We start from the raw sequence: 64,779 nt of genomic DNA, 5'->3' as shown, positions 1-64,779 counted from the left end.
CGATTGTGCTAGGTGCAGTACAAACATATAGTCTCTACCCCCAAAGTTTGCAATCAAAATAAACAAAAGAAAGGCAGTATTATTATCTATGGTAGAACCAGGAACGGAACCCAGAACTCTAGTCCTGTGCCTTAACCACAAGAACCATTCGGGTGGGTTCTGAGTACTGGTGAAAATGCGGACGAATACTGACATTTTCACAAATGTTCGTGGGTGTGACTACTCCCCTGAAAACTCATTCTGGGAATGAATGATTTGTTATTTGCTATTTAAGCGGTCACTCGGTTTTGGTTCTTCTGTTTCAAAAGTTTTAGATCCCCTGTCAGGGAATGCAAATGATACCATGTGACATAGGCAACCAGTCACACACCTCAGATACCAAGTGACCCGTTCATGAACATTCCATAGGCTGAAATTTGTTTGCATGAACCCATCCGGCAAATATGTATGAATAAGGATTGCACTGAAGAAGTTCAGGAATGATTTGCAAACCCCAAGAACAAAGGACTAAATATATCTGAGTATTATTCCCAATGAGTAATTCCACCATCTCTCCCCATCTCACCCGCTCAGAAGGGAATGGAACACTGCCATTTTTTTTCACTTTAATTTTTGGAAGAGGTTTGTGACCCTCCAAAATAATTAATGGTCGAAGACACCCAAGCAACAGTCCTATCTAACATATGTTACTGGGAGGGGGGAGGGGAGTCCATTATTTTTTCTCAAGATCCAAATTTATTGGTTAAGATACAGTCAAGATCTGGACTCCGGAGAAAATAATTTAAAAAACTAACAATAATGATAATAATAATAATAATAATAAATCAAAAGATTTCAGGATCTGTTCAAAAGCATCTGGCAATCCGGATTTGGACCACGGCTGTAGGATCTCAAGGCTTTTCACACATAAGCTTGTGCTGGATGAAGGAGGGACCATTTGATATTATTATGGAATTGTTCAGCGCCAAACTTGGTAAGAAAACAGAGAAGAAATGCGTGCAATGGGGTATTTGGCTTAGGACAGTGCAGTGAAATGAGAGAAAGAGATTTCTGGAGCTTGTTGAAAACAGAGGGATGAATGTAATGATGGAAGAAAAGAAGAAGGAGAAATTCTGATGGAGCTGCCAAGAATGAAACAGACAATTTCACCCTAGATACACTCAACATTTTTATGGATGTATTTGTGTTGGAGTAAACATTGGAAGAGAGATTTCCAAAAAGAGAAACTCAAGTGCATCCAAAACAATGAATATGGGTTTGATCAGTGAAGGATTTGAATGGATGGCCATGGATAAGGATGAAAAGTAATCAGCATTCTTCTTCCATCATAACAACCCCAGATGGTTGGATGGTAGCAGCCCATTCCCCACAAGAATGGAAATTCACAGCAACTCGCATACCAGTGTTTCAAAAGCAGTTTCTCTAGTAAGTGTGTGTGGTTACAGCACATTTCAAAGGAAATACTGCAGCTCTCTCCCTCCGCTTCTCAGCTCTGCAGCTGATCCAGCAACAGCACGGCAACTCTGGGTTCTTCAAAGAGCGCCACCTTCCTTCATGACACCGAGATGAGCTTTGTGTGATTAAAGCTTATTGGAGCAGAAGGTGAGCCACTTTGTCCTGCATCCTCACTGTTGCTGAGGAGCTGGGCCAATGAATTCCACTGGTGCAAGTGAGAGGAGAATCAAGTCCTTAGTCTGGTTAAGTGAACTCCATCTACAGTTAGTCACAGTTCCTGAGGTGACGTCCCTTCTCACCCTTTGTGAGCTCCCCACTCAGGTCCCAGGCCTCTAGCCGTCCCCTTTCTCTGAGAGGAGACTCAAGATCTCTCCCTCCATGCCTGGACTGTAGGCTGCAGACTCCTGCAGCTCACTGGGAGTATCTTAGCAGGTCTGACTTGAGTCCTGTTCTCCCGGGGGCAAAGACAGCAAGCGGCCAGCGCTCATGCAGCAAGGTTCTAGCTATTCAAAACAAAAGCATTGCAGAGAAAACATAATGAAAACAATACACGGCTTATATGCACGTCCAGTGTGCCAGGCACTTCCCCTTCTTCCACACAGAGCCCTGATAGCACTATCCCACTTCAGGCCCTTTACACAGCACCTGTCTGTCCTGGGCATGGCTTCATGTCGGTTCCTGGAGCGAGTGAGAGCGACCTTCTCCCAGATCAGGGCTGTCTCTATATACAGCGTTTTGTTCCTTGCCTGCCAAGCCTCTTGAATCAGGTCAGACCAATCCATGCTACACCCCAAGGGCTGTAACTTCCCCAGACTTGTTCCCTGCATTAGGGATTTGCATTAATTACCCTCCCCCTGTGACTTCAGTTCCTGCAGAAACATCGGTTAGCTGCCCTACTGAGCCAGGAACTCAGTCACTGGCCAGCTCCTAAGGACACACAGAACATTTTGGAAGTAGATGCAATAGCCTTGGAATAGTCCATATGTCTGTGGCATCTGTCCCAGCTCAATATAATAGTCTCTGATGAGTCATGCTTCCAAAGCATCGCATTTGTCCTTAGCCGCCAGTTCACAGAGTCAAAGATTTTAAGGCTAGACGGTATCATTGTAATAATCTAGGCCAGTGCTTCTCAAAGCTGGTCAGCTGCTTGTTCATGGAAAGCTGGGCCAGTTCATTTACCTGCCGCGTCCACGGGTTCGGCCAATCGCGTCTCCCACTGGCCTCAGTTCGCCACTCCGGGCCAACCGGAGCTGCTGGAAGCAGCGTTGGCTGAGGGACGTACTGGCCGCCGCTTCCAGCAGCTCCCATTGGCCTGGAACAGTGAACCGCAGCCAGTGGAAGCCGCGATTGACCGAACCTGCGGACGCAGCAGGTAAACAAACCGGCCTGGACCGCCAGGGGCTTTCCCTACACAAGTGGCGGACCAGCTTTGAGAAGCACTGATCTAGGCTGACCTCCTATGTAACACGAGCTAACGAATTTCAGCCAGTTACTCCTGACTTGAGCCCAATAACTTATTCAATAACAGTTCAGCTGGCAGTGTCTATAAGCTTCCTTTATACTAGGGTGACCAGGTGTCCCGATTTTATAGGGACAGTCCCGATTTTGGGGGCTTTTTCGTATATAGGCTCCTATTACCCCCCACCCCCTGTCCCGATTTTTCATACTTGCTGTCTGGTCACCCTACTTTATACACTTTAAACAGGGCAGAGAGACAGGAACAAGAACCCACTGTGGGGTTAGGACCTTCACCCCCACAAGCCCTTGACTGTACGTCCTATCCAGAAAATGCTATGCTCCCAGCAGGAAGCCCCCACCCCGGCACCATTCTCTGGCATGGATCGACCTGGAATAAGGCAGCAGTGAGCCACTCCTGGGGAGGCACTGGGCTACCGAGTCCGAGAGGGGAGATGAAGACAGTGTTGGGACAGGCTTCTGCAGCACCGAGGAAAAGTCCGGTCCTGGCTGGAGCTTCACATCTGACCCACCCACGCTCGCTGGGCCCAAACCTGAAGCCTCACACTGCTGCCAGTTCGTTTGATATGCATAATGTTACCCAGAGTGCTTTGCACTAGGGCACTGAAATTGCCCTCTCCATTCAGGGATTTCTGCTGTTTTTAATGTGGCTTGAACCTCTGAGCCAGTGTCTAATGGGGTCCACTGGCCCTTTCACACCGACGAGGGAGGTCTCCAGGGCAGGGGTTTCTCTGCGGAGACCCAGGGCACACAGGAGGCAGGGCTGAGAGAGAGAGGAAGTGGTCCCAGTGGTGGAACCCAGGCTGCTGACCTTGTCTGGGGTGTGGGACTGGCGTTTTGAAATGTGGGTGGGGCCAGGTTCTCCTCTCCCTCAGCCAGCCCGAGGGAACCCTGGCAAGTGCAGGCCCAGGGTGGCTGGGATTTGTGAGTGTTCCCAGTGGGGCATGCTGGGAAAGGGGCCAGGCTTAAGCAGCCTCCTTCCCTCACAGCTGGGGTGACTGGAGGGAACTGGGCTCGGCCTCCCCTGAGCCAGGGCGAGCTCTGCTTGGGTTTGATGACTGGATCTCCAGCGAGGGGCTGGGCAGAAGTGCCTGAGGGGAAGAAACCCCAGGATAGGGCCGTGCTGTTGGGTGAACTCCAGAGGTGTGGCTTGCTGCGAAAGCTTGGCTGCAGTTTCAGCGCCGTAAATCTGAGCAAGTCCCCACCTCCCCTTCTCAAGCAAGAGCAGCCCGAATTGGCTGCCACTGACGCGAACAGCTTAGAAGACCTTGATCCAGCCCCAGGGCTGCGGCCCAGTGGAATTCAAGGGTAATCAGAAGCAGATCCTGTTTGCAGCCACACCTGGGCTACATACATAGGCACCGATTCATTCCTCTCATTGCTACGGATTCTTTCGGCTGGAAGGGATGCCCGCCCCGACCCATCTCACATGATTTTGCAAAACAAGCTACAGCAGAAGCCAGGCGGCTTTTCTGTATCTGGGCACTGACACCCTCCCGGGTCAGAAAGGATGTGGTGAAACTAACACTATAACTGTCATTCCATCGCCCAGCCAAACAGACCAGTGCAGCTCCTTTGCTTCCAGTAGCCCAGCTTTGGCTTCTGCTCTTCACACCGGAGATGAGGCTAGGCAAGAAGCTTAAATCAGAGCTTTCAGGAGGGGCTTGCCTCTACTTTGCTCCCCACCAAGAAGGCGGAGCCAATTTTCTGATGCTTGTGGGACCCCATTTCGTGGATGGGGCCCAAAGATGCAGGGGCGGCTCCAGGCACCAGCACGCCAAGCGCGTGCTTGGGGCAGCAAGCCACTGGGGGTGCTCTGCCAGTCGCCGTGAGGGTGGCAGGCAGGCTGCCTTCAGCGGCTTGCCTGCAGAGGGTCTGCTGGTCCCGCGGCTCCGGTGGACCTCCCGCAGGCTGCCCCCGAATTCGTGGGACCGGGGACCTCCCTCAGGCAAGCCGCCGAAGGCAGCCTGCCTGCCGTGCTTGGGGCCACAAAATACCTAGAGCCACCCCTGCAACGATTCCACCGGGTATTGAGCATGGACAGAAACTGAACATCTTAAAATAAAATCCTGCAGCACCAAGAGATCCATTTGGAATTTTCGTTCTCCGTAGATCCAGCCGTGGTGTGAGCCCGGCTGTCAAAGTGCTCTACGATCGCGGAGGAGTTTTGGTGCCAGAACAGAAGCAAATATGAAAAATGGAATGTGTATTGAGCAGTGATGGAGGAAAGGAGGTAGGGGAGGAGAAGAGAAACAGATGGGGAGTAGAGAGGGAAAGGGGGGAAAGGGAAGGAAGGTTTGGTGTTGAAACGGCAATCCTCCTTACTGCATGCTGAGCAGATTCCCCAGGTTTATTTGATCTCTTTACTTTCGTCCCTTTGAGGTAGAATATATTAAATAGCCTGACTTTATATAATGGAAATAATTGAAACAATACTTTTATTTTACGGCCGCTACTTGCCATGATTGCAGACAGCAGAGGCCTGACTCCTATAGGTGGTCAGGACAGAAACCGCCCTCGGCACTAGCTCACTGGTTATTGTTGACACATGTAGACAGCATCTTCCAGTTTTCTTACAGCTGTCAAAATAGAACACAGGGCAGGAGCTCCCGGCGGCCAGGACTCCACGTCTGGGTGGCACTGGACCATGTTCAATCTGCTTGGCCTACAACACCGCCTGTGCAAAGCTGCGTGCCGGCACAGGGACCTCAGTTCCACTGCCATCAGGGAGAGAGACTCCGGGGCTGGGGCTGGCTCAGGCATTGAGCCCGGGGTCAAGGTGCTCTCCAGAGAGCGTAGAAGGGGAAGGAAGGATGGCCTAGTGGTTGGAAGGTGGGGGCTAACCTAGGCCTTGTGAGACCTGAGTTCAGTTCCCTCCTCAGCTACAGGCGTCCTGTGTGACTTGGGTAAGTCACTTACTCTCTCTCTGGGCCTCAGTTCCCAACCGTCAAATGGAGAAAACAGCCCCGCCCTGCTGCATGGGGATGTTAACGCTTGTGAGGCTCTCAGATGTGATGGGGTCAGATAAATACTGTAGCTAGGCAGACAGAATCTCAGCAATGTATGAGGGGCCAGCTGCGGTCAGGCATGTTAGGCCATATCCAGTGCTGACTAAGGCAGAGCCCAGAGCCCCCAGCTCCTGAGATCAGAATCTCACCTTTCACATCAAATGGAAAAAGTTACCAGCCCTTCTGGAGGCCAAGAAAAGCTTGGACCTGTGACCCGAGTGCAACTGTTGCCTGCCTGAATCTGCAGCCAGCCTGAACTAATCACTCCATGGGGTGTGACCTGCCCTGTTCATCCTAACTCTGAAACCTGCTGCCATCCCAAACAGGGGCAGGGTGTAGGGTGACCAGATGTCCTGATTTTATAGGGACAGTCCTGATTTTTGGGTCTTTTTATTATATAAGCTCTGTTACCCCCCGGCCTCCCGTCCCGATTTTTCACATTTGCTGTCTGGTCACCCTAGCAGGGTGTGCCAGGCGGGGTGTGCTTATACTCATGTTAATCCCACTCAGACCAGCCTCTGTTCCTAGACTGGACTCGATGCAATCCCACCCCTTGTCCGTCCGACGGCATTAGGAGGAGCTGTGAGAAACCGCACTGAGAAGGAGGCAAGGACTGGGGAGCAGCTTCCCAGCCTCATTTCCTGATCACCTTCCCTACAGGAGGGTAGATACAGGCTGGAGGCCTCAGGCCCTGGCCAGGGAACCATCTTTGTGCCGCAAAAGCTGCCCTCCCATTAGCAGAGCTTCCTTTCTTATCTCTGCCAGAGGAGATAAACTCCCCCCCCAACCCCCTGCTTTGCTCACTCCTCAGAGGCCTGGCTGCTGGGGAGACAGGAGCAGGGCTGTGTCTGTCAGCATGAGGCAGGGAAGGTGGGAGGGGAACGGGACAGAACCAGACGGGGGTGGGTTCTAAGGCTGCTCCCGTTGGCACCCAGGAGGTGCTCCTACGCCTTGGATCAGAGCCTGAGCCAGCGAAAATGGGGATGGGAGGAGACAAAGGAAAGCCACGTGAGGGACAGCAGAGTCCTTGCCGCACTGTACTTGTCTGTGAGTGTTTCAGACCCAGACGCCGATGGGCTTAGGTGATAGGCGAGAGAGAGCGCTCTGAATAACGCCTCGGAGAGACGCAGAATCTCTTCCCCCTTCCTGGGATCCGGGCCATGTGGCTGGGAATCATGGGAGGGATCACACCTCCGTCATCCTAATCAGAACCAGGAGAGCCTCACCCCATCACCAGTGCTGGCAGCTCCCCAGGGAGGGGGCAGAATGAGGTCAGTGGTTATCTCTTCCCATTGACAGAAAGTCTGGTAGAAGAGAGATTGATGCCCCTAGCGCGGCTGAGTCTAGCCAGGCCATGAACCTTTATGGAAAGGAAAGTATGCTTTTATCTTCCCTTCGCTCCCCACTGCCAAAAGAAAATTAAAAAAACACCTTCAGGCAGTAGCTCAAATCCTCTTGCAGTTACCCGGCCCTGGCTGCTGCAATATCAATGAACTATCTGTGCCCATTTCATACTATTTAGGCTTTTTTATTCATTCCAAAGTATCCAGGGGCACAGCCCGCATAACAACCACATACGTCCTGACCCCGCAGACACTTCCGCACGTGATCGTCCCACGGCCTTTAGCAGGACACATGCTGAAGCGCATGTGGAAAGTTTTGCAGGATTAGGGGTTTACGACATATGTGCTTTTTTCCCCACCTGTATTGTCTGCTCTGTTCCTAGTTGCTTTTCACTGTTCATTTGCTTTTATTTACATTCCTCCAGACTGTGAAAAATCTCCATTTCACCCCGTGCGGACAGCCAGTTTCAATAGCCAGTTCGGGGAGCTGACTAGCTTGGGTTGCCAGTTTAGCTGGGGAATGGCTCATTTGTTTACAAACGTTTTCCATTAGAAATTGTACAGGAAAATCAGCATAAACATTTCACTTGGCCTTCAGGGCTTGGAAATCAATTGGTTTTACGAAATCTAAATTTGGGGGTCAGAAATGGCATCGGTTGATATAGTTCGTGGGTGTCGCGCAGCCTGGGGAGAGGGGAAGCCAAGGTGGATTTGAACCAACTTTGCACCCCCCTGATCTGGAGCTGCCGAAGCTCCTGGAATAACTGAGCCAGCCCTTGGGGGTTACCGCAGACCCTGGGCTGTAGAACTGCCTGGAATCTCCGCAGCCCTGTGTGCTTTGGCCCCACACTCAACATGCCCCACTATGCCAGGCTACGGGCGTGGGCAGTGCTGGGAACAAGCTGGCCCAGGAATCCGGAAGCCCTGGGGTCCCTGGCTTTGGGGCAGATCACATGGCAGGGCTATCCCAGAGCTTCGGTCCCTGGAAGCCCTGGCAGACTTGCTTTTGAAATGCTGCATGTGTTCCAAATTTCTAAGGCGCTCTATCACCCTTAACGGAAAAGATGACAGCCAGCCCTGCTGCGTGTTCTTTGAAAATCAGAACTGTCACAGCCAAAACAATTGTAAAAAAAAACCATTTTTCCAAGAAAAACTAAATGGCTGTATTTCCCTGCCTCTTGGAAATCCTCCAAAATGTGGGACTTCTCCCAAACCCTGAGCCACTTCTCTGCTAGACTGAGAGCACCCGAGGGTCGGAAATGAAGACAACAGACTGGCAAAGATGCTACGCTTTGAACCTTCTTGCTGTGGGACACAAGTATAAATGCTGGAACTGGAGCAGACTCTTTGCTGAGCGAAGGCAGGTTTGCGAGCCCTGGCAAGAGCTAAGCATGCTGGCCATGGCCTGTCTGGCTTAGGTACTTCTATGGCCCCCATAACCAAAATATCTGAGCACCTCACATTTTTAATCCTCTTTTAACCCTTATTTGTCCTCACAAATACCTGTGAAGTAGAGAACTGCTATTATTCTCACTTCACAGCTGGAGAACTGAGGCACAGAGACTCAGTGACACGCCCCAGGTCACACAGGAAGGATGTGCCAGGCCCCCCGGAGTCACTAGCACGGTCGGCATTCCCCAGCTCCCTGGCACTATGTTCCGGCTGCCCTCTGGGCAGGTGTGGTCTGGTGCAATGGGCTGGGAAGGCTCTGTCACCTGCTCAGGGGCCAGACAGAACTTGGTCCAGAGTGTGCAGCCTCCAGTGACTCCTCGACCTCCAATGAAAGAACGATACACTAGGGCTCTAAGCTGCACATGGTAGGTTACTTGCCTCTAGTGCACCCCAGACTGAACCTCTTTCTCATCTCCCGCCGTCCATCTGTAGCCGTGAGCCGTCTCTGGGTTTTCTTGCCATGCACCTCCTGTGTTTATTATTGATTTCAGTGAATCGAGGGTATTTTTGTTGTCAGAATTCCCTTGGTCTCTTCAGAATCTGGTATGCCCAGAGTCACCATATCATGCTGTTTGGAGGGACTGATGAGAGCGTCAATTGACCGATCCAACCCAGTGTTAGCTCCTGACTCCACATGAATCAGCAGACCCAGGAGTTCTGTTCCTCTTCAGATAGTTCAATGTGAGTCGATGGTTTGATCCTGCAAGTGAATAAACCCTGTAGCTCCAATGGGAGAAAGCTCATGAGTATGAACTATTCCTGTGAGAAAGGGGCCGTGCTCAGAGAAATCCTCTCTCTACCCCAGAACAGAAAGCAGAGCACACAGGCAGCATCCTATGGCCTGGTGCCATATCTCAGCCCTGGTCTGGAGGTGCCACCTATAGAAGCAGGTGCCACTTCTAGTTGCCAATTGGAATGGGGGCATTTGTGAGATGGACACCGCTGGGTAATAGATTGAGACTCACCAAATTACTCAAATGGGCCCAGGACGTCCATCAGTCTATTATGACTTTTTGTTCCTATCAACCTGGATTGGAGTTGAACCAGTAATGTGGAGAGGAAGGGTCCCTCATCCCATTACCAAGCCTGTTGAGCCACCCGATTCCCCTAGCCTTAGTGAGTCCTCTAGCCCTGTGAGACAAGAAAAGACTATTTTGTGTCGAGCTGCATGCGAATCCATTACCTACTGACACCCAACACTTACCGCAAGTGTTGGTCACGGAGAGGATTTTTGCACCCAGCAAGAATGGATTCAGATTGTTCCACCAGTTCATTTCCACAGTCCTCGTCGGGGTCATGTATGTAAAAAAGCAACAGAGCAATAATAGCCAGACTAAAGAGCACGTCCCCAGCAAAAAACCTACTTTCACAAAGATCACGTTTCATGCTGCAGCCAGCACTTTCCAAAACCACAGAGGATGTTTATTTCCTTGTACGCATTCCCCTACCATATAGATACATCTTAAATCGGGTGGTTGAATGGCAGCATTAACAGTAAACACAGTCCGTTACAGATCCCTGCTGTAAATATGGTGTTATCCAGCCGGCACAACTAATAAGGCTGGTGCTTTGTAATCTCCTGTCTAGTTGAATTCCCTTACCAGAAGCTACACAAATTACCCAGGTTTTGTAGAGCAAGTCATAAGGAAAAAGAACATATACTCACTGGCCAGCTATATGTAAGATCTTTGATCAAATGTGTTTCATAAACATAAAGATGTGAAACATATGTTACAACATCTAGGGTCTACTGGAAAGGCTTACAATATAGTTAGCCATAGTGAATACACATGGTATGAGCCGATATATCATAAAGATCATGAAACCTGTCAGCTTTCCTACCGTTCTAAATCCATTGCCTTATTCTTATGCATCACTGGAACCCTCAAGTCAACCCCAACACCATGGCTACCAGTGCTGTTACACATTGCTTCCCCATCTATTGGCCGTGATGCTGCAACCCTTCAGGAATTCCAGCGGATACTGGAAAGTGAACATCCTCCCATCCACCAGGACCTTAACAACGTCCCTCAACACCGCTTGAAGTTGCATAAGCCCATTTGGATCCACACATTTAACCTTCAACAACGCAACTTCAACCCTGATGAAGCTTGGAAAGCCAAATGGAGTTCACAAGTCACAAATAAACACCTCGTGAAAGACTTGATGCAGAAGATCCTTTCTTCGATCTCCCATGAAGCTCATGGGCAACCCTAAACCGTATCCGCACAAACCATGGAATATGTGGATTCTTGCTGCACAAATGGAAAATTAAAGACTCTCCAGTGAGCAACTGGTCACCCAGAACAGACCATGGAACATATAGCAACTCAATGCCAGATTCACAAATACGAAGGAGGCATCACAGCAATACGCTCTGCTACTCCAGACGCAATTATCCGGCATAACCATGTAAATGTAAAATTATAGCTGTTGCTCTACATTTACATCAGCCATATGAAGAAGAAGATTCTTAAGCACGTTGGTTGAAGAAATGGATGTGCATTTTCTGGGGTGACTCACTCAACTTGTTTCAAAGAAGGTGTGGCAGACATCAGGTTTTTTTTAATCATTTCAATGGCTAAGACCAGTGTTTATTTGTAAGCATTTTATTTGTATTGATTTAAATTTTCAGTCACAAGAAATTTTGGGGGCGGGTCAGACAAAAGAGGAGGTCAGAGAAGATTTAATGCCAGTACACGTTGAGATTCAAAAAGTTAAAGCTTTGTAACCATTAAAACACCAATTGTCAACATGGCGTGCCAAAATATACCAAGTCTATATCCTTAGACTAAGTTCTCAAGCGGTGTTATTCTCACACGGCCTAGCTGTACATTTCTAGTGTTATTGAGCAGTAATATTTTTACATCGGTTTGTGTGAATCCACATTTACTGACATTGACCGATACTCATCTAATCTTTCCAAGCCTCTTTCAAAGTTATCCCCAGATCCTGAGCTCCTGATCAGGACCCTTTCCAGAAAAGGGCTTAAGCTTGCGCATAACTTCATTGACACCTGTGCTTTAACTTGGGCACCTGCTGAAGCGCTTTGCAGAGCTGCGGGCTCAGGCTAGCTTCTAGGGCTGTTGTAGTGAATGTGCCTGGGTATAAGCCTAAGCCCCCAGTTCTGCAATGTTCCCTCCAGTGAAGGCCTTTTCCCCCACACAGAGTCCCACCCCAGGCAGGAAGGCTATGCATGGTCCAAAGGGTTTGCCCACACAGGTCACTGGCTGGTCAGGACCTGAGGGCTCAATCCTGCTAGGTGCTGCTGAGCACCCTTGGCTCCCTAAGCAGGCTAGAGGGACGACTCCTAAGAGTGAAGGCCCGGGGAGCCTGCATTTCCATGCAGTCCTGGACACCACAGCTGAGACCAACCCAACAATTGCAACAGTTATTTTATATCCAGATCATTTGTTTCCCCCTAATAGTTTTACATCTATTTTACCTCTATACAGAACCTTATTTTTGGCACCAAGCACTTTTCCTCCAAGGATCTCAAAGCCCCTGATTTCTTTTGTGGCTTAAACCCAGCTTCCACGTGTGCAATTTGCACACATTTCGTTCCGCCAATGCCCACCTGTGCACATAGAAGGTTCTAACAAGGCATGTGCAGGGGATGGAATTCTCTCCCACAAAACACCTGTCTCCAGGTAGCAGAACCTAGCCCCTGCATGTGCTAGTATTTGTCCCCTGTAGAGCATGCACCAGTGGAGGCCAAAGTGCAAAAACCAGGCCCATGTCAATGCAAGTCACAGTATCTGTTAGGCCACTCTCCACCCTGATGTCTTCTCTGGAGCATAAAGCCAATGGCTGGACCACATTGTGTGTGCTGTGAACAGACTGCACATTTACAAGAGTGCTTAGGCAGACATAGGCCTATACTTCCAACTGAGAAGAGCCCACCAGCCCCTTTGCACCCATCAAATGTTCACCTATGTGGGTAGTTACATGCACACATGATGGAAATGCTGGTGCAGAATCACCGGAAGGGAGGCCACACCTCAGAAAATGTGTCCCAGGATCCATAATCCGTCTTGACATCTCGAAGCAATGCTCTATTGCCACGCGGAACGACAACACCGTGCCAGCCTTTTAAAAGAGGGGACACTCCGCAGACGCGGCAACTGACAAAATGGTTTTTTTACTGCTTGAGTTTTAATTGGACACATGTCCCTTCGAGATGGGGTATGCTGGTGCTCACAACATGGGCTTTGATTTAATGTCCTAATAACGTGAAAACATATTGTTCCTTTCTAATTTGACGAGGGCCCAGTCATGCAAAACCTTTTCCAGTCAGCTCTAGCGGACAGGCCCTTTTATCATTCATTGCATTTTATTATTAATTAAAAGTTCATGTCTCCACATCTGGAGCCTCTGCAATGGGCAGCCCAGTTCTCTCCTGCATGTGTTGCTTTTATTAGGAAGCTCCCATTCTACTGAAAAGGTTGAGTATTGTGATGTTGTCGTCCTGTTTCCAGATGCACAGTGGCGACTCCGGTGCCCTGGTAAAACAAAAAGACAGATTGACAATAAAATCCACTCCCATGATATCTTCTTCCCCATCCCTGCCTTTGCTTGCTTGTTTTTTTCCCATTTATTGTCTTTCAGTTCCAATTTTTATGGAAGTCAGAAAACAATCCAACCCTGAGACCAGCCGACACCAGCTCAGCTGTATGATACCCAACTGCAGCCTGTCCTAGCCCAGGAATCTGTAGCAACTGCCAGATAATGGGAACTACAATGTGTGGCACCTTGTAGGTTCTGGATTTGGGGGAAATGGACATGTCCCCTATGGAATAGGCCTTTGAGGGTCATCCTTATCTGTCTGCTTACTCTTTGTAAATCACATTTTCCTAAGAGCCGGATCAGGATGACACACACACCACAAAATAGCTCATGGGCTGTAGTTCTCAGAAGGGACTTTGGTATTTCAGCTCAGTCTGCTGGGGACTAGAACATCATGTAGGTTTCTGATTGGGAAGTCAGCCCCACCCCCCAAAACTCCATTCCATCACTCCCTGAATAATCAACTTGGCCCCCAAGCAAATCAATAAATTCTGCCTTTCCATCAGTTCCCTTCCCCAATAAATTCTGCCCTTCCCAAGCAAATAAGACACTGCTGGTGCTTCTAACTATCTCGCCAGCTATCCTATCTGTTCTAGCAGGACCACAGGAGATCTTTGGTTTCTCAGCCTCTCCTCTCCATCTAGGACCCTATTTACCTTGGAGATCTCCTGCCGAAGCGCTAACTGGATTCTGCCCTTCCTAGCTTGTGAGTGCTAAATAGATCATAGCCGGGGAAGAGCTCGTCACCAGACAAACATCAGCTCTTTGAAGTGTCTGAGTAAGATTCTTGGTAAAGCAGTGGGGGGAAGAGAGCGAGTTGGTGTGCGTGTGTTAAGGCAACTTACAAATGCTTTTCTCAGAATTAATAAAACCAGGGGGGGGAAAACCCTTCAATCTTTCTGGAGTGGAACGAGAGCAGTAATTATGTATTTTTGTTCGAAATTTGAGAAAATCATTTCTCCTGAGAAGCTGCAGCCATCGCTGATGTCAGAAAGCACCACAAACCTATGTGAATTTCGGAAAATCTGGTGAAAAATAAAAAAAAGCGGAAATGGTGAGGGGAAGATGCTTGCTTTAATCAAAAAATAACTGGTAATAGTTCTAATGGCAGGAACTGGAAGAAGCCAGTTCAAATGACCTGCCAAATCACAAGACTTTTGTTTATTTGACTGAAAAAATTTCATTTTAGATGAGAGGAACGGCTGGGACCGCAGGGTTTAATAGAGCTGCCCTGCGGGGGTGGGCTGCTGCTGAACAGCCCCTCAGCGTCTTGGGGCTTGGCTCACATTTTAACAATTGCAAACCTAATGAGAAAACGTTCCCAGAAAATCTTCCCTGGCAGAGCACACGGTGCTATCACAACCCGCTGCCATCTGGTGGCTTTGGAGGTGGTAGGGTGGAGGACCAGAGACGAGAGATGAGTGAGAGTAGCAGTAGCTTCTCCTTAGAGCCATGCTGGGGATCCAGAGGTTAGAGCCAGGGACTGGGAGTTAGGACTCCTGGGTATGGCCACAAAGCTTGGATCTCCGCCTGAACTTCCCTCTAGTTCAGTGTTGTTTCAATGTGGAGTTTTAAGAATACAGGATTGGTAGGAATCTCGTGGGTCATCGATTCCAACCCCTGCTGTCGAAGGCAATCACCTCAGCCCTTTATACAGATAGGGATCAATCAGAGAGTTCACGTCTAGATTCACGGCCAGGAGAGAGTAAGGATCCTGGGGTGGGCTCATCTCCAAGCCCCAGCTCTGCCACTGATTCTTGGTGTGACCTAAAGTCAGTTAGCTGCTCATCTCACTTTCTCTATCTTTAAAATGGGCATATTAAACCTCACCAGCCACACGGCTGCTTACATGAAGTCGCCAGTGGTACATTTGCTGGGCCAGAGTTGCTGCATTGCACATGGAGATTTCAACCTTCTCTGCTGCAGCCAATGCAGCACCACAGCTCATGTAAGCCCCACCTCAAAGAGAAGCTGCGAGTGCAACTAGCGTGAAAAGTTTGACCCAAACTCAGCCTCACTCTCAGCTCCGCCTCCTCTCTGCCCCCAACAAGTAATGTGCCTCAAGAGGACTTGGTGTTTTTTATTAGTAGGTTAGCACCGTGCGGCTGCTGAATCATTGAATATTTCACTCTGTGAACAGCAAATTCCTCAGAGGAACATTGTTCCTCTACGGAATTTGCTGTTCACAGAGTGAAATATTCAATGATTCAGCAGCCGCACAATTCTTACTTATGAATATATAGAGATACAAACCCCTGGATTATAATAAACACCAACTACTATCACCAGATGGTGGATTAGTGTTCTCCCAGGCAAGGCCGCAGTCATGCAAAGATTCACACATGTGTAACTCCCTTTATGTGAGTGGCCTCTGCTGACTTAAAGGTGCCTAAAGTTAAGCACATGGGTAAGTCTTTGTGTGATCATGGTCTAAACGAGCGTCAGCCCCTGGGGGCTCCTCTGCAAACCAGCCGAGACAGAGCCATGTGGGCAAACTGCCCTGCGAGAGTTTGTAACAGAATCTCCTGGTTGTAAACTTACAGGGCCCGATTCTCATTTATACTCCAGCCTGTTTCACACCACTCTGGCCGAGGTGTAAAATGGCCTTGGTGCAAACGAGAGTCATTCCCATTGGCTCCCTTTTCACTGCGTGGTGGAGCTAAGCAGCTTGCCATCCAGGCCCTTTTGGTTCAAACCTTTCATTATATCATTGACCCTCTTAGGTGTTAGGGGCTCTTAAGTCAGGATTGAACCAATTCATCAACATGGTATGATCCGGCATTGTGTGCTGGAGGTGCCATAAAACCGCAACAGAAAACTGAAGTCCTACCACAAATGGGCTAAGGCTGATGGTCCAGAAATCAGGAGATTTGACACAAATGATGCAATGACGGTGTGCTTAGTTGATGACTGTGTGTTCCTTTGTTTGCGTACGGTGTGGTTTTAGTTGTAATTAAAGGTTGTTTTTGTTTTCTTCTCCTGATCCCCCACCATGGCGTCGGTCGGTCTGCCAAAGCGCCAGGCAAGCTGTAAAAGTCAGTTGAGTGAGAGGTGGTTGAAAAATGGAAACCTTGGTTGCAAAGAACGTGTTCCTGTTTTCGTCAGAAAAATTCTAAATTCAAACATTTTCCATCAGCTCTAATGCAAAGAAATAGTTGGGCTGGACATCTAGGTGCCTTTAGGTCCTAGTGAAACCGAAGCATAAATAGAAGCTGAAGGTGACCACTCAGGTTTATGATTTAAATTAACCTTAGGAGGTCTCTCAAATCAGAAGCTGCACTAAAGGAGTGGGGGGTGCAGTGCCCAGACACCATGGTGAGGGTCAGGAGATGGGAGTAAGGAGCCTAGACAAAGTGGTGATACAAGGGGGTCTGTGCCCAGTGTGACGGGTTTGATCACAGAAACCCCCTTGGGACCTGTCAACTGATGTGCCAAGAAGCTGACCAAATGCTTTACTAAGGCTACTTAGAAATCAAGCAAGTAGACAGCCAATATTCCTAACTTCAAGTACAACAATGACACATGCATACAAATAGGAGGAAGGTATTCAGTAGATCAGAACCTGTGCATAGATATGTTACATGGCAGATGTAGCATAGAACATATTCCAGTTATACCATATATACATTCATAAGCATAGTCCCATGAAGCCTTATGGGGTACAATGTCACACCCAGCACAAGGGGGCCCCTGATCTTGATTAGGTCTGTGCAGTGCTTTGCATAATGGGGTTTTGATCTTGGAGCTGGGAGCCTCTCGATACAACTATAATACAGAGCATGAATATTAATGAATTGTGGCTGTTAAAGGACTCATGTCTAGTAGAGGTGTGGCGCTCACCCTTGCTGTCTGAAGTCAGGACTTTCTCAGCCAGATGTGATCGTCTTCTTTGCTTTCTGCCTCCCACTGGTCCAAAGGGGCTAAAGAGCAGCTGAATCCCACCCTCCAGGTGTCACTGCTGTCCCTGAGCTACCACAAGCTGATAGACTCAGTTACTGAATGTTTGTGAACGTGCTTTGAGATCCTCTGATGAAAGGTGCTATTAGAAATGTAAGTCATTGTCCTTAATAAATAATATCTCCACAATGGTTCCTGCTCTGTTAGCTGCATTGTCCAGCTGTTCCCACTCTCGGGTTTGGGAGTTTATGAACTTGCTTTCTCAGGCCCAGGGAACAAAGAACACCCTAGTTGTGCTCAGACTCCAGCCATAATTAAAGAAGCAGACAATCTTCTCAGACTGTGTGTTAAAAACAGACTCGGCATTCTGGTTTCACTCACTCTATTTTATTTTATCCCCATTTATTTTGGGGCCTCACAAAAAGATTTTTTCTAATTTCAGAAAACATCCATGAAACACCCAGACAATAAAGGTTTCATGAAAAAGCAATATGACAATGAGAGATTTTTTTAAAAGAAACCCTTTGCAAGCCTCTTTTCATGGAAGCAGTTGTTAAGGGCCATTGAATGGTACTGCTGAATCAAGCAGCTTTAAATCCTGCATCCCCTATTAGGATAGCAGGCTTTAGCTCCCATCAGAACTGTGCTGGCTGCAGTGTTTTCAGAGGTCTCATTTCACAGTCCTGTCTCTCTGCCATCCCACATTCTGTCTCCTGTTTTCAAGCGATGTCCCTTCACCCCTCACCACCATCATTTCTCCCCCCATCTTTATCCATCCATGTGAAAATTAAACAAAACATCGGATCCTGCGGAAACTTTCTCATTGGCCTGTTGTTTTCCCCCAATGCACAACGTTCTGATCAGCTTGTTAGTGGCACGTAGATGAAACTGAACGGATGTCAATTTTCTCATAAGATATTTAAAAAGAATGGAGCAAAGGGAAGCGGATCTGGTTGTGATTAGCTGTTGGGTTTTTAATATTGTATAGGAATGCCATGTGATGTGATCCCCACAGGTTGCTTCCTCTCTTTCAGGGCGAGTGAGGGAGAAAAATATTCCTCTCCGAGCCCTTTTTTTTTGCAGCACTTTATATCCTGTTTATACCACCACCAAATTTAATTTTCAGGAGTTGGACTAAAAACAAAGTTAGCTTTAATATGTTTGAGTTGTTTCGAATGTTATGTCTTTGTGGGAAGCACGTCAGTTCGAGTGCACAGATGAAGTTCCATTTACGATCCTTTCAAAAAATGCTGAACCGCAAAACTGAGAGGAAAAGGGAACAGACTCGGAGAGAGAAAGACAAAGCAAGAGCATTTGGTGAAAGGCCTTGGCAAGCTGGGAATCAGATGAACATGGCCCAGTATTAAGGGCAAGAATAGAGTAGTGAGGTGACTGAATGAAAAATCTTCTGACACATCAAGGACAGATTTCCAAGAGACACAGTGCAACACTCTAACTGCTGGACAATCCTTCCCCTCTGCCTAGATGGTCATGTTTTGGCTCATGCAGCTTTCCTTTGCCAGTACAGCTCTAATGCTGTTTACGGATCAAATTAATAGGGTTAGTAGAAAATGCCCATCTCCTGCCTTCCACTCCAGGAGAGCCTCTCCCAGCTGCTGATGCACATGAATAGCTCATGTACTGTGGGAAAGCTGGAAGGAAGAGGATAAATTATTTCCTAGCATGGGTTGGTCCCTCAAACGCCATCAGTGAAATGTGAATCAAGGCACATTTCCCTCATGACCGAAAGGCGAATAATTCCTCCAGGATGGAACTGAGGCCCTATTTCATTGTGGGAAACACCGGTTTGTAATAACCAGTTTTCCTCCTCTTTGCAGAAGACAGCAGGACAGTTGCTGCAGGAAAAGAATCTGTGGCTTCAATTTTTGGAGGCCCAGCTTGAGACATCTTAAAGGGCCTGACTTTTAGGGAGCAGGCGCTCTGAAAATGTGGCTCCTTTAAGGCTTCTCATCTCCCTCCTCCCCAGACTGAGGCACCTGAAATCACTAGTCACTTTGGAAAATATTGGCCTATGTTCTTTACTCATTGCAGATCTATACACAGCAAAGACAAAGGCACCACCATGGCAATGTACAACCTCTCTGTTTCCAACTGCTGGCCTTTTGCAGAAAATATCTTACTACCATATCATAATGAAGAAGTGGGGAGTGGCCCAACCCCCCTCCCCCAATGTAGAATGCCTCCTCTAATGGGAAAGGGGGGATCATTAGAGGCAACTGGCCTGCTGTGCTTTCTAATAATGTTGTTTTGCTATTCTGAGGCTCTCTCTGAAGACCACACAACGAACGGTCACTTTCTTGGCTAGAAACCCTCTCACGTATTTTTTCCATAGAGAAATCTCTTTCTGGTGCTTACTGAGGAGTAGGGCTTCCATGTTAATCCTTTGTTTCTGTCAGTTACTTGCCTTGCATCCAAAAAAGATCCACCTAAAAGCAATACAGTCCTAGAGATGATTGTCCATGGGAGCAGAAGTTTTCAAAGAGAGAGAGAGGTGAATCCAATGTATTCCAAGAGCGATAAACTGAATCTGAATGCGACTTATTCTTGATATTTTTGATTCTGGCAACCACAAAATAGCAGAATAAATGAAAATGGATTTTGCTGCTCTCTTGTCTTTTCCTGAGACGCTGCTCTTCCTTCTTTCCCCTAGACTCCATTCTCTCTTCACTGCCTGGAAGGTGTGTCCCTTAGGTTAGTGATCTGGCTACCTGGACCCTGCAAACGCATCATTAAGGGAAAGCAATCGCTTGATGCCACATGAGTTGTCTCATTGCCTTCAAACACAATGGGGCAAATTCTGCTCTCAGATTGTTTGGAGCAACTCCACTGAAGTGCAAGGGGTCATACGTGTGAAACAGAGCAGAATTTGGCCTTAAAGAATTGCATACTTGGACGCATCCAGGTTTACAGTGCTGGTGGTTTGGGGGTATGTGTGGGCTATAGATATCCCAATAGCAACTCATTTAGCTCCAGGCTAAAACAAACACAACTGGAGATCACTGAGACCACAAACAAATAAATACCATTTTTAAAAAAATAACTTACATTTCTCATTCAGGCTAAAGGCATTTGACAGTTGCCTGGCTAAGGGAATAATGCTCAGTATCTCCCTGATTCCAGATTAATGGAAGCCAACCCATCCATGACAGGAGCCAGTGGAGACTCATGGTGGGGAGCACGTTGAAACCGTCAGACTAACAACCCAGAGGTAACAAAGCTGCCTTCAGCACCACTGCTCTCTGCCCGTTCCCTAACCAGAAGACGTCACAATGTGAACCCCAACCCCAGACAGTCTCCCCTTGGCTTGGGGCATCTTCACAACAGAGGGGAGGTTTCATTGTCCCAGCACCTATAGTGAGCGGAAAAGACTTAGGCAGGGGATTGAACAGAGGATTGTCAATCTGGCCTGGAAGGGGAATTCCCCTGTGGACACATGGGTGAGATCTCAAAAGGGGAGTAGAAGAAAGGAGCACCCTGGTAGCCCACCCCTCCAGAGAGCATGCAGCACATCTCTTAGAGCTCATGCAATGCACCCCTTCACAGTGCATGCAGCACGTCCTTTCAGAGAGCACACAGAGCATCCCTTCAGAGCTGTGCTATACGTCCCTTCACAGAGCATCCCTCTAGAGTGTTTTCAGCATCCCCTGCAGTGCACATGCAGCACATCCTTTCCGAGCGCACGCAGCACGCTCTCTGCAGAGTGCATGCAGCACATCCTTTCCAAGCGCATGCAGCACGCTCCCTGCAGAGTGCATGCAGCACATCCTTTCAGAGCGCATGCAGCACACTCTCTGCAGAGTGCATGCAGCACGCTTCCTGCAGTGCACGTGCAGCACATCCTTTTTGAACACATGCAGCATGCTCCCTGCAAAAGGATATGGCTTTGTTCTGCATTGTTTTAGTTTTTATTCTCACCTTTCATTGATTCTCTAAAAAAGTCCTAAGAGAATTCTCAGTTTAAGAAATCCAGACTTTGTTAAGATGGGGTTAGCAGTAAACGCAGATCAGTGACTTAAAAGGAAATCAAACCTTGACAGAGCATTGTGCTTCCCCAACAATCAACGCCAAGATTTAAAAAACGAGGACCTCACGTTTGTTGCTGAAACCTATATTTAGGCTCCTAGATAATTGGCCTGATTTCAAACATGCTGAGCTCCCAGCAGCCCCCATTAAAGCCAATGGGATTACTCATATTCTAAAAAACAAAGTGTCCTTAACAGACTTCGCTGGGTTGGATTGCAGCACTCAGCAGCACTTTGCAGGATCAAGCCCATTGTGAATGGCACCTAGTGTTTATATAATCTGTAATGCAAATGAGGCATAACATTTGGTATTGGATGAGCCTGCAGTTAGCACACAGAGAAGCGCTATTAGTATAGTTATTTACCATAGGCCCTAAATTAACAGAATGGGGTTAAACACAATTCAACAGAAACCTGAGCAGGGCTGGGCTCGTGAGCTGGGTCCCTAAAAGGCATGGTCACTTGGCTACACTTTGGGTCTCCTTTGTATTTCGGATACTTTTCTCACATGTATGCAGGCAGCCTGGCCTATGCCTCTTCATGGCTGTAATCGATCCCAGAGGAACGCGGGCGAGACTTCAGAACAATTGCCCCTCTGTAGTACCGTTTGCAGAGATGACTTTCCTTGGACCTACTGAATGTACATACGCTGAGCAATGACTGCTGGGTATTGTGCTGCTGGTGCTTTGGGCTAGATAAGTGAAAACATTTTTAATTGGGAAAAAAAAGGATCATTGCTGGAAATACAAGAAGCAAACCAATACTTGGCAAATAGCAAGAGACAAAACTGCCAGGCAAAGCCATTTCATTTCAAGCCTCTGTGGAGGTTTAATAAAGGGAGTGAAAAGGTATTTTTAAATTCCAGGGGTCTCTCTTTCCTTAGAAATACTTTATTTTGAGTGAAATTATCTAAAAGCCCTTTTTGAAATGTGTCCCACCTGTAAACATAGAATTGCGGGTCTTCAGTTCTTGCAGGCGATTTTAATTTGATAACCGCTGAAATAATTCTGCACTGCTCTGAGATCTGAAGCGGGATTGAGCTGCTTGTATTCAGTGCTTCCTGCAGACGGGCTTAGCCATCAGAACAGAGCAGCCTGCCTCGGTAGCAGTGTTGAGTCATGCAGAGCAGCTGTTGGCAAAGAGGTGCCATGTAATCTACAAAGCATTGTGGGTTTATTAAAGAGTCAGAGACAGACAGAGATTATAAAACATGTACAGAGCAACAAAAAGTGTCAAGCAATGCACTTTAAAACCCCGCAACGTCGACATCATGAGAGATTTCCAGTTACCAGCTGGGTTGCGCACATGGTCTATTCCCCAGTCACTCTGCACTGTGGGAGCTGGGGGATTTGGGGAGTCATTCTGCACTTTTAATCTTAGGATACTTTCCTGTTATAGGATTGGCCAGACCAGATCGGCCCCGAGGTCCATCCAGCCCATTGTCTTTGAAACAAGGTACTTGAAGCAAGGTACAAGAAACCACGTACTGACCTACTATAGAAAACCTGCCCATGGTTACCTGACCCTTCCAGTCTCACACTAGCGTAAGACATGAATCAAGCCAATTAGCTAGACTAGCTGCAGAAAGTGAACAAAGTCCAGCTGAGATGTTCAGAAAGCGAAACGTACAGCCACAGACTGCATTCACCGAGCTCTGTTCCCACTAATGGTGTCCTGGTGTCTTTTGATTCAAAAACTGAGTCTCCTGCAGACAGTAACTTCAAAGGCAGCTGAGTTTCTGTAAAGCTCTTTAAGGAATTTTTCAGAGGATCTGCCTATCCCTACGTTCAGGGGCTGATGAAAAATAATGCCTTTGTCCCTCTGCAGCGCCATCAGTAGCACGGAATACACCCACCTGTGCACTTTCGGATCACTAGGGAGTTGCTTGAGAAGAAAGAGCTCGAGATGTTTCAATATATCGTAGCTGGACCTAGGGGTATTTTTAATGCAGCTTAAATGTGATGTCGGAAACTTTTGCAAGGTTAAAGAAGCTGCATCTGCTTTACCAGCATCCTCCTGTGTCTCACTATCGTCATCTTCATCTGTCTCACTGGCATCCTCTTTAGTGGCACTGGCCACAGATCTCAAGGACCATGTCACACATCCTGTCACTGAGCCCGGTGCAGAACCAGTTAGATAAAACAAGGGTTGTTTCTCCAGCAGCTCCACCCATCTAAGTCATGTCCTGGGTGCGAAGTTCTGGTCTGAAGAGCAGCCCTCTGATAGGGGCTTGTGTCCTCTGTTCAGACTGATGCAATTCCACCCATCGTTCCACGTGGACTGTGGTCAAAACACAGGGCTCAACACAGTCACGCTGGCCGCATATAACTGCCACCTTCAAAGAGAACGAAGAAAATCACAGTGAAGGAAACTCTGAGCCAAACGTGAAAGTCATTGGCCTCGGCTGCAGACAACCATGAGCAGCGAGACTGTATCAGCCAGCTGATCATGTAACAATCTGCCCTTTGACGGGAGAATGAAACGCAGTGTTTTGTAATGGGAATAAAGAACAGACTGATTAGGGATAGGCTTCCATGCCCAGGACTCCTGGGTCCATCCCCAGCTACGTCCTTGGGACCCTTCAGCCCAGCGTCAATTCCTGCCCTCCTGATTCTTGCTGTGTCGTAATCCTAGGAGCTAAGACCCCTCCCAGCAGGAAATGACTAAAATTTGATAAACCCCATGAGCAGAGGCTGAGTCTGTTGTTCTGTGTCAAATTTCTGCCAACCCCTTGGCAGGAAAACAGTCAGCCACGCCTCATCCTCATCCTCTTGGCAAAGGGGCATGGTGAGCTACCGATATAAGGTCAAATAGATGCCACAGTGGAGCAGGGACAGAACCTGGAATGGCAGCATCCGGGGCAGGAGACATGTGAAAGACAGAGGCCACTGTGGATACCAGAGAGACAGACAGCAGCGTGGTGGATAGTGAAATGGCGAAGGCACAGCAGACGGGGATGTGGCAGCACAGATGCAGGGACAGCTGAGGTAGGATTGACGAAGACGCAGCAGGGGCAGAGCCGTCAGTGCCAGGGGCAGTTGTGGTGAGATCTGCAATGGGTCTGATAAACAGAAGGAGAACGGAGCATTTGTGTGCTGTGCTGGTCACTGTCCTGCCCTGCATTGAGTGTCTCCTTGTTCGGCCACAGAGCACACTGAGTCCTGGCCTGGTAATAATTCTGAGTTTGTTTCTGCTCAGTTCATTTCTTTGGTTCACTTCCCTTGTAATAATGTACAAGTGTGATGTTGCAATGACTCCTGCTCCTGCCTACCGTGCCGGCTGCAAATGTACTTGGTTACTGGGCATATGGTTCCATATTGGGTGGGAATGGGATCCCGTGCCTTTTATAGTGCTTGCCTTGAGGTAATTGGCACAGAATGGAGCCAAAACCATCTTCCCTGATGCAGGGCCATACTGTACGGTGGTTACATTCCCATTAGGAGCTGGTTTCCTCTTTCTCCTTATGGGAGGTTGTCCAGGAGGGCTGGTATGTTCCCAGGTCATTTAAAAACCCTCAGGCATCCTCTGGTTGGGCCCTGTCTCTGGGATTCCAATCGCACCCTACACATCTAAATTACCTAGTTATGGAGGTTCCTGGCATATTTTTGTCCTCCTTCCACTGTCGGACTCGCTCTAATTTCTTCCCCTTCCTTGTTATTAATAGAAAAATCCAGTCATTTAATTATTTTCCATATTAGCAGTCGGCCCAAGCCCATATGGTTGGGATTGCCATGCATGCCTCTTTGCTTTACTGCCGCGAAAAAAAAAATAGAAAACAGAAAACACTGCCCGTTGTTTGGAAATTCAAACCTGCTGTCAGGAACTAGAGCAATTCCTTTCTCGTCTGAAGCTTTTCTTCAGAGTCCTAGGTGAGACAGATGTCTCCCGACAGGGCAAGCAGGCTAGCTGGCATGGCCTGGGAACGAATAAGGATGAAGATCCCTTCTCACTCAGGAGGAAGTGGTCTGTGCAGGTCACAGTCATGTTTCCACAGTGGAGCAGTGTGGAGGGAACCTATATCCTACACTGAGATAGATAAGACATAGTGCCAAACTTTCCTCCCACCCAGTCAATGGCTATCCTCCCCGGAGATAACACTCGAGCAGGTCTGCCTCTCTACTGGCAGATCGCAAGCAGGTCTCATAGGAGAGCGCCCCAGCCCCCTGGGCAGGGCAGAGCCACAAACAGTCTTTAGCCCACAGCCACCTGGCTGGGGCAGACAGTAATTAACAGCCTATAATTAGCAGCCTGTCATGGAGCTCTGGCCCCCTGGGCAGGGCAGAGCCACAGACAGTTAGGGCTCTTGCAGGGGTGAGCACCAAAGCAGTCTAGGGGCTCAGGCAGCAGGTGAGCACCAAGACAGGCCTCCTGGCCTATGGTGGAGTGGCAGGGGGATGCGGTCCCACCCAACTCCACTAGGTCCCCGCCCAGGGCCCAAACAGTGGCAGGGTGATCTGGCACTGGGTCAGCGGGGATTCCAGCTGCAATGCACCAGCTCACACGCCGGCAGCAGCACCGGACTAGAGTCTGGTCCGCCTGGGCTCCTTCCTACCACAGTCTGGGTGAAGGTCCCATGGTCCAAAGATCCCCGTCTTCTCCGGGTACTCGGCCACTGGTAGCTCCGGCAGCTCCTCGGGGTCCTTGTCTGCCTCCCCTGAGGGCAAGACGTCGGTTCACTCCGGGGCTGGGCCGGGCTCTTGCAGAGGGGTCTGCTCCCTAGAAGAGAGGTCCGGTCTCTCCTGTGGTTCAGCAGCCACTGAGCTCCAGGACTCTGCTTTTCTACTTCCTGTCCCACCCTGGTACTTCCAGGGAGGGGGCGGGGCAGGTTTGACTCCGCCCACCCAGGGGAGTGTAGTGGCCCCTCCCTCATACTCTAATTCGGAGAGAGGCCGCTCAGCCTCATGACAGCCTCGTTTACCCCTCCTCTTACTGAAATCTTCCATCGTGTTTTTCTGTTGTTCTCCCATATGGGGACTTCCAGGGATGCTTTGTTCCTATTGTCCAATAGAGACAATAGCACCCTTCCTTGGCTGAATGATCCCAGTTCCACCACATGACTTGTCTTTTTCCACCTCCTGCAGCTCAGCCATTTCTTTAATGGCATAAGAGTGCAGCATGTAGCAGCTCTGTCTTCCCAGCTTGCTCTCATAAAGGAACCCATTAATCCTCTTGGCAAATTTTGCATTTTGTTCCCTCGTTCCACTCCATTTAAATGTCACTGTTTCTCATTAAAGGGCTGCTGGTCATTTTCATCTCTGTGAGCATCACATTCCACCACCCGCTAATAGGTTCCAGTAGGAAAACAATGTCCAGAATGAAAGTGGAACATCGAAGATGGACATCAGAAGGGCGGGAGCTCAGGGTCTGTCTCCTTGCAAGGTGTCTGTGGTGTTTTTATGACCCTTTCTCAAAGAGTCCTGCTGCCAGGTGTGAGCCTCCTCTTGCATAGTCATTTGTGAGGGGTGAGGCTGGGTAGCAGGGGCGGATGGGGGCTCAGGAAGCCTATAACAAAAGTGCTGAGCTAACAGGAAACACGACGACTATGGACCTTTCGGAGTGACTGAGGACTGTGGTTTTATCCCTGGATCAAAGGGTTCAATGCCTCCTTGAGTTCAGCAGCAGTGCCAGGGATGTCCCGTTCCCTCCCCCACCCCTTTCACAGGTGGTTTTGAGAGGGTTGATCTGGCCTGACCTGGATGCCCGTAGGCAGGTCATTCAAGAAACATGCAGTGCTGGGAATCAGCTAACTGTGGATGTGCCGCATGGCGGGTACTTACCCACTGATGCTCCTTGGGCCCAATGCTCAGGCAGAAAAGCCCAGCAAGATCCTGCCCCACGCTGCCGTCCTCCCACTGTGGATTTTGTCCACTTACAAATTTTCCACCATAAGAGATAAAGGGACTCAACATCCGTCCCCTGCCTAGCACCACTGGCCAGTGAATCCCAGACTTTCCAGAGAGGAACAGGCAAGTGGGACATATTCCTGGAGCACGATGTGTGTCAGTACCTCATGGTTTATGCCCAGAGGGTTTTCCTGTCATTAAAAAAGAAACCTCGATTACTACAGCACTAACATCCCTGCACGTGTTGCTGTTTAATGTGTGTCAGATTTACAAGGTGGTAACGGCTCTGGAATCTGTTGCTGCTAGGATATAACTCCCCAGGTGTCGCGAACTGGAACCAAATGTGAACGGAGCACAAGTAGGGAGAATTTCTTGAAGGTGTGATGGGGTGTTGGAGGGGAGCGAGAGCTTCCCTCATCCTGCTGGGTGAGAAATTCGACCGCCGTATCATCTCACTTGGTTCCAAGTTTCAGAAAAAGGTGATGGGACAAATGGGGGTTGCCAACAGGGCTCAGAGAGAGAAGAGAGTGTCGGTGCACCAAAGAAATTTGAAATAGTTGGTGTGATGCGTCCTTGGATACTGCAATGGAAGGGGGATGAAGGCTGAACCTGTGTGCCATATCCAGACTCCCGAAGTCCTTGTAATCGCCCTTTTCTTGAGTTTAAATTGCACCCACACACTGGATGGGCTTCCTAAGAAACTTCATTGCAGCCCAAAGCATTGGTCCAAGTTGGAGCCCATGGCCAGGTCTATACTTCCCTTTTGTCCTCAAAATTTCCCACTGTCGCCAGTTCAGGCTCACCAGTGACAGCAATGCGGGAGGTGCTTGGGTAGACAAGACTGCCATGGCCACCACCATTTTCACCATGGTGCTGCCTACCCCATTCTGAGCATGAGGGAATGACACAGTGATGAAAACACTAGCAGCCACGGGTGTCTCTTCTACACCAGGGCTCCCCATCCTCGGATTGGTGGAACCAAGTTGGTGGTAACAACACTGGGAAGTTAGAGAGGAGGATGGGAAAGACTAATGTGGATGAGACCTGAAGGCCTGGTTCTTCTCTCAGCTGCAGGGGTGTGAATCAGGAGTCACATGACTGAGTCAATGGAGTTACATTGGTGTGAATCTGGGGGGGGAGAGGAGTGGCAGGAGGATCTCCAGTCCCTTCCCTCAATCACTTCCACCTCCAGTTGCCCAAGGGGTTAGCATGTGGCAGCGGAATGTGTCAATGAGGGCAGAGCCTGCTAGTGTCATCGTGCCCAGGAACACAAAGAAAATGAGGTGTCAGACTCTAAACTCTAGAGTGGCGGCTCCTATACCAGTGCTGCGAGGGGGAGGCAGAGTAGAGCAAACCAGACCCAGAGCTGTACAACAACAGGTTAAAGTAATAGATCCAGTTCCCTATGCAGAAGCACCAGCACTGGTGAAGTTCCATTGATCAAACCAAGGGAAAAGTTTAAGGGTCAGGGAACAGGCTTCCTGCTTTCACCGATTGGAGGTCGCTAATCTCCACCTTTGCACTTGACCTCTGCCAGTTCTCATTCCAGACCTTCAAGCCAGTTTCTTAGGGCCAGTGATTAAATCATAAATTGATTTATTTTTCTCATAGCGAAACAACCAAACAAAAGGAAGCAAACTCAAGGACAGCAGGAAAATTGCTGAGAGGCCACTTGGAATTGAAACTCCCTTTTTCTGGGACACTGGAGACACTATACACAGTTGTGTGTGCACATGGAAGTGATCTTGCCCTGGTCTGAGGTCTTATTTCATAGATCTGGCTCTTGCTACATGCACTGTTACATGCTCTGTTTCAGAAGCAAATCTCAGCACCTTGACATTGAGATTTTTTTGCCTATTATTTGAATGTGCAAAAATTGCCAGTTTGTACAAAATGAGGCAAAATTTCACAGACATTTATGCTCAGGTTTGTGTGAAAATGGGGCCGTTGCATTCCAAATGTTTCCTGTTGTTAATCAAGAAACACTCCGTAGTTTAAATACAAAATTTCAAGATAGGGCAAAAATCTGCTTGCATAGAAACCATGCAAAATTTCAAACTGTCCATGTTGTCAAAGTGAAAAAGGCCATTTCCAAGAATCATTGTGGAAAACCCCAAATGCCGAGTTGCAAAATAGCCCTGACCAACAACAGCCACAAATGGTCATGTGTAATTTCACAGGAAAAAATATCGTCACTGTCACTCGGGGTCTCCCAGGTTGCACTCCGCTGAGAGCCTGATGCTGACACAGTGTGGCTTTGATGCAATGCAGAGTTCTGCATGTCTGGAGATAATCCAGAGACACTTTTCCAGGGCACCAAGGGAAGCAAAGCACCTAACTGCCCTTTGTGCCTTAGAAAATTCCCCCTGAAGTCTTGCTCCTAGATCTCTTGGGGTGAAACTCTGGCCCCACTGAGCCTATGGGAATTGTGCCATTGACATCAGGGTGGCCAGGAGTTCACTCCTCGAGTCTGTACATTTTTCAGTAAAATGAACTGAGCTTCTAGGCTCAGGGGAAGGAGTTTCACACACCCGACTACCCTTCCAAAGGAGATTTTGAATATACACCAGCCCTCAACACCCTTACAGCGAATGATACTCTGTGGCTTCATCTCTTTATCTAGCCCAGGGGTCAGCAACCTTTCAGAAGTGGTGTGCTGAGTCTTCACTCTGATTAATTTAAGGTTTCGCATGCCAGTAATACATTTCAACGTTTTTCGAAGGTCTCTTTCTAGAAGTCTATAATATATAACTAAACTATTGTTGTATGTAAAGTAAATAAGGTTTTTAAAATGTTTAAGAAGCTTCATTTAAAATTAAATTAAAATACAGAGCCCCCCGGACCGGTGGCCAGGACCCGGGCAGTGTGAGTGCCACTGAAAATCAGCTCGTGTGCCATAGGTTGCCTACCCTGATCTAGAGAGAGCCTTTAGGTGGAGCGGCAGCGGTGCCTAGTGACCAGGTTGCCAAACACTTTCCATTGTAACCCTCTGTTTTCAGATGTGTAACGCACTTTGGACAGACTTTCACCTTTTGGGCTGAAATTTTCCATGCCAGGTGTGTGCCTCAGCTTGACATTTGTGTGTGTGTCTGTGCATGCATCTGTGTGTTTGTGTGAAGAGAAAAAGAGAGAAAGTTTAAGCAAAAATGGTTCAGCCACTTCGGACATCAAGGTTAATGGAAAATACGTAACTTTTGCTAATTTTAAAACTTAGCAGTAGTGCCTCTATGGCTTATCGTAGGAACCTGCTAGAGATACCTAACATCAGCAAAGACAGGGCTCTGGGCAGGTGTGGGGAAGGGTGGGGGATGTGCAGGAGCAAGAATTTGGTGTGATGTTGTTGCTGGGGGGAAGGATAGTGAAGGGGGTGGAATGAGATCTTCTCTCAGTCACACTCATGACAGGGCCAGGTAATGTCCCCTTACTTACATCGAGTAACACCACACTCCACACATAGTCCCATGCAAATCAGTGGGACTGTTCACACAGGGTCAGACGGTGGACCCCTATTGACGTTGGGGAGCAGTTACTCACATGAGTAATCATGTTGAATTCAATGCGATTACTCATATGAGTAACTGCTCATCAGCGTAGGGGGGTTATAATCCAGGCCATGGTGCAGTATTTCTCAGAGATAAGGTGGCAGACTAGAGCCATAGGTGTAAGGAATGGTGGCAGTTCTGGGCAGGCTTTTGAGGCGTGTAAACAGAGTATTATCCTCCAAAGGATTAATTACCTGTCCGGTCATGCGGATAATTTAGTGGTGGTAACTCCTTATCCTGAGTAGGTGTTTAAATTCAGGGGGGCAACAGAACAGATGGGAGCTGGCTCTGGATTGGATCTGTGTTGCAGCTAATCTGTCAGCCTCAATCTAACTTTAACTTCCAGAAAGTTTCCCACTAACTATTGCCTTTCGGGACAGGAAAGAGACCTTTTCGAAAGAGCCTTTTCTACGTGTCTTCTGTCAGGTTTGGTCTTTGTTAATGAATAGCAGACTGGCTAGGGAGCATTTTCTCAAAGCCACTTGTTTCCTTCCTCTGTTCTCTGGCACTTGGTGGACTCACCATTCACGCTGTGGCATTTCTGGTTCACTTAGGAAGAACTGATGGCTCCAAGCTTTTCACTCTGATTTTGGACACGGAGAGGGGAGCATCGGGATGCTGGTGGGAACAAGACAGATGGATGTCCTTGAGATTTTCCTGGTAAAATAAGTTCCAAATAACTGTGGAGGCTGGGTATTTCTCAGAGTTTTTTTTTTTGAACAAAGCTAATTTGGCCTTTGCTGAACCAGATGGGAAGGAAATTCCCTTATGGTTTCTAGATGGAATAAGAATTGTTGAATGGAGGGTCTAAAAAAAGGAAAGCTTTTCTTAAAGGGGAGGTTTTCACACTGAGCAAACAAATTCTTAAAATGTGCAATTCACGACTCAATTTCCCTTTCCAGTCTTTTTAATATTCCTCCACCCTGTGCATGGTAATGGTCAACAACAATAACTGCACTTACATTATCATTCCTACATGAGAATCTTATCACTTAGAGCTTGACTGCAATGGATCTACACCAATTTACACCACGCAAGGCACTGGCTCTGGCTCTAAGAATTCCAAGCCATTTGCCCACCATTGGCCTGGCACCAGTACAGCTCCCCTGCTGCAGTCAGTGGTGGAAGTGGTATATACATATATCAAATTTACCAAAATAAATAGACACAAGAGATAAATATTTTCATGGTGAAACATCTCCGTTAGAGATGAGAATCTGAGTGCCTCAAAGGGCTTTGCCCTGATTCTCTACTGACTCATGCCTTGAGTAGTCAGTCATTGGCTCTCGCAAAATGCTAGCAAATCCGGTAATATTTCACACTTGCTTTGCAGAGGGCTGAGTGGTGACACAAGACACAGGGGTGAATCAGACCCAAAAGGTGAAACGATGATGATAACTGTAAAAAAAATGTAAGAGATGAAAAATGTGTCTGAACATCAGTGAGGTGTGAAAGGCCACCATGGAGGATGGGGCCGAGGGAGGGCTGCTCCTAGCAGGTGTGTGCTAAAATGCCAGGCACGCTGCCATAGGAGGGAGGACACTATTTAAGATGTAGCAGCTCTTCAAGGGGATGAGCTCAATTTTGTGGTTTGAGCATTGGCCTGTTAAACTCAGGGTTGTGAGTTCAATCCTTGAGGGGGCCATTTAGGGATCTGGGGCAAAAATTGGTCCTGCTAGTGAAGGCAGGGGGCTGGACTCAATGACCTTTCAAGGTCCCTTCCAATTCTAGGAGATTGGTATATCTCCAATTATTACCTCTCTGTACCTCCCATCCCAATCTGTACAGTGGGGATAAGAGCACTGTCCCACCTCCCAGACTGTGTCCAGAGAATTACCTAAGAATGAATGATACCCGCTGAACTCAATACCCCAATGTAATGGATGGGGAAAGTGACACAGACACCTCCAAGATGCTGTGGGCAGCCTGGATCTAGACACTTCTCTTTTCCAATCTCCATTAAGTCACCTTCCCCTCTCCCCCGCCCCCCGTCATTCCTTCTTTGTATTTTGTTCGCTCTTTTTTTGTCCTTTTATTTTAAGTGTTGTAAATCTTTACAACAAAGGAAATTTAAAAACCCAAAGGAAGTATTTTCAAAATAATTTCACAATCAGAACGTATCCCTCAGTAAATTTAATTTGTAGGAAATAAAGAACAAAGTCTTGCAATAAAGGGCTTCTAAACAAACCCTAATGCCTTACATGTGTAAATGCCTCTGCTGTATTTAAGCACCACATTTAGGTTGCTAACTGTCTGAAGAGGAACTTGCATATTTGAATTGCACGTCCCCGGCCTGCCCATTATTCATGCTCTGGGTTAGGCACTCTCCTTTTTTTAACCTTTCATTTTTGGTGCTCGGTAGATTTGTATCCTCCTAAGCCCTGCCCGTGGAAAATGTCAAATAGGGTGCAAGTGCAACTGCATTTAGACTTGCGATGGCTGCGCAGATCAGGCACATCTCTGGGGAAATGCAGCCCAAGGGCCAGATCCTGCTTCAGTTCCACGTGTGTAAATCCAAGGCAACTCCACTATTGTCAGAGGGACCACTCTAAATTTACACCAGTGCAAATGAGAGTAGAATGGGTCCCCAAAAGATAGCTTGCACCTCCACAAGTTAGGGTAGCTACAAGAACATAAGAACGGCCCCATTGGGTCAGACCAAAGGTCCATCTAGCCCAGTATCCTGTCCTCTGACAGTGACCAATGCCAGGTGACCTAGAGGGAATGAATCATCAAGTGACCCATCCCCTGTCACCCATTCCCCGCTTCTGGCAAATAGAGATGTACATATATAGCACTCTGTCTGTCCCTTCGTCCATATACCTGAACTCCAAGCACCTTCCTAGTTAGGGCCAGATTCAGGGAGTGACTAAGAACAAAATCATGCTCCATACATGTGAGACTAGCCCCTGTTCTGGGACCTCGGAGGCACCCACCCGCCTCGGTGCAGCTAGGGAGTGAGTTTCAGCCTCAGCTGAGAATTCTTTACTCCCGAGGGTTTGATCTGCACATATTTCCAAAGGAACAGAGGAATTGCCACCACCCCAGATTACTTCAGGGGTCTCTCGAAGTCATCCTGACAGTTGGCAAGTAACAGCTCCTATGGGCCTTAATGCTCAGTAGCTAAATCCCCTCTAGCTGGCTTTGGTTTTGATGGAGTGTGGCTGACACCCCCTGCAATCCTTTGAACAGTCCGTTCGTGTCACCCCGCTGCATTCCTGGGGATCTAACGGTTTTGTCTCCAGCAGCCCTGCTTTTGGAATGGCAAGCGGCTAAAATTGGGTGGTTGCCAATCCTGAGTCAGAGCCTCTTTCTGGAGTCAGTATCCGCTCCCATCATCCACTGACACGCAGGTTAAGTACAGCGTGAGGGGGGGCATTCTCATCATGCTTTGCGTGGTACGGATCCATTATATTAAATTCAAGATCAAACTGCTTCTGGAAAGTAATGACGGTGTTCGAGCAACCAACGCTGTGCAGTTCAGTATCTCAGCTGTTGGAAACACTCTGCTTTTGAGGCATATTTATTTTTCCATATATTCCTTTTCCAGCTTGTGGCTACACCTCTCGCTCCCTCTCTTAATAATACCTGGCACCTACGGGAGAATTTTCCCTTGAAATATCCAGCACTACTTTTTTATGACTTTTATTCTGTATCTTAATTAGTGAACTGGAAAAAATGTCGATTGTTACATACCATATGTGAGCCTGTACCTCCAATTGCAATGGAAAGAGGCTTATTCCTAAATGGTTTCAAATACCCGTTATTGTACCATTAGGCAGAGATAAATACCCTGTGGTAATGTCGCCCTGCAGTCACAGCAACTGATCCTATTTTAAATTAAATGATAAAGCCCCCACCCCCATGATCTGATTTCAGCTACTCAGTGGCTCCTGTGTAAAGAGCTCAGGCTGCATGGTGCACATCTGATGGCAATAGCTGTGCTTACCTCCAAACCAATTGTTTTTCCAGTACCAGCCTGGGCGCAGTGTTTACACCGCACGTGAGGTTTCCTGGTTTAGAAGACATGCAGTTAGTTAGCAATCTGCTGATGGAGCTGAGTGCAAAGTTTTGCCACCGTTAAATAACCAGTCTTCTGCACGCGGCTTGCATTAGGGACGACTCTGGTGGACAGTCCTGAGTGTTCCTGTCCCGTCTGGTTCTCGAGCTGCCATCGCCAGCTGCAGCTACACACATTTTGGGAGCCGCTGGGGAAGCCTCTTTGCTTATCTTTTAGATCTATTTTCTTCCCAAATCGTTAAAGCGAGAAATAAGTCTTTAGCCCACCTCATTTCCCTCCTCCAACCCTGCCTTGAAACTCTGCTGTGCTGCTGACAACGGTCAGGCTGGACGTGAGCAGAGAGCCCTGCCCGTCATGCTGCCCAGTACTGTCTCTGCTTCCCTGGGCTCCCGCACTGGTCTGTATCCATCTGTTGTCTCAGCTCTGTGGGGTTGGGAGCGTCTTTGTTCTCTGTTTGTACAGAACCTAGCACGGTGGGCTCCTGGTCCATAAGTGGGGCTCCTAGGGGCTACGGTAATAACGACAAGACAATATTCATAAAAGATCCTGTCCCCGATGTTTAACGGTGCCTGAACGACAAGCCCACAAACAGGCAGTGGACTGGAGAGCCAGGTCCAAACACCCCTTGTGTTTTTATGATCCAGATTCAGACCCAAGCTTTCCGGTCCCAGCCTATCCCCATAGAACAGGTCTGAACCAGAACACATACCCATCTGAAACCCCTCTACCGCTGGGGAACCAGATCCATGCCTCAACATCCAGGCCTGGGGTCATCTCATGATCGAATTGTCCGTATGACCAGCCGGTACATCCAGTCAGGCCAATTCAGCTTTCGTAGTGTGTACTTGCGTGGGTATAGCATCCTTTCAGCCCATAAGATCTCAAAGTGCCCACAAACAATACAGCACCACTGCAATCAACACAACCCCCGTGGAGATGCCAAGTGGCAACTAGGATAAAAGAAACAGAACATCAATGCCGGGGCAGAGGTGAAATCTTGGCAAAGGCTCCTGGGACAAACCCTTGTTTGTGTGAAAAGTGCCAGCGGATCAGTGATGTTCACTCAAGCCAGACAGGGCCAGACTCAGTTATAAAGGTTTCACCCAAGAGATCTGAACCTGGAGATTGATCTCACAAGGTGCTGACCGCTCTGGCCCTGATCCAGCACAGCATACGTGCTGAAATGTGTTGCTGGATGAAGACTAGAGAATTCGGCACCTAGCAGCATCCAGCCCCCGGTAAACTGCATGGAGGCCCCTTTTTGTTGATGGATATTTTCTGTTGCTATCGATTGCCAACAACAAAGACTATTAATTACTCAACAGCTCTGATAGCGGAAGCAGATACTTCCAGAGAACATTGCCTGATAATACCCAGGCCTGCTCGGGACGGGGAGGGATGCTAGCTGGCTGCAGGTGCCATTCAGAAATGAATGTACTGTCTGGACAGCACTCTGGAGAAATGAGCATTGTGGGAATGGAACAAAATCTCTTCCTTCTTCATTGACCTTTTTTGAGTTTTGCCCACTACTGGGTGTGGTTCATATCATTCCCGAAGGGTTTGCGGAGGAAAGGTCTATGGAGCCATGAGACATCACGAAAGATTATTTTTTTCATTTATTCTTTATCTGCTCCCAGCCAAAGTGTAGGTGTGATGCAGCATGGCCAGAGGGCAGCAGGAGAGGGTTAGAAGGGAGCCTTATTCCCTGTAAGGGGAAGAAAGTTTGCTATAGATTAACTAGAGCACCTGAAGCCAATTAGAGCACCTGCAGTCAGTCACATGATAAAACCCCCTGCTGCAATCAGACAGTGTGGGAGCTGGAGCAGAAAGGATTGGTGTTGGAGCAGAGAACAGTTTGAAGGAGTTGGAGCAGAGAAGATTGGTGTTGGAGCAGAGAACAGTTTGGAGGAGTTGGAGCAGAGAAGATTGGTGTTGGAACAGAGAACAGTTTGAAGGGAAGCAGAGGACAGTTTGGAGGAGTGCTGCGGTGGGCTAAGAAGTCCTAGACCCTAGGTAAGGGGCACCTGGCTTGTGCAGAGGGAGAGCAGGAAGCCCCCCACACAAGCTGAAGGGCAGGAGAGGGAAGTAGCCCAGGGGAAGGAACCGCCAGTTCAAGTGGTTCACCACTAACCTCAGGGCCCTTGGGCTGGGACCTGGAGTAGAGGGCGGGCCCAGGTCCCTCCCACTCCACTCCCCTCCTCAAGGACCCTAGTGGGGCAATTACTATTCCAATTCAGGGGCAAGAAATGGCGCCCTGAACCCCCCCCCCCCAAAGAAGAGAAAGCACGAGACCCATCATAGTAGTGCCGGCAATTTGTCACAGTAGGGAAGTTGTTCTGAATGTCGTGCAGCCCAAGCAGTGCCGAGGTAACGCTCAGCTCAGTCAGACAAGCGTTATTGGCAGGACAAGCGGGACGGGCATTGCCAAAGCGTAAGAAAAGGTCAGACCCCCTCGGTTCTCTGTCAGAGGCTGACATGCCCCACCCAGGATGGGGGTTACACACTGAGTTTGGTCCGCTGTGTCATTGGCCATTTTTTTCCCTGGGGGCAGGTGGCTATGTCGTGCGGGGCCATCTGTGCCATCGCTCGCTTTCTCCCAGGCTCTCGGGCACAGCCTCACCACATCGCTTTAAACAAGACGCCTTTAATATGCTGGTTGGCCCCGTCTCCAGGCCTGGACAAGCCAGTGGACAGGTGAGAGCTTATGGGCTGCAGCAGAGACTGGTCTGTGCACAAGGCAGCCCCAAGAGGCAGGGGCTTTCATGGGAAAGTAGTTTTCACTCTATGGAGTAAAATGACGCTCAACCTCCTTGCTTCACAGCTGGAGCACTGCAAGTCACATCATCTCTTTAAGGGGTCAGTTGAGCCAGCACGAGACCCACCAAAGATCCCTGGAGAGTAATAGAAAGTGAGTTGCCTCCATGGTGGGAAGGGGCAGAGGGCAGGAGTGTGTCCAAAATTTGTTGTAATTGGCTAACAGGCTAGACAGGGATTTCTAGTGGCTCAACCTGCTCTTTCGTGGGTCGTAGCCCCACAGTGCTCCAGTGAACTGGATAAGGATCCTTGCACTTACACGCTACAGCATTTGCAATGTGAGGATCTCAGTGGCCTTGAGGGGACATTCATTAATGTCACCTCCCAACCTCCCTATGAGGTAGCTGACTAGTATCCCAATTTCATAGATGGGGAAACTGAGGCATGGAGTGATGACATGATCTGCCACAGGTCACACGGTGGGTCAGTGGCAGAGGAGGGAATAGATCCCAAGAAGCCTGGCTCCCAGTCCCAGCTCACACTGTGTTTCTGGCCAGAACTGCCCTCATCCCACTGTCCTGCAACCAGCCCGTTTCCTAGCAAAGAGCTCCATAAAAGAAAGAGAAAGAAACCCTTCAGTGCCAAGCTAAATGGAACAATTCCTGCCTAAATTACACAGAAGCCAATGGGGCTGTGCAGGATGGAATTCAGAGGAGAACCTGTCCCCATCCTGTATTTTTTTAGGACGGTGCCTAATATTCTATGACCTTTATCTGATATGGGGCTACTGAGATGTGTTTGGTGCAAGTAAAAAGGTTTCCAAGCAAAGGATCACATGCTGTGATACAAACGTGTGATCTTGTATCAAGACTCTAAACATTGTGAGGTTGTGTCAATTAAAAATAAGCTTTGCCCCGTATTATTAAAGGGTTCCCCTTTATTTCCTTAAGAACATAAAAACAGCCCTACCGGGTCAGACCAAAGGTCCATCTAGCCCAGTCTGCCGACAGTGGCAAGTGCCAGGAGCTTCTGAATGAATGAACAGAACAGGCAATCATCAACCCTGTCATCCACTCCTAGCTTTTGGCAAACAGGCTAGGGACACTCAGAGCATGGGGTTGGATCCCTGACCACCCTGGCTAATAGCCACTGATGGACCTATTTCCTTGAAATGGAGGTGGTTACTGCCACAACATTTTGCCTCATCTGTTAATTTCTCCCAAATTGCATTCCCTGGAACAATGAAACCATAATACACATGGAAAGAGAGAAGGGATTTTTCTACGGGGAAGAGATTGAAACCACATGCTGGGAGAGTGAGCAGCAGTAGCAGTAGAAGGAACCAGACAGTAAAAGAACATTTAGATGAAGCAATATATCTATCAACAGTGATGTTAAATGTAACATAAATTAGTTTAGCTTTTAAAACACACAAATGGGTCTGACGTATGCTGCCAAAAGGGTTTAAAAACAATTAGAACAAGCCCGATCTTCTGTGTTCTCAGAACAGCCTGTTAAAGCTGCGATGAAAGTTCTGCTTGTAGGGGGTGCATCACACCAACAGATTCGTGACTCATCAGCTGGACGTGTTTGACAACGCTCTGGTTTCAAGAGAGTAAAGGGTTTCAGTCCTAATTAGCCTTCCCCGCAATGTGTACTTATGCCCCATATTTCATCTGAGGTTAATAATCCGGGGACCGTACAGCATTGCCAATATTAAAGAATGGGGCTGTTTCATCCCAGGAGCTCAAAGCACTTTACAAAGGTGGAGCGGCATTAGCAATACTTTTAACAGATGGTGAAACTGAGGCACGGGGCAATGGTGTCAATTCATCCAAGGGGACAGAGTGAATCGGGTGGGAGTACAGCCATCCGCTGCCCTCTGCACTAGACCAGACTGCGGCTGCTCCCATACGACACGATTGTTCTCAGGCTACAGGCGGAAAGGTAAAACAACCCAGGCGGGAAGTGCTCTGAGAATGGCCCAGGCTACTGCCTCCACAAGCTCACACCTCGGAAGATGCTGTTCGCATTGCTAAAGAGCTGCTGGGCCACTGGGCTGGGTGGGGCCCCCATGCCACCGGCACCAATAGTCAAGCAGAACTGACAGCCAGGCACTGGGAGGCAGGGCTTGCAGGCCGCACACCCTGGTAAAAGCTGTGGCACTGCCCTGCTCCAGAACTTCAGTACGTGCTAACTCCCAGCACCCCCAGCTGCCGGGGAGGGGAGGTTTGAACACTCGTACCTGAGCTGAAGCCTCCATGGGCTCCATTTCACCCCCTCTGCCTCAGCCCTTCACCAGCAAAGTATCACAAGGACCTCTGTGACCTCCTCCAGTGGGTACGTCCTCCACTAACCTCTGCTGGCAACTGCCTGCCCGGAGGAAAAGCCATTCACCCAAACAGCCAGCTCCCTACAAGTCATTCAGCCACCAGGACCAGCTATGTTCTCCCTAACAGAAGGCTTCCCATATAACCGCAAGTGGTATGGGTGCCAAAGCGCCCGACTCCAGGGATATCCGATTGGCTCTGCTTGAGAACTTGAGATCAGCTGCAGCTGCCATTAGCATAACCTCAACCACAGGCACCTCCAGGAGGACATGAGCCAACACCCCGTCTCAGCTGCCCAGTGCCAGGTCCTGCAAACTCTCCTGAGTCTTCGCTGTGTATTCCTACTCCATGCAGCTAGGCGGGCCTACTGCTGCTTACGTAACCTTGGTGTCAGTATTAGCCCAGCCTTCACTGCTGCTTTGTTACTGGGAAACAACAGGTCCTTGGAAATGAGGAAGCAGCAGAAAAGGCAAGTCCCAGGATTATTATTTGAGAGAGTTGCAGTGAAGAGATGCTCCACAGCCAGTGCCTCTACTTAACTTATTCCTACCACGCTACGGCTGCTCTGTGTGCAGAGCGAGTGCCCTTCGTTAGTTCAACAGCAGGAATTCCCTGGTGGCCGGCGGCCACGCTGCATTCTGTATTGATATGGAACTTGGATCACGCTCTGAGTGAGATACGAGGATCCCGCACCCCACCCCAGAATGGCAGGATGTGTGTACGTCACTTCAGATGAGCTGGCTGCAGTTTCTGTCCTTTATGTCGCTAGTATTTGTGTCTGACCGGTCGATTGAGAAATGTGTTTTCTTTTCCCCTCGTTAAAGTGAAATATTGCACCAGGGCCTGTCCACCGGGAGCAATGAGCCAAGGGGAAAGTATGAACGCCAGGAAAGGCTGTGGTTTGCGTGACGGAGATGGAGCCAACCGTGAGATTCTGTGGCGAGTGACACATCGGTTCACCTGCCTCATGCTGCTAGCCCCAACCACTTTCCTTCAAGCCGGTCCAACTCGTTTAGTGCCACGTGAACTTAACGAGCGCACTAGGCTGCTGCCCCCACCGCTTCCAGCTTTGCCTTGGCTCCCGCAATCTGGAGGTTGCTAAAGGCCTTCGGGCTGTTCCCTGAAGTCATTCGGATCCAGCAGCAAGCGGCTAACATCCCTTCTCAGCGTTTTGCTTCGTAGCGGGGAGAAGGGGAGCGAAGTTAACTGACAAAGCCAACAGCAACCACCAGCTTTATCCTTGCAGCGTTAATCTCATTTCAGGATGTTCGCTGGGCATCAAAACCTGTCCCTGTTACTAATTTACCACACAAGTCCTGGTCCTCTTTCCCAGGGCCTTTCTCCAGCAGTGCCTCGGTGGGATGCTGATTTCTCCTGTCGAACGCAGGTGTGGCTCCGAGCCCTAGTTTATATGTCAGTGGCAGTGATGTTGCTTCAGGGCGTGAGAACCAGATACTCTGGCAGAGGGATACAGGAGCTGATGCAGAGGGGCCTGATGCCATTCTTATGGGAAAGCAAATAATGTTTGTCACAGTTCAGGGCAACTACACCTGTATTCTCCCTGCCTGTGGTCCACCAAGGACACCCACTTTAGGTTTCTGGCTCCCAGCCATCACCTCTCTTGGGTGGAGACCAGTGAACTGCCTGCAGTTATGGCACCACACAGCTCTTTCTAAGCATGCACATTTATTCTTAAGGTGAACGCATTACTGAGAAAAGATATTAAAACACTAAAAGAACCTACCCACATGCTGAAAAGCTCACCAGAGGTCTCCCACAACTCCAGCCTAGGGCTCTGGTCGGTTCTAATCCTTCAAACCCACAACTGGGTTTCTATAGCTTGCCTGACTGATGCAGCATTTTATGTGTAGTCCTGCCGTTAATTTCCCAGACTTCAAGAAGAGCTCTATGTAAACTTGAAAGGTTGTTTTTCTCACCAACAGAAGCTGGTCCAATAAAATATATTACCTCACCCACCTTGTATCTCAGGTGATAGCAAAAGTCTTCCAGATGAGCCCCTGTATGTATTTCTAACAGCAGCATTTTCCAAATGCCTAAGGAATTAAATGTGTGAGTGTTATTTCCTGTGGCTTCAGGAAGGCAAGAAAATCTGCTGACTCACAAAGGATGTTCTGATTTCTCCCTCCCAGATTATTTTTGGCAAGGTCACCTTGATATTTCCCTAATGATGTTACATTAACTTTTCTGTGGTTTGTGGTTCCTCTGACATCGTACATGCCTCGGACTTATTTGAGTTAAAATTAATTGGCACAGAAAACTAAAGTTGCTGAAAATATTTCAGCTCATATTGCCACAAAAAATAAAGCTGAACATGTTACAAACAAAGCGTCTCAGTGAAAAACGAGAGTACAAAGATGAAAAGAACCCTGTCAAAATTAATAGCTGTCCTTAATTGTGGTACAGCCATAAGTGCCTTCGAGACGTAGAAGGGGTTGCTCTTTTAAAAAATCCAACCATGACACTGAAGCATATTTTAATGTTTTGCAATATTGTCTTTATTTTAAAAATTAGGTTAGCAAATATTTTGGTTTGATGTTGGCAAGCTCTGCTCGGCAGAGGCCTAAGCTGCAGAAATATAGATGGGAATCTAGAAAACAGCATAGGGCACATTTTAAAAAAGCGAGACCTTCAACTGCATACACAAAGTGTGTGTCCATGTTGCATGCCCAGTTACCAAAATTATGCACCCAGATTGGGTAACTGCATACACAAATTATCAGAACTGCCCTTTTACATGTGCAGAGTTACTGAATCTACTGACACAAACATACCAACTAAGCATGCAAATTAGATTCACAACTGGGATCTTGCACAGTTTTTTCTCTTTCCAGTCCCATTTACCACCCCAAGGTGGCAGGAAAGCCAGCACAATACTGCTGTTGAGAAATCAGTAACAGGAAAAGGGGCTGAGAATGATCAATTTGGGCTGTCACCATCAAACCAAACAACCTGCTGTTCACAGATCTAACAAGAGAGAATTGTGGAGCGATGCCAGCAGACTGGCAAAGGTAAAAGATAGATGACAGCTGGTTACCAGGACAGCTATTTCCCTGGCAACCAGAAGGCAGGAAGGAAACCTAGAAGGAAGATGGCAAGATGTGATTAGCTGGGGGCTGAGATAAGCCCAACTCTTCAAGAATGCAGTGAGTTTTGCATGCTCAAAGCACTGTACGGACATTCACTAATTAAGCCTCACAAAAGGCCTATGAGGTAAGTAAGTATTTGCCCCCTTTTATAGAATGGGAAACTGGGACAGAAAAGTTAAGGGCGGCTAATTTTGGATTGCCCCAGTTTAGACACCTGGGTTTCCAGAAGTGATGAGCACGTAGAGCTCCCATTTGGCTTCAGCGAAGTTGTGGGTTCAGGCCCTTGGTGTCTAACGTTGGGAACCCCAGGTTAACAGACACTTTGGAAAATCTGGGCCTAAGTGACTCCTCCTGAACCACAGAGAGTCACTCACCAAGCCTGTGCTAGGAATTCCTGGATCTTACCCCTATGCACCGTCCACTGCATCAAGCCACCTCTCCCATGTAAAACTGGTGTTGATTTAGGGTCAAATTCTGCCCTGGTTTTCCCCCTGAGCCACCCCAGTGACTTCAGCAGAGCTACATGGGGGGGTGGGGTAAGCGAGGGCAGAATATGCTCCTCAGAGGCTACGGTGGGACAGATCTGTCCCTGTTGCTTCTCCATTGTCTCCAGCCTGGCTCAGTGCCTCTGCGGGGAGTCAGCTCCAGGGGGGGAGTCCTGCAGACTTTAATGAACCCCCGAGTGATGTCTGAGGTTTCAGCAGAGCTGGGCTCCCTCCATGTGCCTGGTTCCCACCCGTTGTTGACAGAGGCCCTTGTGTGCAGTGACTCAGTGGGACACCAAGCGGATGAGTGAACACCCTTCCCCAGCCCCAACCAGGTGCCCCTCTGCTTTGCAAACGCCTGCTCCTTCTGCCTCTGTCTTAGCGCTGGTGCCGGATCAGCCAGCGCCCAGCCTAGTCTAGTCTAGTCTGCCTAGGTTCTTTTACCACCCTCATCGCTGTAGTATCTGAGCACCTTCCCATAGCACATCAAGCAACGTGACTCCACATCTGTCCCGTGTCCTCTGCCCAGGGGGGAATCGGGTGCAGTAGAGTGGCTTGTTTCAGTAGGTTTTTTGTTTTATTTGGGAGTTTTCTCCCCCCTGCTGGCAGAGGGAGACCCCCCGAGATCCTCTCGGAGCTCTCTCTGTTGTACCTCACTCCCCTTCAAAACAACTGTACACACATTCGTTAATTACTGTACAGACCTTCACCCGCCTTAGAGTTCTCCTGGCCCACCACTGGGGCCTTCTTCGCAGGCAGGCTGACTTCCTTTCACAAAAGAGATTGAGCCTGAGCCTCATCCCTATTACAGTCTGATTGTCCTGCTCCCACGGGACTCCTGGGTTCTGCCACCGACCCACACACTGTGCGACCAGGACCAAATCCCTCGATGTCTCTGTGCTTCAGTCTACTCACCTACGAAATTGGTGTGGTGCCTGCTTCCCGGGGCGCTGCGAGGCTTGTGTGCAAAGCAGGCTGAGAAGAAGTTGGGGGCTATTACGGCAAAGCAGGTGTATCCTACAGGGATGGACCTGAACCAGAGTCCTGCCCCCAAACACTCCCACATCTGGGGCAGTTTGGGTGAGGAACCTGATCTTTGTGGGACCCACCTCTAGTTCTGTCTCTCAAACTGCTACCCCTTCTCCCTCTACAACGGGGGAGGGAGTTGTGGGGCTGAAGAGGGGGCGCCCCCGGCCTTTCTGCGTCTGATGCAGGTCTGGGGTTCCCCCTGTGGAGGAGTCAGGAACGCCTCTCCTTGGGAGTACCAGCTTCTTGCAGCCTTGAAATGGAGACTCACCTCTGGGATCAGTCCTGGGGTTCTATTGAAAGAGACAGAGGGCCCTCTAGTGTGCGCTTTTAGTTCCTGGAGCCATCGCAGGTCGAGAGCGGGGCCTGGAAGTTACTAACCGGAGGAGGGCTCTGCCCTGTTTCACATGAATCTAGGACACAGGAATGGGCCAATAAGGGTACAAAACCCCATTTCGTGCCCAGTCCCCCTCTCCCCATGACCCCACTGTGTGACACAGAGGCAGCAGGTGGGATTTTATTTATTTCAGGAAAGGCCCTTTCCAGAGTTTCCTTCACGTGGGATAATATTTCTGCTCCCAGGAAAATCCCGGGGTCGTCTCCACTGCGTTATTGCCGCTCCAGTATGCCTTCCTGCACTCGCTTTCACCTAGCTCGCATGGCTGAAAGTAGCAGTGAAGATACAGAAGCCTGGGGCTTCAGCGCAGGCTAGCAATGCAAGTACGTGCCCTGGGTCCCTGGTCGTACCTGGACAGCCTGCACTGAAATCCATCCTGCCTCATCTTCACTGCTATTTTTAGCTGTGCTGGCCTGCAATCACACCTTTGATTGCCGTGTAGACATACCCTCAGACTGGAGTGTTGTGGCCCTGATCATTGGCTTCCTGTTCCTCTGGTCTGACCTGTTCTGGAGACAACAGTAGCCTCCTTGTAAGGTCAGGTTTCAGAGTAGCAGCTGTGTTAGTCTGTATCAGCAAAAACAACGAGGAGTCCTTGTGGCACCTTAGAGACTAACACGTTTATTTGGGCATAAGCTTTCCTGGGCTAAAACCCACTTCATCAGATGCATGGAGTGGAAAATACAGGAGCAGGTATAAATACATGAAAGGATGGGAGTTGCCTTACCAAGTGTGAGGTCAGTCTAACGAGACAATTCACTTAACAGTAAGGTCAGGGGCATTTCCATTCAGCAGAGGAGAACGCTCTCTGCCCCAGTCTCCATACCCCGGCACAGCTCAGAACCTGGAACTCAGAACACTAGAAACATCATCACTCGGCAACCTCAGGGCAATAAAGCGGCAGAACCCAAATCAGCTGACCTCACATCACCTCCCCTCTATATAACCTGTGCAGGGCTGAATTGGCTCATTTCAGAAGTGGTGGAGTACAGCTGGAAAGGTGGGTAACACACACGGCAGACCAAGTCCCCGCTGAATTCACCTGGGGACCCGTTATTCTTAATACAAAGAGGGCCTGATTCTGCTCTCAGTCGCGACAATTTTCCACCCAAGCAACTTCACTGATTTCAAAGGCGTTCATCTGGACTGGCACTGAAGGGAGGCCAGCATCAATTCCAGGGCTCTGCCTTTCGCTCCAATCTCAGCTCAAAGGGGCTTGTATTGGAGACAGAGCTTCCCAATGGGATTGAATGTATATGCTTACTTAATGGTTACCTCTTGGTAATTAATTACATACCTACAATAAAATCCGCCCACCGCCCCTGCTTGCTGGGCTCCAGCATGGTCACAAGTGCTTGTGAAACTATCTGTCCAATTAGGTGGGATATAATCTGGGTACACTTGAGTAGTAAGGCCCTGGTCTTGTTCACACGTATGTCGGTGCTTATTTCTAAACACCCCCGCAAGTGTTTGCAGCAGCAGGGCCTAAGAAATTAATCTGACTAGTGTTATCTGCTAGTTAGCTATTGTAAGATAGCCACTTCTTCCTGAAAAGACCCCTCCCCTGCTCCCAGATACACAGCACCAGAAGTTGGTCCAATAACAGATATTACCTCACCCACCTTGTCTCTCTAAGATACTTTCTGATTGACAGGATCACTCACTCCTGCTAGCCTGGCATCAGAGCACCATGAATGAAAGGTGGGTTTTTGTAGTTCTGTCACCTGGCAGAAAATTCCCTGAATAATTCACTCTGCATAAAGACGTAAGTGTTTTGTTTGTGGTTATTATGAATTGTTAGTGGGTATTATTCTCCACATCAATACTGAGCACAATTGGAAATGTCAGTACTAAGGCCAAGATCCTGCAAACACTTATGCATGAGCTTCACTTGACACTTGTTCTGTGAAGTGTTTGCAGGATCAGGGCTCAAATGAGCACAACAGGACCTATTAAACTGATAGCTATTTGTCAGGAATTAGTTAAAAACCCATAACAAGTCAAACTAACTCCAGGAGCTTGTCTGACAGACAACTGAAGTTTCTGTTTTTTTCCCCATGAATAAAGTGCAACCAGATTGCAAGATACTTTCCAACTTTTTCATCTATAATTGAGTTTTCTCCAGTGCCAAACGTCCCAAATGTTATTAAACCAAAATGATGTTGGAGACTTTTTTTGTTTTTTACCTTGTCATTAAACCTCAGTCCCCAGACTAAAAACAGCCTGAAAATATATCTCAGGGGAAACATAAGAGCATAAGAATGGCCCGACTGGGTCAGACCAAGGATCCATCTAGCCCAGTGTCCTGTCTTCCGACAGTGGCCAATGCCAGGTGCCCCAGAGGGAAAGAACGGAACAGGGAATCATCAACAAAAACAACAGGGAGTCCAGTGGCACTTTAAAGACTAAGATTTATTTGGGCATAAGCTTTCGTGGGTAAAAAACCTCACTTCTTCAGATGTCATCTGAAGAAATTTTTTTTTACCATGAAAATATGCAAAAAAAAAATGTGTGTCTCTAAAGTGCCACCACTGGAATCCTTGTTTTTTGGCTAGACTACTACATGGCTACCCCCCGATAGGTAATCATCAAGTGATCCATCCCGTCGCTCATTCCCAGCTTCTGGCAAATAGAGGCTAGGGACACCAGGGTAACTCACAGTCATGTATTTTGATGCTGTAGAAAGTCTCTGGTCACTTATCTGGCTCCGATGGAGAGCTCCCAGCAGCCTGACTGGGGGCTGGAGGAGCCACAGGGTGCAAACCATCTAGAATTGGAGAGAGCGGAACCCTCCTATCACATTTGAAGCCTCCCCCCTGCCCCGGAATGCAGAGCAGGGATGCACCTCTCTAGTCCAGTGCTTCTCAGCCAGGGGAAGTGAACCCCTGGGGGTACACAGTGGTCTTTCAGGGGGTACCTCACCTCATCTAGAAATTTGCCTACTTTTACAACAGGCTACAGAAAAAGCACTAACCAAGTTAGTACAAACTAAAATTTCATACAGACAATGACTTGTTTATAGGGCTCCATGTATTACATATGGAAATGTAGGCACAATATTTATACTCCAACTTTGATTTATTTTATCATTAGATGGTAACCATGAGACAGTCGGCCATCGTTCAGCACTACTGTGATGCAGCTGTATGTTTGTGTCTGGTTTTGTAAGCAGGTAGTTTCTACGTGAGGTGAGACTTGGGGGGGGGACTCTGGGGAGCGGGACAGGGGGACAGGACAGGACCCCGGGGAGGGAGATGGGAGGGGGACGGGACTCCAGGGATGGGGATAGGACTCTGGGGAGGGGGATGGGACAGGACCCCAGGGAGGGAGACAGGGCCCCGGGGATGGGGACAGGACAGGACCCCGGGGAGGGGAGCGAATCTCCGGGTAGGGGGACGGGACAGGACGCCGGGGTGCGAGATGGGAGGGGTACAGGACTCCAGGTAGGGGGACAGGACAGGACTCTGGAGAGGGGGACAGGACCCCGGGTAGGGGGACGGGACCCCAGGGAGGCGGACAGGACAGGACTCTGGAGAGGGAGATGGGCGGGGGATGAGGCCCCGGGGAGGGGGACAGGACAGGACAGGACAGGACTCCGGGGAGGGGGGCAGGACCCCGGGGAGGGGAGCGGGACGGGACCCCAGGGAAGCTGCCAGTCGCTGCTCTAGCGAGCTCTGCGGCAGCCCGGGGGCTGCGGCGGGTAGCTCCGGCCCAGCCCATGTGCTCGGGCAGCCCCGGGTTGTGTCTGGCCCGGGCCCGGGAGGCAGCCGCGCCCCGCCCCGCCTCTCTTGCAGCGGAACCCGAGCGCCTCGCCGCGTGTTTCCAGCGGGGCCCGCCGGGCGCTGCGCTGCCCCTGCCCCTCCCCCTCCCCGCCCCGGCTGCCGGACCCCGCCGCGCACCATGGCCGGCCTGGAGCTGCTCTACGCCTCGCAGGCGCCCGGCCTCTCCCGCCCGCAGGACTCGCTGCTCTGCTTCGTGCACTGGCAGCTGGTCACGCACCAGTACCGCGCGCTGGGCACCGGGGACCAGGTGAGGGGCCCTGGCCCGGCCCGGCCCTGCACGGGGGGTTGCGGGGCTCCCCGGGCCCGGCCCGGCCCGGCCCCCCGAGCACTAGCCCGAGGGGGGGGGGGGCGTTGTGTGACCAGCGCCCACGGGCGCCTTTGGGAGCTGCGCTGTCAGGGGGAGGGGAAAACCGCTGCCCGGTGTCGGGGCCCAGTCACCCCGGGGGGAGAGAGAAGACAAAGACGCCGCCTGCCCCCGACCCCCAACAGCCCAGGGCCCCGGTGCTGCCACGCGCGGCCGAGCCCCGGCAGGATGAGGCCCGGGCACTGCGCACTGTTTGTGCGCCTGGTCGCTGGGGACTCGGGCCGTGCTAATACCCTGCGTAGTTTCACTTTTGTTTCCCTGGCTTTTGCTCTCGGTGTGGTCCCTACCAGCCCCAGGGTGACGTCTGGTGAGACACAAATAACCTGCTCCCACCAAACTATCCCTGTTTCAAAGCTCAGACTCATTGCTCCCGCGTGGAAGTTTAGTTCTACAAAACCAAAATTTGAGACCAAATCCACTGACAGGGAAGATGAGGGTGTTGCAGTCGCAGGCTTTTCCAGTTCTTTCCTCTCTACGTGGGGCTTTACAAACACTGGTTTTGTTAAGAATGCCAGTCGTTTGTTTATAACATTTCACCTTTAAAAGATTCCTTTGCTCTCAGATAGACAAAGACAAACCATAACAACCATATTGAGCCCACATCAACCTTAGGGATGGGAAAGTTCTTTTCCTTACACTTGGGAGCAGATGAGTCTCTCTGATGCTCCATGCTGATGGGCGCAGGTGGACCCCCTGCACCGGGCTGGAGCGCCGTTGCAGACAGAGGTCAGCCCATGTGGATCAGCTTGCAGGGCCCAATCCTGCAGACTCAGCCAAGCCTAGGGAGCTGGGTCTTCCCTGAAAAAACATAGGTGTGTTTTTACATCGAGATAGCTGCCTTGATGTGAGATCCTAGCGCAGACAAAGTACGGGTAGTTCTTACCCCTGTGTACCTTGTCCAGTCTATACCTTATCCCTGCCTGGGGCTTACCTCAGTTAGCTGCGCTGAGGTGAAGACTGCAGTGCCTTGACTCCACTACAGTGTTCTAGTGAGTTATCCATCTCGATGTAAGAACACACCTGGTTTGTGCAGTGTAGACGTAGCTGGGGGTTACTCACAGCAGTAAGCATTACATCCGGCAGCAAGTGTGGACAGGAGTGGGTTCCAAGAGAGCTGTGATGGGTTACATTCACCTTATGTGTGCCCTCTAGAAGGAAAGGATCTTGGCTGTTAGCTGGCAAAGAAGGTTTTGGCCTGGGGGCCTTTAGAAGGAAGTCACATTTACAGCCATCAAGTGCTAATGTCAGAAAATACCCTGATCTGGGGGTCTCTCTAGTTTGCTCATGACCTGGAAGAGGTTTCAAGTATCGGGGGGAGCCGTGTTTGTCTGTATCCACAAAAACAACGAGGAGTCCGGTGGCATCTTAAAGACTGACAGATTTATTTGGGCATAAGCTTTCGTGGGTAAAAAACCCACTTCTTCAGATGCATGGTGTGAAAGTTACAGATGCAGGCATTATATACTGACACATGAAGAGAAGGGAGTTACCTCACAAGTGGAGAACCAGTGTTGACAGGGCCTGATGCCCCTCTGCCATGTACATTGGCCAAACCGGACAGTCCCTACGTAAAAGAATAAATGGACACAAATCGGACATCAGGAATGGTAACATACAAAAGCCAGTAGGTGAACACTTCAATCTCCCTGGACATTCTATAACAGATTTACAAGTCACTATTCTTGAACAAAAAAACTTCAGAAACAGACTTCAAAGAGAAACAGCAGAACTAAAATTCATTTGCAAATTTAACACCATTAATTTGGGCTTGAATAGAGACTGGGAGTGGCAGGCTCATTACAGAAGTAGCTTTGCCTCTCCTGGAATTGACACCTCCTCATCTATTATTGGGAGTGGACCACATCCACCCTGATCGAATTGGCCCTGTCAACACTGGTTCTCCACTTATATGGTAACTGCCTTCTCTTCATGTATCATTATCTAATGCCTGCATCTGTAACTTTCACTCCATGCATCTGAAGAAGTGAGGGTTTTTTACCCACAAAAGTTTATGCCCAAATAAATCTGTTAGTTTTTAAGATGCCACCGGACTCCTCATTGTTTTTTGGGAGAGGTTTGTTTGCAGCATTTTTTGTGGTAGTAATTCAGGTTGCCCTGCATAGTAGGCTGCGTCCTGTACAGTGGAACCAGGGGCCCTGATCCCGCAATCGGAACTGTGCAGACAACGATGCAATCCCTTTGGGAGATTTAAACCTCCTCCCAGATTCCTGTGTCCAGCCGGGATCTGTTCCTGCTGTCCCGTTGGTATCAGCTGGGACTCCAGCTTGTTCTCTCTGATGCCTTTGTGCAGCCGGGTCCCAATGAAAGGAAGTCGGAGCTGCTGCCGGCCGGGTGGAATGCCGACAAGGACCTGTACACGCTGCGATACAAGTCCATGGACGACCGCCACGAGCTCCTGCTGAAGGCGATCATGGTGGACACCAGCATGATTCTCAACGTCATGGTGAGGCTCCCAGCTGGCCGGGTGCTATGTAAGGATCAGTACCTGCAGGGAGTCTCAGCTCCCCAGGAGGTGGGGAGTCAGTGCCACCCCTGTAAGGGAGGAGAGGCAAAGAATAAGAGCTGTTACTCACTTGAGCATCCATTTTCCTGCCCTCCTGTGTCCCCCAAAGCCCTTGGCTCCTATTGAGTGGGAAGTGCTCAACAAGAAACCCAGCCAGCTAAAGAGGGGAGGGGGACCAGTGTGGCCCAGGTTCTGTGCTGGCTCCATGCAATTCGGCATCACTGACATCAGGGAGGCGCTCAGGATACACGTCAGGGCGGAGCTTGGCACGTAACGTCCTCAAAAGCATGCAGAATGCTGTGTGCTTGTGGAGTCATGTAGAGTTCCCCGCCGGTGTAAATCAGTGTCACTTATGGCCTGCCATGGAGCAGTGTCTTTTTCCCCCAGCCGAGGACCTGGCCCTGGAAGTGTAGTGTCCAGTGTGAAGCAGGAAGCTAAGGTCAAACATCCATTCGGTTGAAGCTGTGACGTCGTTACTGCTCGGCCCACGCCGGTGGATGAGTTGCAGCCTTTGTGCGTCTTGTGGAATTCCGGATCCTTGTTGCCAGGCTGCCTGCTCTGTCACCCCCATCCCCTGTGTAATGACACCTCTCCACCTGATTGAACACCGGCTCAGTACCTGTCTAACCCTCTGCAGCCCGAGCTGGGAAAGAGCCTTCTCAAGCCACTGCAAGTTGGTTGCACTTGGGTTTAGACATCTGGGAATCCAGACATATGGATCCTGCACTGACAAGTGCCAGCAGAGGAGCAAACTCCAGTGATTGCCCCTGCCTCAGATTTCCCCATCCGCCCCCCCCCCCACCTGTTTTGCAGCTGTCTGCTCCTTTCCCCCCCACCCCCCCACATGAGCTCGGCTGCTGGAGCAGCATTTTGTTTGTCCTTCCCCAGGATTGCAGCTCAAAGCAGGTGGCTGATTTGACCTTGACAGTGGCAGATTACATCGACCCGGAGCACTTGGCTGATTTCCACAGGTAACTGCGTTTCATGGAGATTCTCCACACCAGTGTTTGAGCCTGCGGGGAGGGGAGGCAGGCGAAGATTGGGGTGGGGGAGGAGAGGGTGCGTTAGGAGGAACCTGAGGGGCTCTTTGCAGATAAAGCTTCAATACCCCCCACATGTTCTCCTCCTCCTCCGTTCCCAGATGGCACCCCAAGCTCAGGCTGGGGGAAAAGCTGGATCAGAGCACAGGCCTGGGAGCTCGCTGCTTTGGGAGTTCTGATCCCGGCTGAGCCTCTGGAGAGCTCTGTAACTTTATTTCCAGAGCGCTGGCCGTCATGTGTTCCCTGCATGAGAGCCCAGACCCTGCCTCCAAGGAACTTGCAGCCTGAATCCACCACAGTACAGACCTATGCTACCGACTTGCCGTGGGGAAAGTGATTGTACTTCCTTAGATGTTTGCATGCAGCATTCCGTGTGTAACCGTGGGGAGAGTCTGACCTTGAGAGCACTTAGACTGTGGAATAGTCTCCTGAGGGAGTGGACGCGCCGTGGCATTGGACACAAGACTGGACAGAGCATCCGATGTGTGTTGTAGGGAGCAATGCTGCATCAGCAGGGGTGGGCTGTATTATCTGATAGGGATTCCCCTCCCACCTCCAAATTTGGTGATTCCCTCCTGCCTCCATCAACTCTGCTGCAAAGCTGGGTGAAGATGAGACTTGCCCAGCTGCTCTCTGCTTAATGCCTGAATGCTGCATCTCACCTGGGATGTCAGCAAATGCCAGTGCCGTGGGTCTTGAAATTGTTCCATTTCGGCACTTTTAACTTCAGTTTTACCAGAGCTCCTGAAAGCCCAGTTTGTGCTGCAGCCAGCCCCTCTGTTTGCAGATAAGGAAATCTTAGACGGCTTGGACACCAGCCAGCAATTCCAAACAAGAAACAAGCCAAAATCCACCGGGTTCCCTCTCCCACTCTGACATCTGCAGGCAGCCTGGCCGGGGACGCGGGATGAACGTGCCCTGGGTACTGCTGGGGAGTTGGAAAGGACAGTTCTGTGAGTGTGTGTGTCATATTGGGGGCCCATTGCACCATTGTATTAGGGCCTTTCCCACCAAACCCTTCCTAGCAGGGCCCTGTTAGGTGCTGTCTGTTGTCTAGTTGTCAGCCTTGACTCTCCCTCTCGCCCTTGCAGGGTGTACAAGAACATTGAGGAGCTGCAGACCAGGGTTGTCACAGGCATCATCTCTCCGTTGCAGGCTCCCAAAGAGAAGGGTGACCCCAAAAAGGAGGCCAAGCCCGAGAAGACAGTCCCGCCTGCCTCCACTGAGGATTATGACCCCTTGAGGATTCCTCCCTGGCAGCCTCTGGGTGGCCGGCAGCCATCCTGGTGAGTGAGATGCTGGCGAGGGGATGGGGCCGCATAGCCTGCACTTCTTTCAAATGAGGCAGGTGGCAGGAAAGCAGTGACAGAGCATCCGGCCCTTCATGGCTCCTTCCCGCACCCACCCACACCAGCCTCTGTCACAGACGTGTCCTCATGGGCACCAGTGCACGGTCTAGCTCTGTGTTGCACATTTAGTACTTGGGGGGATCCAAGCGACGTAGGAGGGGGATTCTTTAAAACAGCCCATGTCCTGGCACCCCGTCAGCCCTGCTTATAAATCCCATGCTTCTGGTTCACCCATGGGCTGATCCCGACCCTCGGAGGCTGTTGGCATGGGGCTTCCCTCTAAGCTGGCCCTCCAGTGGGAGGTCTTGTCTGGAGCTTGGGACCCCACCCTGTGTTTTGGGTGAAACGCTGCCAGAGTTGGCCACCTGGGAGAAGAGTGAGGTAACATCCCACCCCCCCAACCTGGATAAGGCACCTGTGTCGCTCTGCCCCTGTGCCATGGCCTTGCCCCCTTGCCTAGGGGTTCAGGGGGCCCCTTCCCCTCCCATCCCTGAGAGTCAGGATGGCAGCTTGAGGTAGAGTGTGCAAACCCCATGTTGGACCAGGGCAGGAAGGGATTAATGGTCTGGCCCAGACACAGGCTGAAATCTGCCCCATGCCACATGATCTGTCAGGAATGTCCAAGCTGCAGCCAGTGTCAGGAGGGCACAGGACAGGGAAGGAAGCGGGCCAGTCTCTGAGGTCTGCCCTGCCTAGGGGGGCTGGGTGTGCAGGGCTGGTGGGACACGGGGCTGCCATGGGGAGAGGAAGGCCCCATTAGCTGGCTGATGGCTCAGCGATGGGAGAGCTGGCCACGTCTATGCTAGGGATGGGCGGTCAGTTCAGGCTGCTGAGTCCGGCAGGATGGCTTGTGGCAGTGCTGGCCAGTGGGCTTGAGGGTTGCACAGCCTAGTGCTTTGTGACTGAAGAGGGGAGGGCAGATGGCAGAGCTCCCTTTGATCCCCAGAGGGGGCTGGGATCTGGTGGGGGCTGGGGGTGGGAGTTAGAACGGGGACCCTGGCTGGCTGTGGCAGAGAGAGCAGTTCGTCCAGGGGCCGTTTGCCCAGCAGTGCCTCCAACGCTGCCAGGGGCTGAGCTGCAGCTGTGCAGGTGCAGGTGGCTTATGGAAGGGAGAGGAAAAGCCTTTTAAGTTTGCTTCCCTTCTCAATGATCTTCCTTCGGACCAGCTTGTGAGCACAACATCCCGGATGGAAAATCATGACGCTGCAGTCACACTGCCAGCTCCCCGCCCCCAATGCGAGGGATCAGTCTGGGCTCCTGCACCCTGATAATCTCTTTCCCTGGGATAGCAGAGGGGCAGAGCTCTTTATTCTCTCTCCTCCCCCGCACTCCCCTTTAATCAAGTGCCAGGTAGGAAATTAGAGCCTGCTGTGGCCATCCAGAGCGCCGTCCCCACTCCCCGCTGTCCCTGTGGTAGCCCATGCAGAGCTGGTCCCTCAAGAGATCAGAGGGACAGTCCGTAGCATCTTACCCCGGTTCCTTTCACACTGCTGGTGTTCATCAAGCCTCTGTGATGCCCCAGGTTCTGCAGTTCTGGGGCTGTTGGGGGGCGGGGGGGGGCCGAGACAATGGCTGCCAATGGCTGGCTTGCCTTGGAGCAGGCGGGGGGTGCAGCGTGCAGTTGTAAAACCCTCGTCACGAACACCAGAAACAAAAGGCATCGAGTGAGTGTTGAAAGCTGGGTCTGTGCTCCCGCTGGGCACCGTCGCGTTCCCTACCAGGCCCCCACACCCTGCCCTCCTCTCACGCTCGTGGGAGCTGGGTTTCAGTGTCAGTCTGTCGGCTCGCTGGCTGGGCTGTGGTTTGGGAGCCTGTCCCTGTACTGATGGGCTGGCTTGGCCCCTCTCAGGCTCTGCCCAGGGCCATGTTAGCAATTTGCCGGGAGCTCCAGGCCTGCAGCTGCCTTTCCATAAAGTGGAGCAGATGGCAGCCACATGCACCCTCTAGCACGGGGAGGTGGTAACTGTGGAGTCCTGCATACCAGGCTGCTGGGCTCAGGTGGGGCGATGTGTGCTGCCACCTGTAGTCTCCCACAGTCCCACGTCGGCACCAATTAAACCTGCAGGCCACCTCACAAAACACCATTAGCGGCACACTGGACACACCTGCCCTGGTGACATTCTGGTAACACCAGTCTGCACAGCGAGGTTGCTCGATTGTTCCTGGCATCTGTAACGTGGACTAAAATACAGAGACCCGACTACAGCAGAGAATCGCCCCTGAGCACAGCCGCCTTCTCCAGTGGCCCGCTCTGCTGGTCACACAGGCACACTCATCTGCCTGTAAAAGCAGCAAAGAGTCCTGTGGCACCTTATAGACTAACAGACATATTGGAGCATGAGCTTTCGTGGGTGGATGCCCACTTCGTCGGATGCATGTCATCTGCCTGGGCTCTCAATCTTGCCTGCCCCCTGTGCACTCTCTTTCATACCCCATACCCACCTGCCGTAGGGCATGACCTGAGGAAATTTACACCTCTCACTGGGGTAATTGTGTCTTGTGTTTCAGGCCTGATCCCCGGGACCCCTTTGCTGTGGGTGGAGAGGACCTGGACCCCTTTGGGTGAGTATCCCCGAGAGAGGATCGTGTGGGGAGTGACTGAAATAACTCGGATTGGCCTCACTGGTGCATTCAGTGAAGTGTCTCCAACAAGGACTTCAATAAAACACTTATTGTGTGTGAACTGCCCAGGGACCAAGAGCTGGTTCTAAACTGAAATATGGTTTTAATATTGTACTAAGATCCTGTCTCTCACATAGTTGATTGGTTGGAATCTGTGTCTGTTTAATAATCAGCTGGTATTCATTTAACATGCAGTAATTCCTCCTGTAAATCAAAGCTAAAGACATCATTAAGTGAATTTAAGCCTCCAATTTAAAATGTTGCTTTGTCTAGCCCGCGGATTCTCCAGCCCCCTCTGGATCTGCAGGGCTCTTCTGACGTACCCAAGAGCAGAGACGAGAGACTGCTGCCCGAGGAGATGGGAGCCAGAGGGAGGGATGCTGCAGGGTGCCTTGCTTCTGCTCTGGGGCTCCAGCTCCATTTGGGGAGGAAGGGGGGTAACTTGACCCATCATTTTCCATTCCAGTAAAAGAACAATGTAACCAAAGTAAAACCAGTCCATGGGAACACTACCCAGCTCATTATGGAGTCCTGGAAATCCTGCCATTTGGAGCCTCTGGCTGATCAGGATCAGATTTGTTTCTCCTTGGAGGGCTTTGTTCTGCAAGGGTTGGCTAGAAAGGGATCTTCTGGAAATGTTCCTTGGAGGCTGGAAAGAGGAGCTTGCAGCGGAGGGCTAAGAGGGTGGCTGGAAAGCAGCCCTGCATACCACAGGGAAAGGGAAATCAGGACGGGTCCTTGCCACCCCCCTTCCCATCTCTCTAAAGAGATTTCTTTCTTAAATGTATATAGCATCTTGATCCAAAGTGGGCACCTGCTGGAGGCAGATTTTGAGCCCCAGGACCTCTGCGTAGGATCCGTGGGACTTTCCATGAGCAGCTAGCTGCCATAAAGGCACTTACTGTGGCTGATGTTAATTATTTTTACTGTGGTAGCATCCAGAGGCTCCAGCTGAGATCATACAGTATGAGGACAGTGCACAGCATGACAGAGCTGCAAGGAGCTGAGGCTGGCAGAACTGGTCTAGCAAATGGCTTCCAGGCACGGCTTTGGAAAAGGTTCCAGGCCACTGATCCCAAAGAAGGGGTCTGGGAACTCTTGCAACATGGGGTCGGGGTGGGGTGGAATCTTGCATTTAATCAGTGACAGCCAAAAGCATAGAGCTAAATGAACCTAAAGAATAACAATCAAGCAGCAAAAGAAACCAAGGCAGGGGTGTCTGACAGTCCCTAAAACAGCCCAGGCCTGCAGCAGCGGGCGGTCTGACTCACTGCTGTCTCCAGTATTCTCCCAGCTGGCCTGGGTCACAGTTTCTCCTGAATCCTTTGAGAAGCTGGAGGAATATAGAAACTGCCCCTCTGCTAAGCCTCCCCCTGTTGGTTGCTCAGCCCCCTCTGTAGGTGGCTAGTGGGACTGCAAAAGCTGCAGGTGCCTATTTTGCAGTTCTTCGTGGGTGAACAGACAGGCTGCATTAAGGACAGCGAAGGGGCCTGTCATTTCCCAGTGCACGTCACGGGAGAACATGTGTTAACTGACACTACGTAGCACCCTGTGCAGCGTGCGCACCCGGGGGTGAATTCATCACAGCCCCCGACAGGGTGTTCACTACGACAGCCCTTGTCTGCATGGCGTGCCAAGCCATGTTTTACATCATGTTCGTGCACGTGTGTTCTAACACTGCGGAATTTCCCAGTGTAGGTGAGTCCAAAGGGTAGTGATACCAGGCATTGGCCAGAGGGGGCTGATTCCTTTTCACCCTAAGGCCCCTTTACATGGCCGGAGCAAACCACAGGGGCCGTATTGTAAATGAGGACAAGGCGTGAAGTCTCGTCCTCGTATACCCGTCTAGCCTCCCCAGCCTCGGGTTCACACCTAACTGCGTACTCTTGTTCTCACTGAATTACTCTCCCCAGCACGTATTCTGCTGCGCTGTACGCACGCATTCCCATCCCATCCGGAGTCACACACGGCGATCTAACAATGGGCTGCTCATGGAGCAGTGAGCCAAGCTCAGAGCAGACGGGAGCTGGTTAGTCTTATCTCCAATTAGAGCTAATTGTGATCCTGCTCTCATCCTGCTTTCTTCTTCCTCCCAGGGGCCGGAGGGGCGGTATGATCGCCGATCCACTCCGCTCCAGATTTCGAAGGCCTCTTATCGACCCATCGTCAGGTCTCCCAAACAGGCTTCCTCCTGGGGCTGTTCCCCCAGGTGCCAGATTCGACCCATTTGGACCAGGGGGCGGCCGTCCTGCAGGGTGGGTATCTGGATGTGTGTGTACTTTGCTTTACTGACTGTAACCATGCTGGAGTTTTCCTGTTGTTCGCAAACTGCACCCGACTCTCTGGGTTGCTGGGAGTGGGGGGGAGTTTTCACTCTGTGACTCCTCCTGTAACTCTGCTCTCTACATTCCATCCCTGTTGCAGGCCAGATCCAGATCACCTTCCCCCTCCGGGGTACGACGACATGTTCATGTGACTTCACTGAGAGAGAAGCGCCTTTTCCCCACCTTTCCCCTTTTTGGAAGATTCTCTTCAGCTGTAGTTTTCTCCCCGGGCACTAGAGTCTTTCCCTGCACTGCAGATCAGCTGTAAAGGTTTCACTGCATGTATAACAGCAGAGAAGGCAGCGTGTGGATCTCGTCTCTCCGCCTGATGCCCCGGGGAAATCCGTAGCCGTTTGTAATCTAACACCTGTTGAAACATGACTGCCGTGCACTAAGAACAGAAAGCAGCTTGGGGTGTGTTATTCAGAACTGGAACTGCCCTATGAGAACTGTATGGAAAAAAATGTCATTTCCTTTGCTTTCCTTGTATCGCCTTCTCTGGACGGCCGTGATGTGTGCTCTGGGATTTACTCAGCTAGTTGTTGCTAGCCACCACCGGTCTGGTAACGACTTGGTCTTGACGAGCTTGCCGGTGCAGAGTCCCACATTCCATACTTGCTCCCATCTGGCCACGCGTACGTCTCAGACAGGCCTGGCCTAGAGCGCAGTGAGTTACTGAGGTGTGGATGCAGGAAGCTCCAGTGTGCCTGCCGGGAAGGGCTTGTAAAGGCATCTGGGGTTTCTCCTCTGCTCTGTGCTCACCTTCGCCCCTCAGCTGCCAGTAGAATAAGGGGTTAGGAAGGGCTGAGTGGGGCAATGGATTAATTCTTCAATTTCTGCCTCTAGAGCAGCATGGCCAGATCCTCAGCTGGTGCAGCCAGACCTAATTGCATTGGCTCCAGTGGGGCTCCATTGAGTTAGATCCGCTGATCATCTGGCCCCTAGATCTAAAGACACCAACACACAATCTAGTCAATTAAAAAAAAGTCACCATTAGTTTCAGATCCTGCCCCTGCATCTCCCTTGCTGGTTTGTGTGGTTCTTATGATCACGTGTCTGTTCCTAAGTCTCTCTCCCCGATTGCTGAGGGGGAATCTTACACAGACGCCGGGAAGATGGCATTGACTGTATCCCAAGTGCTGTCAAACGCACAAAGGGAACTAGCTGGGGACCCACAGAAAGCTGGAGAATGTTTTTTCTCTGCCCGTGCTCAGTCAAATCTGGAATAACTCCATTTGTTTTGGTGGAGTCCCTGCGTGCTGCAATTACATTGGAGTAGCTGAGATCAGGGTGGTTTATAGTTTCTGGGTGGGGTGATGTAAGAATGGGGTGGAGGGTCGCTTATAGCTGTTGTGCTTGGACTTCCCTTGTGTTTTACGGGAGGCATTTTTCAGGTGGCTGTTCTTTGTTTTGTTAATTCAGTCACACCAGGCTAGTATGTTAACAGGATAGTTCCTGTCCTCTGCAGATCCTGTCCAGTTGAATTCAGTGGTGTCAATTTTCCAAAGTGACTACTGATTTGGGGTGCCGCTGTGTCTGAGGTGCCTTAGAGGGGCCTGATTTTCAGAAGGCAAGCACCTAGCACGGTCTGAAAATCCTGCCCTGTTGCAGGATCGTTGTGCTGGGACCCAGCATTGTTAGTTACTTTTGAAAATTTAAGTCACTGATTCTCCTGATTCTTCTTGGTTTGAATTTTTTTAAAGGATCTTATAACTAAAATAAAAACTGGGTGAACTGCTGATTGTGCTTCCTGGGGTCTGCTCCCTCCTCTGACTTAAGACAACTTCTCCAAATGTCAGTCCTTCCATTGCTGCTTCAGTGACAAAGCAAAGGTTTCCTCAGGCTTCCCCAGCCTCTCACTTCCCTTCCTGGTTAGAAGTTTCAGATTGTTGCGGCCAGATCCACGTCATGTTTTATGAGTAGAAAATCCAGGCTGTGAAACAGATTAGTCACACCTGTTACCTGCTCCCCTAGGAAGCACCACTGGGCACTTGGCTTAGAAGACAAGGTGCCTGTGTGAGGGGACTGCCCAAGCCAAGGAAAGATCAGCATTACCTGTGGCTACTGGGTCTAAAATCACTGGATCTCCTGGGTCCTAGGTGCCATATTCAGGCAATTGTGTCCCAAAGGAGAAAGCAAAAGGGGGGAAATAAATCCTTCCCACACGTGTTTCCTTCTCAACCCCCTTGCAGACAGGTGCAGATGGTAACAGCTGAGTCCCAGCACACTCTGGCTCTCAGGGCAGTTGTGCTGGGAACTGAGGATGGGTTGGAGAGGATCAGCCAGCGGTCTCAATTCAGCACCGTGGCCAGCTCCTGCATCAGTGATTCCCTGTCTCCTGCCCTCGCCACCTGTGCTGCTGTTTCATATTCTTCAAATGCCCTCCCCCTCCCCTCTGGAGCTGGGACTATTCAGCCCTTTCAGAGGCTCTGTGGTTGTTCCAGGCAGCTATAAAGAGAGAAGCAGGTTTCTCAATGGACTGCCATTGCCGTTGGTAACTGGGGCTTTTCAAAGAGCCTAGAAAAGTTTAGTACGACGAGTGAAAGTGTCATTTCCATCCCTTCCTCACAGGAGTGCGTGGGGTGGGGGGAATCATCTGCCCAGTTGTGAGCTACTGCTGCCTCTTGCATTTCCCTGATCTCCCAATGGTGCTGGTAGAGCAGATGGATGCTGCGTGGGGCATTGAATTGAATTTTCACATGCAAAGGGAGGGGCAGTAGGAAGTTCTGGCTCCTGAGTGGAACATGCGTTCCTCTGCTGTCTCTTTCTAGGAGGACTGTGCACTTGTATTGGCTAATGCCACTTGCGGCACAACAGCTGGCTTGGTGCTTAATGCTTGCGTCCCGCACGAATCATCCCTAGGTGCCAGGACAGAGAGGTGCGGGTGAGATCCCAGTGTAAATGGTCAGAGCTTGACAATCCCCCCATGTTCCTCCGTTTCCCCACTCTCGGAATAGCCAGGAGAAGAGACAGAGAAGCCTGCAGCCATCGTGGTCTGAGATATTAGCCACTCAAACACAGAGTCTGATCCAAAGCAGCCACTCCTGGCAATAGAGGGACAGCTGGGTGTGTGTAGGCCAGGTTAAGAGATTTATCATGCAGCTAGAGGAAGGCTGCTTTGCCTGCTGAGCCTCAGAGGGCAGCAGGATTCCCGCTGCCCTGCCTGTTGTGGGGAGAGCACATGCCCTGCTCCTGTGTGTGTAAGGCCTGATCAAGCAAGGTGCTGAGCACCCTCAGCTCCCCCAGCAGCCAGTGTTCTGAGCTTTGCTTGTTCCGACCCCTCCCTGCAATGGAATTAGTCCCTGCTCACGTGTGCAATAGCTCCAGAACTCCAGTAAAGCCCCTGTCCCAGTCCCCAGTGCGAGACCCCAGCTTGCTTTCCCGCTGTGCAGGGCTCTGGGCTGTTGGGATTCCTTTAGCCCTCTGAGTGCCACAGCTGAGTCAGCGACTACTGGAGCAGAACAGGCTGGAACCCTCTTCTGCGTCCTCTCCCAACACGTCTCACCTGCCCTGCTGCAGCTGGGCCCAAGGGGCTCCCACCCAGCCAGCACCACCCCTTTCCCCGCTGAAACATTTGCCCTAGAATGGCTAGTGGTGGTAGCAAAGAGGGGGGTTGGCTTTCCCCTGTGGGTGGCTGTGAGGCGGAAAGGGGGTAGATTATATTTGACAGGGTAGTTATCTATAGAAAGAGTCTGAGCAGAAACCTGAGGGCCAGAAAGCCACAGTTTTAAACCTGTCTCTGCCACTGATTTCCTCTGACTTTGGGCAAGTCAGTTCACCTCCCTGTGCCTCAGTTTCTCCCTCTGAGAAATAGGGGTAATACGACTACAGAAGGGCATTGGGTTCTTCCGTAGACACAGGAGGTGCTGTGGATGCTCCTGAGGAGGCATTAGACTTTGCTCTTGTGAATAGGAAAAATCTCAAGCCGAACCCTTTGACTATGCGCACAGCTAGGACAGCAGAACTCCCCCGTCTTGTGCCCTTTCAGTTCTCAGTGCCCGCTGTGCTCGGGCGCCTACAGAACGCAGTTTAAATACCAGCCAGCTGATCTGCAAGTCAATTAGCTGCACCCCTTTATTCAACCCACTCATCATCTTAGACCTGCAGTTTCTGAAGCAGTGGCCTTATCAGCACTGCTCTCCTCTGCAGGAGGCATTGCTTTTCTACTGGCTGAATTAATCATGCTCGGCAACCTTTGGGGAGGAGGAAAAATACACCCTGCTTTGATGAGGCCAATTAAAGTCAGTTGAGCTCTTGTGAGAGAGGGTGTTTTTTCTCTGTATCAACATTCCTTTGGCTGCAGTATTTAACCCCAGCCGGTGCACGGCTCTGTGACGCTGGAGGAGAAGAGACAAAAGGATACATTTTAAAAGGCAGTTTGACTCGGCCCCTCGTTTTGTGACAATGTAGAGTCAGACCACGGTACTACAAAGCCCCTCAGCCTGGCTCTGAAATCCTCAGTGTGGATAATAAGGGGGAGATTTTCACAAATGAGTGTGTGCCCATGTTCCTAAATCCCCTTGTCACTTTAGAAATTCATAGAATCACCTGCTCATAGGGGGACATTTCTTCCTGGCCCCCATCACAGAGTAGCAACTCATGACTCAAAGCAGAGGGATTTATATTTGAGCTGCTCAGAACCTGTCAACACGCTCAGAAATGTTGACAAAAATAATAGGAAAAATGTTTCCCAAATTTAACAATTTCCTCCCCATTTTTCAGCCAGTTCAAGTTTGTCTCCCTGATTTTAAAGCCCTGTCTTCATTATCTGTAGAACTGGCGAGTCCTTTCTGAGACTCCTGCAAAGCTTTTGTCCTGAAGGAGAGTTTCTGGAATGAGTTCCACAGATTAATTATATGTGCTGCTGCAGGGGGAGAAAGTCCTTTTACCAGTTTTAAACTTGTTGCTGGTGCAGAGATATGAACAGAGCCAATATCTGATAGGTAGCACCCAAAGCCCTTGTCATTGGTTGGGAGCATGTGCCAGGCTTTTCCCATTTAAGACAAGCAAAAGCTAATGGGAGGTGAGAATTCTTACCAGCTGGAGAAAAGGGAGAGCCAATAGGCAGGAGCCACTCTAAAATCACAGCTGATTGGCTCTAAGGGATTGGCCCCAGAAGGACACGCTGGGGGGAAGAGGTTGCTATAAGAAGGTAACCCTGAACTAGGCAGAGTTAATGACAGGGCAGCTGGAGCAGGGGTTCTGCTGTATTGTGTTTATGATCACTCAGGGGCTGGGGCACAACAGGCAAAGAACCAGCTTGACTTTCAGATTCCTGGGTGAAGTTGCAGGGCTTTGTGAGAAGCGAGGTGAGGGCGGTCATGCCCTGTGGTCAGAGTCAGGAGCCAGAAACTGGAGCTAGGATTCAGAGCAGGAGTCCAAGCTGGAGACTGAGTCATGGGTGGAGCAGAGGAGGATCTGGGATAAGAAGAACAGAAATAGGCCAGAAGGCCCAGGAGTTAGGCAAGTAGGTAGGGTCCAAAGTGGCTGGCAGCCAACCAGGGATTCACCTAGTAGCTCAGACAATTTCCTATGCTGCCTCCTGGCTTAATTAGCTCGTCTGAGCCAAGTGGTGGGGCTGGATGCTTCCCCCACTCAGGAGCTTTGTGGGTGGAGCCCTTGGTGAGAGCTCTGCTAGCCCCCCTGGTTCTAGGGAGCTGTGGAGTGGGTAGTGGCCAGGGTTGAATACTGCCTGGGGCTGCTGGGGTTGGAGACCTGTGACCCCTCACAGGCTGGCAGTCAGGGACAAACAGGTTGTCCTTAGCTGAGCTGGGACTATCTTATTTTTGTGCAGTTCCCTGTTCAATGGGGTCCTGCTCCGTGACTGCGGTCCCTAGATGCTACCACAATACAAAAGATCATTGTTAAAAACAATAACTAACAAGACAATGACCCTGGCGTGAACACATCCACCTGCCCGTTTTAGCATAGTCACCTCGCAGAGCAGCGTCACGCTTGAATTAAAAATAAATCCGGTTGGGCTCCCTAGTCTTCCCCAAACCAAGAACGGGTCTGCAGCTCAGCACGGC

The 64,779-nt window shown here is 49.9% G+C and overlaps 1 protein-coding gene and 1 long non-coding RNA gene across 5 annotated transcripts; one reads left to right on the top strand and one right to left on the bottom strand.

Moving 5' to 3' along the window:
* Positions 1-11,414: 11,414 nt before the first annotated feature.
* Positions 11,415-45,586, bottom strand: LOC120381055. The gene is made up of 3 exons (XR_005587919.1): positions 45,473-45,586; positions 41,708-41,784; positions 11,415-13,236 (listed from the first exon to the last, which is right to left on the bottom strand). It is a non-coding gene; the product is annotated as an uncharacterized LOC120381055 (long non-coding RNA).
* Positions 45,587-45,637: 51 nt separating this feature from the next.
* PSMF1 (proteasome inhibitor subunit 1) lies at positions 45,638-60,489 on the top strand. Of its 4 annotated transcripts, XM_039498958.1 has the most exons (9): positions 45,638-45,745; positions 46,400-46,446; positions 47,839-47,917; positions 51,203-51,355; positions 52,304-52,386; positions 53,547-53,741; positions 56,313-56,366; positions 58,523-58,681; positions 58,851-60,489. In XM_039498958.1, the coding sequence occupies exons 3-9, from the start codon at positions 47,882-47,884 to the stop codon at positions 58,900-58,902; spliced, it is 732 nt and encodes a 243-aa protein (XP_039354892.1). In that variant the 5' UTR covers positions 45,638-45,745; positions 46,400-46,446; positions 47,839-47,881; the 3' UTR covers positions 58,903-60,489. The 4 variants fall into 4 exon arrangements, with proteins under 4 accessions (XP_039354892.1, XP_039354894.1, XP_039354893.1 ...); XM_039498960.1 differs by lacking the exon at positions 46,400-46,446 and having other exon boundaries at positions 45,679-45,745; XM_039498959.1 differs by lacking the exon at positions 45,638-45,745 and having other exon boundaries at positions 46,390-46,446.
* The last annotated feature ends 4,290 nt before the right edge of the window (positions 60,490-64,779 follow it).

Source organism: Mauremys reevesii, linkage group 13 (assembly GCF_016161935.1).
Source record: "Mauremys reevesii isolate NIE-2019 linkage group 13, ASM1616193v1, whole genome shotgun sequence".
Lineage (NCBI taxonomy): Eukaryota > Metazoa > Chordata > Testudines > Geoemydidae > Mauremys > Mauremys reevesii.
The sequence above is the reverse complement of the archived record's forward strand: the minus strand, read 5'-3'. Positions and strand labels throughout refer to the sequence as shown.

What these genes read in the sequence shown, in the direction of transcription:
- PSMF1 (XM_039498957.1), top strand. Translation starts at nt 48,646, where the DNA reads ATGGCCGGCCTGGAGCTGCTCTACGCCTCGCAGGCGCCCGGCCTCTCC. An exon ending in CACTTGGCTGATTTCCACAG is followed by an intron (nt 52,387 to 53,546) that starts GTAACTGCGTTT and finishes TCGCCCTTGCAG; the next exon opens with GGTGTACAAGAACATTGAGG. An exon ending in GGGGGCGGCCGTCCTGCAGG is followed by an intron (nt 58,682 to 58,850) that starts GTGGGTATCTGG and finishes TCCCTGTTGCAG; the next exon opens with GCCAGATCCAGATCACCTTC.